Below are 72,089 nucleotides of genomic sequence, written 5' to 3'. Positions count from 1 at the left end.
ACTGTCCACAGTACGAGCTCCAACTGTCCACAGTACGAGCTCCCACTGCCCACAGTACGAGCTCCAACTGCCCACAGTACGAGCTCCCACTGTCCACAGTACGAGCTCCCACTACCCACAGTACGAGCTCCCACTGCCCACAGTACGAGCTCCCACTGCCCACAGTACGAGCTCCCACTGTCCACAGTACGAGCTCCCACTGCCCACAGTACGAGCTCCCACTGCCCACAGTACGAGCTCCCACTGCCCACAGTACGAGCTCCCACTGCCCACAGTACGAGCTCCCACTGCCCACAGTACGAGCTCCCACTGCCCAGTGCCCACAGTACGAGCTCCCACTGTCCACAGTACGAGCTCCCACTACCCACAGTACGAGCTCCCACTGCCCACAGTACGAGCTCCCACTGCCCACAGTACGAGCTCCCACTGCCCACAGTACGAGCTCCCACTGCCCACAGTACGAGCTCCCACTGCCCACAGTACATGCTCCCACTGCCCACAGTACGAGCTCCCACTGCCCACAGTACGAGCTCCCACTGCCCAAAGTACGAGCCCCCACTACCCACAGTACGAGCTCCCACTGCCCACAGTACGAGCTCCCACTGTCCACAGTACGAGCTCCCACTGCCCAAAGTACGAGCCCCCACTACCCACAGTACGAGCTCCCACTGCCCACAGTACGAGCTCCCACTGTCCACAGTACGAGCTCCCACTGCCCACAGTACGAGCTCCCACTGCCCACAGTACGAGCCCCCACTGCCCACAGTACGAGCTCCCACTGCCCACAGTACGAGCTCCCACTGCCCAGTGCCCACAGTACGAGCTCCCACTGTCCACAGTACGAGCTCCCACTACCCACAGTACGAGCTCCCACTGCCCACAGTACGAGCTCCCACTGCCCACAGTACGAGCTCCCACTGCCCATAGTACGAGCTCCCACTGCCCACAGTACGAGCCCCCACTGCCCACAGTACGAGCTCCCACTGCCCACAGTACGAGCTCCCACTACCCACAGTACGAGCATCCACTGCCCACAGTACGAGCCCTCACTGCACACAGTACGAGCTCCCACTGCCCACAGTACGAGCTCCCACTGCCCACTGTACGAGCCCCCACTGCCCACAGTACGAGCTCCCACTGCCCACAGTACGAGCTCCCACTGCCCACAGTACGAGCTCCCACTGCCCACAGTACGAGCCCCCACTGCACACAGTACGAGCTCCCACTGCCCAAAGTACGAGCCCCCACTGCCCACAGTACGAGCCCCCACTGCCCACAGTACGAGCTCCCACTGCCCACAGTACGAGCCCCCACTGCCCACAGTACGAGCTCCCACTGTCCACAGTACGAGCTCCCACTGCCCACAGTACGAGCCCCCACTGCTCACAGTACGAGCTCCCACAGTACGAGCCCCCACTGCCCACAGTACGAGCTCCCACTGTCCACAGTACGAGCTCCCACTGCCCACAGTACGAGCTCCCACTGCCCACAGTACGAGCTCCCACTGCCCACAGTACGAGCCCCCACTGCCCACAGTACGAGCTCCCACTGCCCACAGTACGAGCTCCCACTGCCTGCAGTGCGAGGGACAATGTTAAATGGTAATGATAATAACACATTAGTGTCTTTTACCCTCTCAGTGAGGCTATGTTCAGGATACGCTATAAAGATAAACAAAGAAAGTATCACAGGGCACTGTACCACTACACTACACTACACACCATTCTATAAAAACAATGGGCCTCCGGAGCAAGCAAAACGTCAGCGGAGGAAATAATACCTTTGTTGTTAGAGATGTGAACAAGTTAAAACACTTTTTAGCGCTTTGTTTGCTTTTGTTTACTCCCTGTCTCGTTAGTCACATACCTACTGATCTTTTACTCTTGAATTTTTTTCTACACCTGAATATGAAGAATTTCTGATTTTTAAAGAATTTTGTACATGAACAATAAAGAATTTTTAGTGCCTCAGCTTCATGCTCGAAATCAAGTGTCGATAAGACTTATTAATTCGCAAATTTACTGAAAAAAAGGTGAACTATAGTAGGCAGTTCCTCAATGAAATAAATAGTTCATTATTATTTATTCTTCTTAGTTTTTTCGATATTTGTTTTTATACACTTTTTGCGCACATTATGCCACGGTGTCGGTAGAGTTTTAAAAATGACGCACGAGATAACAACTTGCAAAGCCATTGTCATTGTTACAATTGTTACAATTTGCTGTTTGCAGTCCACGAATGAATGGGAAAAACAAGCGATCGATTTAATTCTCGGTGTCATTTTACATTTGAGAATATTTTAATTAAAGTTGCGATCATTCCCTTTTGTTTGGAAAAAGTAGACATTTGTGACGAATGACGGTTCACTATAAGTCTATCTAATTTGGGGTTTGGTTAAATCTACATAGTTTATAAGCCTAGTATTAAATTATGGGTTCTTTTGCGATAGTCAAAACGCGACAACTAGCGCTATCCAGCGCTAGTTGTCGCTATCCAGCGCTGGATAACGCTGACCAGCGCAAAATATATATGTTCGATAATTGTCGCTATCCAGCGCTAGTTGTCGCTATCCAGCGCTAGTTGTCGCTATCCAGCGCTAGTTGTCGCCATCCAGCGCTAGTTGTCGCCATCCAGCGCTAGTTGTCGCTATCCAGCGCTAGTTGTCGCCATCTGCAGCGCTAGTTGTCGCTATCCAGCGCTAGTTGTCGCTATCCAGCGCTAGTTGTACTTGTCGCTATCCAGCGCTAGTTGTCGCCATCCAGCGCTAGTTGTCGCCATCCAGCGCTAGTTGTCGCTATCCAGCGCTAGTTGTCGCCATCCAGCGCTAGTTGTCGCTATCCAGCGCTAGTTGTCGCTATCCAGCGCTAGTTGTCGCTATCCAGCGCTAGTTGTCGCTATCCAGCGCTAGTTGTCGCTATCCAGCGCTAGTTGTCGCCATCCAGCGCTAGTTGTCGCTATCCAGCGCTAGTTGTCGCTATCCAGCGCTAGTTGTCGCGTTTTGACTATCGCAAAAGAACCAAATTATGTTTACTGAATGGACATTGGACAGATTAAGCTGATCTACCATTCAGCGGATGTCCTATTTACATGCCTTTACTTAATGCTTATGGTTTCAGGAATGTTTACCAATTGAATTAGCCGAGAAGATTCCAACGAGATTCTGCAGAAATGTATCCTTTTGATGTATCCTTTTTGAACTTCTGTTATGATTTATACTAACCATACAATTAATTAATTATTTGACTGCTAACATTGCTGTGCTGCTTTAAAAAAATATCATAAAAGTTCTGGCGCTAATTTAGCGCTAATTTCATGAAAATCTATGTTATCTTTAACATTAAATTAAATAAATAAATAAAATTAAAATAATTTGACTAAAAAATAAACTTGCCGAACTGCTTCTGATGAGAAATAAGGAAGCGTAAAGCGGGTATAAAAGTAAACACCTCCCACACTGCTACTAAAGCGGGTATAAAAGTGGACGGCCGTGCTTGTCTGCACTGTAATGTTCTACCTCTGGTTCTGGTGTCCTGTTTACGGTCGTGCTTGTCTGCACTGTAATGTTCTCCCTCTGATTCTGGTGTCCTATTTACTGTCTTTTCATTAACGCCTATGGTTTCAGAAATGTTTCTAAAGATAGCTGAGAAGATTCCAACATGATTCTGCAGAAATGTATCCTTTTGGTGTATCCTTTGAACTACAGACAAGAAATCTTTGTGCTCTGATTTATACTAATTATGCTAATTATCTATGCTTATTATTTATGCTAATTATTTATGCTAATTACGAGTGCTAACACTGCAGCTGCGCTGTACAATATGCTACAAAATTCACCTCTTGCAATTGTGCATCTCACGTTTATCTTATTTGAGGCAATATTATCCCATTATTGTATTCGTAAACTTTGAAGCAAATTTGTGCCGTCCACTTTCCCATAAAATTACCACCTACTGATGATATTTAATATTATTTCACATTGCAGATGTGAGCTGTACGAACAGCGCCACCTTTAACGGAGGAACTGCTAAAGTATCTTGTGAAATATCAGGATTAGACTCGTTTGACGTGTCTGATATGGAGAGTAATCCTTTGTACTGGAGTTGGTGGGTTCAGTATAACACTCTCTCTACTGAGAATAACCCTTTTAGGGAGGTCTACTATTCAAGTTAGTTGTATGAAAAGCATTAATACATTAGTAGGGCGCCAGTGAGATTTTAATAAATACTTGTCTGTATTTCTCATTTCTCATTTTAGTGCATATCATCACATCATGAATTTCACTTTATTATATGATTTGATTGCTTTTGATATTTTTGTGTGATTCTATTTGAAATTCTATTTGAAATTCAAGATTTCCGTGGGCCCATACTTGTGCAGGAGGTGCATTTTGCTCTCAACATCTGTGTTTTGGTGACCCTCAGGTCCTTTGATTACATACATTTTGTCCTAGAAAATCTGATTTTATGATTCTACTTTTGAGAAGATTCAATGTTGTTCATTCATTGTGTAAATTTGTATGTAATTGATTGATTTGAAAGATTTCAATAAAAAAACGAGTTAACGAGATTCACGTCCTCTTCTGGAAGAGTTTCATCTGATACTTTCAGAGTTCAAATCAGAAACCTTTTCATCCTGCGGTTACGACGCCACTGAGAAACATTTCCTACCCTGCTCCAATATCGCAGCAGTAAGTCTTACTTCATTAAAATACATTGTGAGATGCAAAAGTTATTAGTTATTACTCTATTAGTTATAAGTTATTAGTTATTACTCTATTAGTTATAAGTTATTAGTTATTACTCTATTAGTGACTAGTTATTACTCTATTAGTTAGTTATCAGTTATTAGAGGTTTTAAAATAATTAAAACACTACAAATCTACTTCATTAAAATACATTGTGAGATGCAAATTAAATTCTTATAATCCTCAATCTCAATCAACTGCCCCTAAAATATTTCCTGAAATTCAATAAACAGTTACAAATGGTCCACAATCCCAGGAAGGCAACACATGTTGTCAGAACTCTGATAAAAGCTGCTACCCTGCTGGAGATGCGGAGTGTCTGTGTGATACGTGTATAGACTACCAGAAAGTTATACCTGAGTTCAGTTGGGATGAAGACACTTCCATCTTAACTGTTTCTTTAGCGGTAATTAAATAGCGGTAATTAGCGGTAATTAGCGGTAATTAACTGTTTCTTTAGCGGTAATTAATTAGCGGTAATTAGCGGTAATATCATTTATAATATTTTCTAAATTCATTTAAGCTATCCACCTTTTCTAAGTTGTGAATCTCAAAGAGATATTACAATCAGTGATGAGAAACTATAAAAGATCTAGATACCCCTGTGTTAAAACACACCTTACCAGATGATGATGGATACCCAACATAAAAGCTTATTTTCGGGGAGCTCCTATCAGACTGTGAAGCTGAAGATAATAACCAGCGGAGGAGAAACAGATCATATCAGTCATATATCCCAGATACAAGGTACAACTGCTCTCTATTTCACTATTTCACTATCATATATCCCAGATACAAGGTACAACTGCTTTCTATTTCACTATTTCACTATCATATATCCCAGATACAAGGTACAACTGCTTTCTATTTCACTATTTCATTATCATATATCCCAGATACAAGGTACAACTGCTCTCTATTTCACTATTTCACTATTTCACTATTTCACTATTTCACTATTTCACTATTTCACTATTTCACTATTTCACTATTTCACTATTTCAATATTTCACTTTTTCACTATTTTACTATTTTACTTTTTCACTATTTTGGTTTTTTTTAAAAAAAGTTTCAGTATTTTATAAGGTCAAACTGCTCTTTTTTCCCTATTATTTCATTTTTCGTATATACCCAAGATACAAGGTGAAACTCCTCTATAACTCACTATCTCAGCCACCCAAGCATTTTCCACGATGTATTTCCACGGTGATGTGTCCTCTGCGTCCCCAGTAACCTTGGAAGCTACACTCTACTTGGATTATATACTGGAGGATGATACTGTCGCTGTTCAATGTTCTGGTGACAGGTTAATATATTTTAATTTTCAAATTATTATTAAATAAAAGTTCTAAACAAGGGATACTTAAAAACAACGCCCAATGTTAATCTTTCCCTAAACCAAATAACTAGATATCAAAAGTGTGAACCATTTTACAGTCTTCAAACATTATAAAAATAACCTTCAAATTTTAGTGGTCCACTTACCAACTGAACAGTAAGCATATTTTCAGCGATTATGGGGCAGATTTAGCAAAGTTCACCATTACGGGTGATCCCAGCAAGTCAACCCCCGATGCCTCTACTGACTGGTTCAGACTGAGCTTCTCAGTACGCGCAACACTCCCTAACCCTAAAGATGAGAGGGGATCTTGTGTTGTTACTGTACAAAACAAGGACACTCTAGAGGTCCCTCTTCTAGCGGACTACTACAGTGGGTGTAGCTTCACTAGAAAATAAACACATGTTTTATATATATATTTGTAACTATTACAGTGGGTGTAGCTTCACTAGAAAATAAACACATGTTTTATATATATATTTGTAACTATTACAGTGGGTGTAGCTTCACTAGAAAATAAACACATGTTTTATATATATATTTGTAACTATTACAGTGGGTGTAGCTTCACTAGAAAATAAACACATGTTTTATATATATATATAATATATATATTTGTAACTATTACAGTGGGTGCAGCTTCACTGCTTCATAGTTTCTACTTTGTATACTTGTACTAGAAAATAAACACTGTTGCCAAAGAGCTATTTCTCCCAAAATAAACATCCTGATTTTCAGACGTGATGATCTCCAGTGAGAGCCCTTTTCGGGAGGCTGGTAAAGACAATACAGTAGTTCTTACATGTACCGTGACGGGGTGAGTCCTTACATGGTGTCTGTCCATATGTGGTCAAAGGAGCCACGTGTGGCAAAATTAGTTCCTGGAAAATTAAGGCGGATAAGATATATTCTAAAAAATATTACAAATATAATATAATATAATTCACTGACGAGTCACAAGCGGGTCACCTCGACATATACTTCATGACATCATGATCACTACTTATCTAATCATTCAGGACTGAATCAGCTGAAGGGAAGTTTAAGTGGACAGTGGGTTCCAGTGTTTTACAGGAGACTAACAGCGCTAAACTTACTAGCAATAGTTACAATTTAGGTATGAACAAGTTGTTAGTCGCGTATAGAAGTTGTTAGTGGCGTATTAATAATAACTATGTAGGTATGAACAAGTTGTTAGTCGCGTAAAGAATTTGTTAGTCGCGTATTAATAATAACTATGTAGGTATGAACAAGTTGTTAGTCGCGTATTAATAATAACTATGTAGGTATGAACAAGTTGTTAGTCGCGTAAAGAATTTGTTAGTCGCGTATTAATAATAACTATGTAGGTATGAACAAGTTGTTAGTCGCGTATTAATAATAACTATGTAGGTATGAACAAGTTGTTAGTCGCGTATTAATAATAACTATGTAGGTATGAACAAGTTGTTAGTCGCGTATTAATAATAACTATGTAGGTATGAACAAGTTGTTAGTCGCGTATTAATAATAACTATGTAGGTATGAACAAGTTGTTAGTCGCGTGTTAATAATAACTATGTAGGTATGAACAAGTTGTTAGTCGCGTATTAATAATAACTATGTAGGTATGAACAAGTTGTTAGTCGCGTATTAATAATAACTATGTAGGTATGAACAAGTTGTTAGTCGCGTATTAATAATAACTATGTAGGTATGAACAAGTTGTTAGTCGCGTATTAATAATAACTATGTAGGTATGAACAAGTTGTTAGTCGCGTATTAATAATAACTATGTAGGTATGAACAAGTTGTTAGTCGCGTATTAATAATAACTATGTAGGTATGAACAAGTTGTTAGTCGCGTATTAATAATAACTATGTAGGTATGAACAAGTTGTTAGTCGCGTATTAATAATAACTATGTAGGTATGAACAAGTTGTTAGTCGCGCATTAATGATAAGTATGTTTGTTGAGTTTGTTTTCTGGAGTTGACTCATCGAGAAACAAAATGTTAAAGATTTGAAAATGAAATTTTTAAATATATAATCCTCCCCAGCAACATCAAATGAGGTGTCCCAGCAAACCATCCAATGTACAGCTGAGTTATCTACAGACCAGTCCGGTGCTCATGCCACCACCACATACACTGTTGATTTTGTGTGTAAGTTTAACCGTCCGGATCATACACTGTTCATGATTTTGTGTGTAAGTTTAACCGTCCGGATCATACACTGTTGATTTTGTGTGTAAGTTTAACCGTCCGGATCTTACACTGTTCATTTTGTGTGTAAGTTTAACCGTCCGGATCTTACACTGTTCATTTTGTGTGTAAGTTTAACCGTCCGGATCTTACACTGTTCATTTTGTGTGTAAGTTTAACCGTCCGGATCATACGCTGTTCATTTTGTGTGTAAGTTTAACCGTCCGGATCATACACTGTTGATTTTGTGTGTAAGTTTAACCGTCCGGATCATACATTGTTCATGATTTTGTGTGTAAGTTTAACCGTCCGGATCATACACTGTTGATTTTGTGTGTAAGTTTAACCGTCCGGATCTTACACTGTTTATTTTGTGTGTAAGTTTAACCGTCCGGATCTTACACTGTTCATTTTGTGTGTAAGTTTAACCGTTCGGATCTTACACTGTTGATTTTGTGTGTAAGTTTAACCGTCCGGAGCATACACTGTTGATTTTGTGTGTAAGTTTAACCGTCCGGATCATACACTGTTGATTTTGTGTGTAAGTTTAACCGTCCGGATCATACATTGTTCATTTTGTGTGTAAGTTTAACCGTCCGGATCATACACTGTTCATTTTGTGTGTAAGATTAACCGTCCGGATCTTACACTGTTGATTTTGTGTGTAAGTTTAACCGTCCGGATCAGCGCTTTGAACCAGAATTATATTTTCTTTCTTTATACATCTCCACTCTCCAGTCTCCACTCGCGGAAATGTAGAAAGAAAGATAATCACATTGTTTTAATTTTATTGACTGATTTTTGAAAAACTTCTAAATCCTCAGCAATTTCTTTGTCAAAAGCGAACTACAAGAAAGGTTCTGGCGAGGTAACTCTCACATGTACGGTAACTGCAGCTCCACAATCTACTCTAGACGCTGACAAGTTCAAGTAAGTGTGCAGTTGTCAAGTTTAGTAGCTACTCTAGACGCTGACAAGTTCAAGTAAGTGTCGAGTTGTCAAGTTTAAGAGTAGTAAAGTTTAGCTGCAAAATAGTTGTTTAGTTTAACAATGTTCTTTTAGTTTCAGACAATAGCTTCATCGTTAGGTAAAGATTACAATGTCTTCTTTCAGATGGAGAATAAGGAAGGAACAAAATAACGAGATAACGTCTGGAGAGGGTGGTTTTACGATAGCTGGTAAGTAAAACTTGAAATTATCACACAAAGTATAATCATATCCTGTAATTACTAAGAGCTGATGTGAAACAAGAAATGCGGCCGCTTTTCTTTTGTGGATGGCCGCTCAATTTCCCGATCCGTGATGGAGTATTTGATCATATTCCATACCACCTGTGGACCCCAGTCTTTACTGTTTATAAGCATGCAGATATGGCGGAGTGACAGGCCGAGCGCCGCCCAGTTGATATAATTCCATATTTAATTTGAAAATCGTGTATATTTCTATGTAACCATATGTTTATTGTTTATGCAACCTGACACGGATCTGTGCAAAATAGTAATACTAACTCAAAATAATAATAATATGCTATCAATTAGTCCCTAGCGGGATGCGTAAATGATGAAATTATAACAATGTACTTGAAGTTGAACATTTCAGCACCGCGCGCCAACAATTCTTTAATTCAGATTTTCGCGCAAAATAACTTTGCGCAGGCAGACACGTGGGCGACACGTACGCAGGCATGCACGCACGCTCGCAGGTACGGTCGCAAAGCTACCATATCCCAAAAAAAACCTCGATCGCTAACCATGTCATGGTTTTTAAACAATTACTCCCCAGCATCCGATCAACTAATTACTAATTACTAATTACTAATTACTAATTACTAATTACTAATTACTAATAAACAATTACTCCCCAGCATCCGATCAGGGGACAAGCTCAGACTCAGAAACAATGGAAAGCAAGCTGCTGATAAACAACGCTGATATAACTGAAGATACAGAGATAGTGTGCTCCTATGACACTAATCACGTGTCCTCTGTCACTAACCTTGATGTTATTGGTACAATATTTCTTATTTCCCCTCGTGTTACTTCTCAACTGTATCCAAATGATTTTTGATCAATTGTTCATAAAGCTTTGGATACAGCTTTGGATGCCCCTTATTGTTTAATCAATTTGACTGTTCACACAGCTTTGGATGCTCCTCATTGAAAATAATTTTAAAATGTTGACACAAACGTCTGTTTAAAATGTTGACGTCTGGCCCCCAGATGTGAGCTTGACAGGACCAGCTGCTGCAATGAGGGGCAGTAACATAAAGGTAACATGTACAGTGAGTGGGGTGGCTGCTGATACCTATCCTAGTAACACTTCTCCCAAGGTGAGGTGGCAGATTGGAGACAATAAAGAGGAGGAGGGGCTCTGGGAGGAAGGCAGTCAATACATCTCTATTAAAGAGGTAGTACAGTTATTACCCCAGTCAATACACCTCTATTAAAGAGGTAGTACAGTTATTACCCCACTTTTCCGCAGCCAGAAGCATCTCATTTTAAAGTGGTTTAACACAGCTAAACATGTTGTTTTTATGGTTGTTTCTATCAGAAACAACCATAAAATCAATTTCGAGAGGAATTTCATAAAGACCCCCCTGCCCCCTTAACACAGCTAAATATGTATTTTTAAAAAGCATGTTGTAGGGACTACGGGTGGAAGATGAATAATTGAAATTCCAACAGCATCTTGTTCCCTTCATGGTGCTGATTCCGGGAAGCATTCTGTTTACGCTCTCATCATTCTGTAGAATGAGATATCGTTCATTTAAAATTGGGTAATTATAGGCCTCTCAATGATTGCAGCCCAATTAAGAGCAGATCTGTACACAGGTTGACATAAGCACAACAGATACAGAAATAAAGTGTACAGTTGTGGGACAGGGAGGATTCTCTGTCACTGAGACTAAGCTAATTGACGTCATTGGTAAGTGGTTTATACTAGTGATAAAAATACTACCACTTTATACTACTTTACTAGTAGCTACTGATAAAACAAAGTACTTTTTCAAGAAATTATCCCTTTTCTTATCATGATAGTCGCTAAAGATCGAGGAAAATAAACTTTCAGTTGGACAGCTATGATAGTGTAATAGTGTGCAGATTGCGAGAAACTTTTAAACAGTGTCCCCCTGAGTTATCTATCAAGTAATACGTATTAATTATGTATAACAAAGAGTTAATAATAAAATAATACATATAACTTGATAATTAATTAACTATCCTATCCCAGATATCACTGCAGCTAATCCCCTTGGGGAACCAAGTGCTGAAGTAACAATAACTGTTAGTGTTACTGGTCTCACCCAACAGGATGTAAGTGTTATTTGCTAAGAGTATTTTTTAAACATTGTTATTGTATGATCTTATTCTTGTGATGCGGAAAACATTCCCTTTGTTAAGTCAGAGCGTGAAAGTTTTAACTTATTTCTCAGTAACTGATATAAAGTCATAAAATTATTCAATTTTAGATTTGTTTGGAGAGGCGAATCATACACAGTTAAGGCTCTTGAAATCTCCGAATATAATATCATCTCCATATTATTTGTTGTATAGCAGTGTTGAAACTTACTTACTCAAGGAATGCATTAAATCAAATAAGCATCCTTACGATATCTAAAAACCTATTCTTATATCCAGGTTGACATCAAATGGGAAGTAGTAGTACCAGGAACAAGTGTTGATGAAACTTTAACTACCTTGACAACCGCCCTCAACACCCTAACTACCACAAACTTTGTGGATGGCACTTTAACAGCAACCACTAAAGTTACTAAACCTGAGTTCGACTTTTCGTATGACTGTGTTATAGGGTACCTCGGGGAATCATTTAGAGTCAGACGAACCTTCTTTTGGATATGTTCGTAATATAACAGATTTTAAAATATTATGCATATTTTATGTGTTTTCAGTAATAATGTCTTTACAGATAGGTCAGACAATAGATTTTTTGTTTCTTATTTAAACACTAACTTCTCACTGATGGCTTTAATAACTCATGATACTACAGATTATGAAACAACTACGCCGAAGTACAGTTACATGAGAAAGGAAGTGAAGATAACAAACACTATTAAAGATATGCAAATGTTCGAGGGGTATGGGGATGCTATCAAATGGAAAAACGAACAGGGCGAAGATGTATTGCCCGATGAGACCTCCAGTTACTTTACTTTTGGTAGCGAGCAAGGTTTGTTAACCTGCAACCTGTTTCAGGTTAACCTGCAACCTGTTTCAGTTTAACCTACAACCTGTTTCAGGTTAACCTGCAACCTGTTTCAGTTTAACCTACAACCTGTTTCAGGTTAACCTACAACCTGTTTCAGGCAATTGAATCAAATTTTCGGCATAATTTTTCTGTAGCCACGATGATTGATATTTGTGAACTTTTCTCGTCTATGATGGAACAACAGTTTCACTATCAAACGTTTACTAATTACTAATTACTAATCAAACAACTAGAAGACATCTGGACCACAATATTTGAGGGGGGTGCTACAATTCCTAATTACTAATTACTAATTACTAATTACTAATTACTAATTACTAATCTAACAACTAGAAGACATCTGGACCCCAATATTTGAGGGGGGTGCTACAATTCCTTATACACTTGGACTAGCTCCCTTGTACATACAGATCACTGACGGACAAACTTTTAACGGTATGAAAACTCAATTTTAATTTAGTTTTTTATTTAACACGTTTTACTCTGAATGAATGGTTAAATGGACACTGCCCGAAGGTACAACTTTATTATAATCACAATCAAAAAATTCACACTTAACAATGTAAGTTATCATTAACCTTGTCACTCCTGACTGAGGGACTACGTGTGAATACGAGGGACGTGTGATTTTTTTGATTAAAAAAAATTTATTTAAAAAAAATCAAAAACATTCACACGTAGTCCCTCAGTCAGGAGGGACAAGGTAAATGATAACTTATATTTATAGTTAATATTGATAATAACTTAATAAAGTCTAAATATCATCTCCGTTATCGAAACAACTTCTCAGAGAAGAGGAAGATAATAGCAAGAGACACTGGCTCAATCACAGAGATAACCCTACTAGAGATAGTGACAGTATCACCAGAGACTTTAATAATCTACCACTGCAACCAGGCAGGAGTTAAGGAAACCATTGATGCGAAGGGAACGTGTAATGGTGAGATCACATTCTTGAAGAAGATTTACGAAAATTGAAGCTTTTCTTCATGTCCCAATAAGCCCAATTGACTTAGTTTCCTGCAGCACAATTTTCAATCCCTGGAGTTTTTGTGGATCGGCATTATACCTATTTGTCGTCTTTGTGAATTTCATTCGAATCTATCAGAAAGTGTAATAATAAAAATGAACCAGGCAACAACCAACTATGGTCCTTGAACTGGAGTAATGGGAGACTAGTGGTGTATTGTAATGGAGTAAAAGTAGCTAGGATACTTGATGACAAGTGTGATCAGAGTATTAACTTTGACTACAATCTCAGACTTCACAACTTTGATGGAAGCAAATTTTATTACGGTGAGATTGAAAATTACAAAAAAATCGTTTTAATAAAAAATTACTCCCAACTTTATTTTTAAACAGTTTACTAATCGTTTTACGTTACTTTATCACCTGGTGTGCACTGACCATTAATAATAACAAACACCCCCAGACCCGGTTTGTAACGAAGTAGACTTCTCCAAAACTGCTGGAGCAACCCTCTTCCTCTCACAAGACCCAACAATCAGGATAACCTACAACGACGCCAGTAAACCAGCTAAAACAGGCTCTATAGACCGGACAGTGTACCCGCGGACAGGGGAGGTTGACTCCACCAAGTTCTGGTATTATCCTAAGGAAGGTGTTATATTCTGGGGAGAAGATAGAGAAGAGGGAGAGGGAGAGGGAGAAGAGAGGGCAGGTGGAGGGAGTGAGGTGTGGAGTGAGGGCAAGTTGTCCCGTTGTATGGCTAGGCCTGATGGTGAGTGACATTTGTTTTTACTGTGCTTCTCACTGGATCAGTATTACTCGTTTGTTACCCATTACTTAAGGGTGTTAATACAAATCACAGTTTGAAGACTATGTTACACAGGGGGAGTAGGTTTGGGGAATAGGCCATTGGCTTACGTAATGTGTGACAGTGAACGAACCCTTACTAACAATTACAACTTGTCACCGAAATGACCAAAACTTTTAAAAACTTTTTTTACTCCATCAAGTAATGACCCGTAATCGTAGGTATAAGGTTTGGGACTCAAGTAGATATAAACCACCACGTGACGATACACGTGACACTACACGTGACACTACACGTGACATACACGTGACACTACACGTGACACTACACGTGACACTACACGTGACACTACACGTGACACTACACGTGACACTACACGTGACACTACACATCAAGTAATGACCTGTAATCGTAGGTACAAGGTTTGGAACTCAAGTAGATATAAACCACCACTTGGACTTACACAATGGAGTGAGCGAGAACACGCAGTACTCATCTACCTTTAACAATAACGACTACGAGGTTGCTAAAGAGATCGAGGTCGTGTCGTACCGTAAGTAACTATATAGTATACACTGTGACTATACAGTAACTATACAGTAACTATACAGTATAAACCTTAATAATATAATATTTATATCATTGAGACTTATAACTGTTCGCCTGATCACTACATTCGATAGCAAATTTTGTGTTTTAAACCAAGTTTTTTCTTGTAACAGAGATTCGGATAGTTGATTCCAAGACTCTAGCGGAAGAATTTTATTACTATGTGATGGGAGACAGAGGAAAGTACGATGACAAGGCAGTCGCTTGTAAAGCTACTAATGCTAAAGCACTCGCGGTAAGCTATATTATGTTTACATGGCAAACCATATCATGGCATCCAGACTACCAGAATTATCAGAACCGTTGTAAACTTAATATAAAGTACAAACAAGAACACAAACTTAACCAATGAATTGTAATCATAAAGTAAGCTGAATTAATTAATACAACCACTAGTAACCACTAGTAACCAATAGTAACCAATAATAACCACTAGTAACCAATAGTAACCAATAGTAACCTATAGTAACCAATAGTAACCACTAGTAACCAATAGTAGCCACTAGTTACCACTAGTAACCAATAGTAACCACTAGTAACCAATAGTAACCACTAGTAGCCACTAGTAACCAATAGTAACCAATAGTAACCAATAGTAACCAATAGTAACCACTAGTAACCATTAGTAACCAATAGTAACCACTAGTAGCCACTAGTAACCACTAGTAGCCAATAGTAACCAATAGTAACCACTAGTAACCAATAGTAACCACTAGTAACCACTAGTAGCCAATAGTAACCAATAGTAACCAATAGTAACCACTAGTAACCAATAGTAACCACTATTAAAATACCACCTAGGACCCAGTAGAAGTGACCTGGTATAAGGTGGACAGTGTTACCTCAGAAGAGAAGGATGTTACCCAACTGAAAGACTCTCCTTACACTTACGCTGTGGCTGATTCTACAACAAGCACTAATACTGCCGGCATTAAAGAAGTGAGTTTAATGGGGTTTAAAATTGGGTAACATCTTATTATTTCATATCAACTTTACGCTGGGATAATTTTTTGTTTGTTGCCATCTTAGAATAAAAAGTAATTTCTATTCGATATAGGAATTAGGATGAATAATTATAATATGTGACTTTCCCATAGGTAACGTCGGTGTTAACAATTTCTTTGACCGGACAGACTACTGGAATAGAGATTTACTTTTGCAAATTCAAGAATGTCGATGGAAACCTAGATTTAGGGGTGGCTTATGTCGATTTCACCGGTAAGCAACTGAACACTGGTTTTACAGGGCTGTGAAATAAAATTATCCCGGCATGTACAAGACATGATCTCAATGTTGATATTCAAAATATATTCAAGGTTGATGTTCAAAATATTTGATAATAGCTGTGGCTGAATACCTTAGAGTTAGTAAAATGATTTGTTTTGTGACGTTACTAACCGAGATAACTTAACACCCTTCACAAGACCCTGTATATTTCAGAGTGGCTGTATACACCTAGCCGGTTTGTACCAGCTGACTCCACTACTGCCACCTTGACTGCATCAGTAACATCATACGATCCTGCCTCCACGGTATACCATCTCTATAATACACATTCTTTCTTTATTTTATCACAATAAGGCCAAACTCCTATCTAAGGAGAATCAACTTAGATCAATCTTAGTTAAGGGGAAATTAAAACGCAATGTGATAAATCATTTCGACATTCGAACAAATACTAATGTTTTATTGTTGATGGGAACAAATACTAATGTTTTATTGTTTATTAGAACTAATACTAATGTTTTATTGTTGATGAGAACTTATTTTATCAGATCTTACCAGTGGCTCCGTGGAGCTGGACAGTGGATGAGAAAACTAGTTCTGGTGGAGTGATTGGAGAACGAACCTTTGAAACAGGTGACTTTTGCGTACCATTGACACTATATTTAAAAAGAAACAAGCTTCTCAAGTGATGATCTTATCATCAAAATATCTCAATCTAAATGATCAACACTGTTTCAGACTTCTTCCAACAAGTAACCAGTGCTGTATTCCCCTTCAAGAAGTCCTCTCTCTACAACCAGATAGTGTTCAAGATAACAGACACGACACAGGAAACTGATAGGACTGTCAATTATCTGAACGAGCAAGACCAGATTGTTAACTTCCTAACGTTTAACACTCGCACCACCACCTTCACCTCCAGTAAGCATAATAATAAATGTGCATTCTGGTGGGAGGCGTTTATTTGTACATGTGACAGTGATTCTGTGGTTTCATTGGTTTACAGTGAATTCGCAATTCTGATTGGTTAATTGCTGTCATGTGGTTAGTGAACATGCTTCAACTCCCCAACAGAATGCAAATTATAACATATCTCCATAGTAACTATGATTCAGCAGTATCAAGAAGCGTTTCATTCGCATATTTAATTAATTTATCGTTAACTAAAAACTTACAGAATGCGGTACACTTGTCACACTTGACGATAGCTCAGCTTGGAAGAACTGCATTTCTGAAAAGGAGATGTATTTCTACATGTACTACCCTCCTGATTCAAATGATGTCTTTCTTCACTGCATAAACCATGCAGCAGGACAATCGTGAGTATATAGTGCATTATGTTCGTTTGATTGTTTTAGCGAAGTTTTCCCTACCTCTGCAAAAGGCAAAAGGATTGGAGGGAATAAGTCATCGGGTTTGAATATATGAGGTGGCCAAACGTCGCCACGATGAGGACATAAGTTAAAGTTGACTCCTTCGCAATATAAACCACACCCGTAATCTGTGGAGGCGTCTATTTTGCCTATTATTTTATTCAATAAAAACTCGGTTGTGCAAAGAGATCAATGGCATATTATATTGTCAGGATTCCAATACCCTATGGACAGTGTCGGGAATACTTTAATACAGACTACTCTAAAGTTCAGCTAATCGGATTTGAAAACGATCACTTCCAAATAGGTATTTTAATCTTCTTTTCGTCAAAGGTTTGTTTTCTCTGCAGTTTTAATTGCATCTTGGTATAGCTGACTCGGATTACCCAGTGTACTGGTTTTAATGAAAATCTCAATACCATAAACTCACAGAGGCGGCTCGTGGGAGCTGGCTGGCAGTTTTGTTGGGGGTCCAATCGATGGACTGGGGGGGGGAGGGGGGCTTGGGAGCCGGCTCAAGCTGATCCCTCCAAACTACCGATTACATTACACACAGGGCCTTGTAAATGTAATGTGTAACACTTTACAGGCGACAGCAAACAAACACAAAAACTTATAACATGCGGTGAAACAGAACACCAGTCCACACGTGTACGATCTCAGCCGCGCAGTATCATATAGCAGTTAAATTGCAAAGGGTCCTGGACCCCCAAATCGAGGCAAATCATAATAGATTACCTATAGTGGGATGCGCACGATGTGCTTTGTAACGTTTACAGTTAACTATGTGTTAAAACTGCGCGGCTGAGTGGTCCAGGACAACACAAAATTTCACGAAGATCACGCGTGCGCTTACATTAAAACGTATGATAGTAAATGAAGACTCAAGACCTTTATATTGCGATTTGTTATTTCCTAACACTATTACTAATTCTATTTTAAGCACCAGCCACCAAATAATAATTTTAAGGCGTCCACGGACGCCTGGACGCCCTCAATAGCCGCCTCTGTTAAAACTCATTAATCCACATTGACTGCCACTGTAGGTTCATTTCCGAGGGTCACGCAATCGATATCGCTGATTGTACAATCGGTCACTGACGGGCAATCTTACGTTCTAAAGGACAAATATGAGCGGTATCCAGTTCAAACTATTTTATATACTTTCAGTGAGTACTTTATTTTTTATAAGATTGTACATTTGAACCATTGAAGACATCAACCTATATTTATATTTGACATTCTCTTAGAGAAGAAACGCCAAGCCACAGAAAGAACTATATATTTTTATTGCCTCTCAATATTAAATTCTCTTAATGACTGCACTAATCAGGAGTGACTACTAAAAGTGTGGCAGCACCAGTAGAAACAGAAGCCTCTCTCACATGCAGTGTGGCTGTAACTGATGAACAAGTCAGCCACGATCTCTTCAAGTTTCAGTGGTATAAAAGAGGTTCTACTGAGTTGATAAAAATGGAGACCCCAGAAACGAAGGTTAGTTCTCCTTTTTAGAATACAAGGGATTATGTTACAGTTGATAGAGAAGAGGTGGTTTGCAGTGATATGTTGTCCTTTTATTATATGTAAAGACAGTGGATAATTATGCTTTGTTGTTTGTGCTGTTTTCAGGAACTCAACTCAACTCAACTAAAGTACCTATAGTAAGTGACTAAACACATTTAATAAACCTGTTACAGGAGTTCACACTACCTATAAAGTAACTAAACACATTTAATAAACCACATCATGTTACAGGAGTCCACACTACCTATAAAGTAACTAAACACATTTAATAAACCTGTTACAGGAGTCCACACTACCTATAAAGTAACTAAACACATTTAATAAACCTGTTACAGGAGTCCACACTACCTATAAAGTAACTAAACACGTTTAATAAACCACATCCTGTTACAGGAGTCCACACTACCTATAAAGTAACTAAACACATTTAATAAACCTGTTACAGGAGTCCACACTACCTATTGCTGCTGGTACTGCTGACACTACTTATCTTTGTAAAGTAACGTCCCCCTCTGGGGATGTCAGTGAGACTGGGGTGTCATTCGAATCCTTTGGTAAAACAACTGAGTTAAAATATTTGATTTGAAATGTTTACTAATGATTTGTTTCTTTATGATTGACAACATCTGCGGATTTTAGTTTGTGACAGAGAAGGAAAAACATCACTGTATTCATTAAGGGGGGGGGGGGGGGGGCGGACACCAGGGTATCCATTAAGGGGGGGGGGGGGTACACCAGGGTATCCATTAAGGGGGGGGGGAGTCCATTAACATCCTACAACAGTATATTAACCTCATAATCTGGGCTAATCAATTTGCACAATTTTATAGTGGAAACATGACTGGTATTTGTTAATAAAATACTTTAAATCTGCAGAGCTCATCACAGAAGATGCTCATGTACCTGTGGGAGCTAACTACGATCTTGTCTGCACAGCTGCTAAACTTGGCTCTAAGCCAGATGAGTTACAGTGGCAGGGACTTTCTTCAACACGTTCTGGTTAATCCTCATAAGTTTTATACAGACAGATTCTTTTTCAATATCTATTTTCACATTTTTTACAAGTTATATTTGTATTCATAAATTTTGTATTTATTTTACTTATCTATTTTCTGGGAACAATTTCTTTTCTGGGAATAATTTTTTTTTCGGAGATGATTAACGAATATAATTAATCAGGTTTCGATGAAAAGAGTGGCTCAGAAACAGTAACAACCACCTTAACCAACATTCAATCTGATATTTCTTATACCTGCTCAATAACCATCTCTGAGGAAACCTACACAAAAACTGTGAAGATAACAGTGTCAAACATTCTTTATTATACCCCACGAGCGGGCGAAGTAGGGAAGAGTGTCACATTAAATTGTAAAGTTATGGGATCAGATGCCACCTTTTCTTGGTTTTACTACAGCCAAACTTCTGAGCAAAATACTGATCCTCCTTTTGAGCCACCTTCTGAGCGAACGTCGGAAGTGTCAGCTTATGGTAGCATATCGGTTAATGAAGGAAATAAAAAGATTAATATTGGAAATGATAACAGTTATGAGGTGTCTGGAGGACAAGTAGTTGAAGATAAAGAGGCTGGGAGCCATTACCAGGTGTGATACAGTCATATCAACTTTGGTTCATCATTAAAATACTGCTTATAAATAACGTTCCGGTAATTGCAAATAAGTTGGATAATCAGATGGTTCCGGTAATTGCAAATAAGTTGGATAATCAGATGGTTCCGGTAATCGCACATAAGTTAGATAATCAGATGGATAATTGGAATCACCATTACCAGGAGAGCTTGTTTTTTTTAATTTAAAAAATATTTTTTTAATTTTTTAAATTTATTTACCAGGAGAGCTTGTTGACGATAAAATCTGTAGCGAAGAGTGACAAGTATTACTGTACTGTTAAAACAAAGCACTCATCAGCAGATATTGAAATCAGCCTCGTTGCTTTCAGTGAGTAGTTTACTATTTACTATTTGACCCTGGTCATTAGAAACACCCCTAAAAGTTCGTTTTTTGACAAAAATTTAAAACTTCTGAAATTTCATTTCTGTTTTAGTTACGCATTTGATTTTTGGTATATAAAATCGATACGGCTTGATACGGAGTGATTTAACTGGGACAATTGTGGCTAACGAATTAGCCTCATCACAAAAAAAAACTATTATTCCGTTTAAACAGCAAGAATCTTTAATCTGTAATATTACCGTTACCATGTCTTTATCAATCTAAATAATTGTAATAACATGTACTGACATGATAACTTGTTATCAGCTGTTGAAATGAAGAAAAGCTACAAGGTTCAAACAAACACACCTGTCAGACTGAGTTTCAACATAGAAGGCATTCCATCCTCCTTTCCAATGACAGTCTCTTTGAGCGAAGATGAAAACAACACTTTGTTGGAGAATGATTCAGTATACGTTATAAATGGTAAGTTTATCGGGAAATACCAGTACTAGCAGTGGTAGCAGTAGTAGCATAATAAAGTTAAACCCTGATTACTGTTGCCTGATGATTCAAAAAGTAACTATATAAGTATATAGAGAGTACTCCTCTAGTGTACACTATTCTACTCACAATGAAATTCTACAGATCCTATTCATGATGAGAAGACATTATCAACATTGTTCGCACTAGATATAAGGTATGTTTTCCTTTGATAAAAGTAATAAAATTCCTGAACAACTAACATTTTGTTAATAATAATAAATTAGCCAATTTATTGACGTAAAGTTTTGGGGAAAGCAAGACGCTCGGTCTATTGAGGTACCCGGTATATAGAGGCACTGACTGGCACTATTCATAGTGTAATATTATCATTTATTCCTTTCTAATTTCGTTTGTCATTATATAATATTTGCTTGGTCTCAGGGAAAAAGGCTTGGTATCAGACAAAAGCATCACTGTAAAAGTTCAATTTGCTTCTACAGAGGAACCATCTTATTCAGGTCGATAGAGGATTGTTATTAGTAGTTTATAGAACTAAACAAATCATAAAACTGATCTAATTATCATTTAAAATTCTTGCTGTAATGCTGTATACATTGGATTATAATTCTAATTCTTATTCTAAGGTGTTGGAGGCTTGGATCAGTTCCAGTCAAATATTGCTATCGACGTTTTTAGTAAGTCAAAAATATTTACTAACTTATTTCTTACACTGTTACATCCAAATAATGTATTACTAAACTTGTGTATGATTTAAGCTATAATACTATTAGTATTAACCTATGCAGGTATTGACAAAACCACGCCCATCCACGCTGAAGTTGACACCTCTGTCACATTATCCTGCACTATTAGAGACCTCTCTGATCTTGTCGATGTTGCTTGGAGCAATAAAGATGGATCTCAACTGACTGGTATTGTGAAATGTTTTTAAATTAATATTTTAAATCTAAATATTTGTAGTTTGTTTAAAAAACGGAAAAATGGCGCTCATCGTCTTCAGCTGCAATATGACCGACTAATTTCTTTCTTTAGGAGCGGATATTACATCAAATTGGGGGAACATTGATATCACACCAGCAAGCGGGGAAATGTCAAGTTCCAACCCTGGGTCAGGCTACCACAACGCTTTGGACAACTCCCTCTCTTCACTAGCACATTCCAGTGATGCAGAGCACGAAGGGAACCAGTACATTGACCTGACATTCGATAAAGCTTACAAGTTTACATCTGTAACACTGACTGTCTGGAGATGGGATGCTTGGTGCCAAGCTAACCTTCAGACTTGCAGAGGAACTTACCAGAGACTAGGAGGACTGAGTATTAGGGTATCAACTACAGAGAGTAACGTTGGTTATGTGGAGTGTGGGACTGTACCAGAGTACACTGCCCCTGCCTTACAAGCCGGTATTGTCCCTGAACCTATTGTTAAGCGGGTGACATGTGGAGGAGGTAGTGTGGGAGATAAGATTAGTATTTATCAGACCAGAACTGGTGAAAAAGTCATGATCAGTGAGATTGCAATAGAGGGAGCAAGTGAGTAAGGTGGTGTTGCTATGGTTACACTACCGTACATTGTACAAAAACATTTTAATTTTTGAATGCATGAACTTAAAATTAAAATTTCAAACCAGCTTAGTTACTAGGTACAAAATATACTCACTTTGTATAATACCCGAATAGGTAACGAGTTTCAAACAACAACAGCAATACTACCCCCATCTTCATCTATCGAAGATAAAGAGTACAGGTGTATGTTTGTTGTTGAAGATGGCGTCACTCCTTCTGCTTCTCTCACTGTGGATTACTTCCGTTAGTACAGAGATATTTTGTTTGGCTGCGTTTTAGCCACTTTGCTGCTATTCTAAAGGTTACGAGTTCGATCCCCGTCTGGGGCAGTTCTCAAAAAGAATCAATCACCAAACCATGGTGTCGTCAAGCACAAAATGGTACAGGGACCCCGACCCTAGTAAGATGTACACTGTACATCTTACTAGGGTCGGGGTCCCTGTACAGAGGTCACATTATACAGAGGTCACCAGTAACGCGGGTCCTCACAAGCATGTGCTGAAACCCTGTTGTTGAGAGGTGTAAATTCCTTAGGCACATGAGTGGGTACTACCAGAGGACGCATTAGCCCCGGACACTAACAGTACTACTTAGGCACATGTGTGGGTACTACCAGAGGACGCATTAGCCCCGGACACTAACAGTACTACTTAGGCACATGTGTGGGTACTACCAGAGGACGCATTAGCCCCGGTCACTAACAGTACTACTTAGGCACATGTGTGGGTACTACCAGAGGACGCATTAGCCCCGGTCACTAACAGTACTACTTAGGCACATGTATATGTGTGGGTACTACCAGAGGACGCATTAGCCTCGGTCACTAACAGTACTACTTAGGCACATGTGTGGGTACTACCAGAGGACGCATTAGCCCCGGTCACTAACAGTACTACTTAGGCACATGTATATGTGTGGGTACTACCAGAGGACGCATTAGCCTCGGTCACTAACAGTACTACTTAGGCACATGTGTGGGTACTACCAGAGGACGCATTAGCCCCGGTCACTAACAGTACTACTTAGGCACATGTATATGTGTGGGTATTACCAGAGGACGCATTAGCCTCGGTCACTAACAGTACTACTTAGGCACATGTATATGAGTGGGTACTACCAGAGGACGCATTAGCCCCGGTCACTAACAGTACTACTTAGGCACATGTGTGGGTACTACCAGAGGACGCATTAGCCCCGGTCACTAACAGTACTACTTAGGCACATGTATATGTGTGGGTACTACCAGAGGACGCATTAGCCCCGGTCACTAACAGTACTACTTAGGCACATGTATATGTGTGGGTACTACCAGAGGACGCATTAGCCCCGGTCACTAACAGTACTACTTAGGCACATGTGTGGGTACTACCAGAGGACGCATTAGCCCCGGTCACTAACAGTACTACTTAGGCACATGTATATGTGTGGGTATTACCAGAGGACGCATTAGCCTCGGTCACTAACAGTACTACTTAGGCACATGTATATGTGTGGGTATTACCAGAGGACGCATTAGCCTCGGTCACTAACAGTACTACTTAGGCACATGTATATGTGTGGGTACTACCAGAGGACGCATTAGCCCCGGTCCCCGGAGGATGTCGATATATCGAATATGATCCAATTATATCGAATATGATCCAAATATATCGAATATGATCCAATCATGTTCGAGAACAAATTTTGTAACATCTTCATCTAATATTTTTCTTCATTCCTTGCAATTCAATGGAAAATGTTGGACAAAACGCGATGGGGATAATTATGCACCACGCTTCATTCCAATGTTGTAAACCTCTCCGTGTACTGTACCATAAATATAGCAAAAGCAAAGTAGTGCATATCAACAATAGATATATAATATATACCACATATACTCTCATTATATATACTCTCTTTAGACATTAAACTCACGGGAGTTCTGGTCTTTGTAAGCCTTTGATAAGTTTCAGGTCTTTGTGACGTAGGACTTAAAAGATAGCCGCAGAGTAAACTCCCGCTTAATCAAGTTATATTTGATGTGGCTGGTTTCTCTTGTATAACCTGATATTTCGCTTCTTTGGATACTATTTGTTTATTATTTGTTCCCCCCCCCCTGGCCCTAGAATTAACCTTGTACCATGGTCTGAAAGTGAAGCAGTCGAGCCTTATTATCGAGACTATGTATAACAATTGTTTCCCTGGTATAATTAACCTATGCTTGAAGCTACTATATTGTTTGCTTGCTCCTACACTGTTTTACTGATATTTATATTTTACTGTTTGTGACCATTCTCCAATCTCGTTTCGAGGAACAATCCAGCTCAGCTCTAAGTGTAAATGCTAGAGCGGCACCCTTTTAGGTGTGGTACCTTACAAGGGCGGCACCTACTGCAAGGGTGCCTATCAAGCGGTAAAGTTCTCAGAAACTATAGAGTTACCATGGTGGTGTGTAAACATTATGTGTAAATATAAACGCCCATTATTCGAGGAGTTCCATTGTGTAAAGTTTGTGAACTGTTGCCACTTCATGTATTATGTTATGTTTTGTTGAGCCATTTTGAGCCATAGTGACTGCCATAGTGAGTTACTAATTTTGTGAATAAACTCAGCGATGAAAATGTTGTTTTTTGAAGGAATGGTGATCTAATAACGTTATCAGCTAATCCAGGCGCTAACGGGTAGTGCTGTATCCTTTTGAATTATTGGCAGTTGTTTCACACCTGTACAACACATGGTTATAATTATGCACAATGAAGCACGAGAATCTTCAGTGCATTATACGTTGCATGCAGTGGCATAACGTTACGCCACACGTTGCATGTATTTGAAAAGTCTCACTATGAAACTGATTATTCTTGTAACAAACTATCAAAGAATCAACATTTTAATTGATCATTTTGCTTTATCATTTGGCCCACTATTCTGTGACTGTAACATACTTACCCTCATTATTTAACAGGAGTGACTGTAACTGATAAGGAAGTGAAGACTGGAACAGAAACAACACTGACTTGTAGTTTAACTGAACTCACAGTAGAAGTAACTATTTCTTGGTGGGACGGAGAATCTCAAATTAACGACGGAAACGGTAACAAAATACTGCTAAGCTATATTAGTACTTTTTGAATTTGCTTCAAGGGAAGTGCAATGACCGATCATAGTTGGTGTTTATAGTGCTATTCATTAAATTTACTAATCTACTACCATCCATATTCCATATGATTAGTAAGTTAGTATACCACAAATCAGACTAATCTACTACCCTCCATACGATTTTTACATAATGATATGTTTCAGTAAAATCAGTCCAGTTCGATTCAGAAGCTGAAACACAAGCATCCGAACTAACGGTAACTAACCCAAGTTGAATACATTCAAAACTACTTATATAACATTTAAAAATTAAGTTCTGACGAAGCTGTAGTGACAGAGGAGAATTTAAAACTTTTATTTCTTCGATATTTTCGTCGCACCATTTCGTTTAATAGGCTAACTACTAGTGGAAATAACAAACTCTAAGCAGGTAGCTAACCCTACGGAGGATGAGGTGTACACATGTAAAGTACACAATAATAAAGATGAGGTCGCCTCAGAAACTTTACAGCTCAATGTTTACGGTTCGTTTTAAGCCTTACAATTTACATAAACTATTTTCGGCATATTTTGTAAAACACCTTAAAGCACAACTTTTCCTGGTGCAAGTGTCCATGTCTAAAATTATCTGTTCTATCAGACATTCATTTAAATAAAATGATCACAGGTGTCGAGCCTGTTAGCAAGGACGCTTTTGTGGGAACATCCACAATACTATCATGTAAAATTTCTGGGTTGACAACCAAAGCAACTGTGATATGGAAAAAGGACTCTGAAACTCAAGAGGGAACAAAAGAAGGTGTTTTGGATACCGATGCAGGTAGTCAAGTTTCCACCTTGACTGTAGCCAATCCTCAAAATGATGAAGTTTTCACCTGTGTGGTGACTTCTGGAGAATACACATCTTCAGATCCGTCAGAAACAGTCGTCAATCTCAATACTTTCTGTAAGTCTTAAAGTAACTAGCAGGAACCCTTCTAATCTTAAAGTGGTGTCAATAGACAACAGTTTTATTATGCTTTAATCTTCCTATTTTAGCACCACTTTGTGGTCCAAATTTGTGGGCCTAAACTTTTTATTGCTTGGCAATTTTGTATTTATTCATGCCGTTCATAAGGCCATACAAGCATTTGACTCAGCCAAAATCATTTCAATGGTATTTCTCATGGAATGTTAACTGTTTCAGCGGTTGAAAGTGGAGTAAAGAAGTGCTCATTGGAACAGAAACTGTAATATCCTGCAAAATAACAGAGATTACTGAGCAAATGAATATTGAGTGGTCCGGATTTGTAAAGGGGGATAATTTTGTGCCAGATCTTGGTACCTACAATGCTGGTACAAAAAGTCAAACTGGAACACTGACGGTCAAGTCTCCAGACACTGATAAAACTTATACCTGCTCTGTATCCTCAACCACCAATAAGGATTCAACTGTTAAGAACATTGATGTCCATCTTAATGTTTACGGTAAGATTTAAATATTTATTTATTTCTCCGAAATTGTATTATCCATGTGAATTCATTCTATTGCATCTGAATATTGTTTTTTATTGTACCGAAAAAAGACGTTTCATAATTTATCATTGGATATGTTCAGATGTGAAACCAGTGAGCAAGGACACATTTGCTAGCACTAGTACAACAATATCATGTGCGATTTCTGGGTTGACAACCAAAGCAACTGTGATATGGAAAAAGGACTCTGTAACTCAAGAGGGAACAGAAGAAGGTGTTTTGGATACCGATGCAGGTAGTCAAGTTTCCACCTTGACTGTAGCCAATCCTCAAAATGATGAAGTTTTCACCTGTGTGGTGACTTCTGGAGAATACACATCTTCAGATCCGTCAGAAACAGTCGTCAATCTCAATACTTTCTGTAAGTCTTAAAGTAACTAGCAGGAACCCTTCTAATCTTAAAGTGGTGTCAATAGACAACAGTTTTATTATGCTTTAATCTTCCTATTTTAGCACCACTTTGTGGTCCAAATTTGTGGGCCTAAACTTTTTATTGCTTGGCAATTTTGTATTTATTCATGCCGTTCATAAGGCCATACAAGCATTTGACTCAGCCAAAATCATTTCAATGGTATTTCTCATGGAATGTTAACTGTTTCAGCGGTTGAAAGTGGAAGTAAAGAAGTGCTCATTGGAACAGAAACTGTAATATCCTGCAAAATAACAGAGATTACTGAGCAAATGGATATTGAGTGGTCCGGATTTGAAAAGGGGGATAATTTTGTGCCAGATCTTGGTACCTACAATGCTGGTACAAAAAGTCAAACTGGAACACTGACGGTCAAGTCTCCAGACACTGATAAAACTTATACCTGCTCTGTATCCTCAACCACCAATAAGGATTCAACTGTTAAGAACATTGATGTCCATCTTAATGTTTATGGTAAGATTTAAACATTTGTTTATTTTTCCGAGATTGTATATTATCCATTAGAATTCATTCTATTGCATCTGAATATTGTTTTTTATTGTACCGAAACAAGACGTTTCATAATTTATCATTGGATATGTTCAGATGTGAAACCAGTGAGCAAGGACACATTTGCTAGCACTAGTACAACAATATCATGTGAGATTTCTGGGTTGACAACCAAAGCAACTGTGATATGGAAAAAGGACTCTGTAACTCAAGAGGGAACAGAAGAAGGTGTTTTGGATAACGATGGTCAAGTTTCCACCTTGACTGTAGCCAATCCTCAAAATGATGAAGTTTTCACCTGTGTGGTGACTTCTGGAGAATACACATCTTCAGATCCGTCAGAAACAGTCGTCAATCTCAATACTTTCTGTAAGTCTTAAAGTAACTAGCAGGAACCCTTCTAATCTTAAAGTGGTGTCAATAGACAACAGTTTTATTATGCTTTAATCTTCCTATTTTAGCACCACTTTGTGGTCCAAATTTGTGGGCCTAAACTTTTTATTGCTTGGCAATTTTGTATTTATTCATGCCGTTCATAAGGCCATACAAGCATTTGACTCAGCCAAAATCATTTCAATGGTATTTCTCATGGAATGTTAACTGTTTCAGTGGTTGAAAGTGGGAGTAAAGAAGTGCTCATTGGAACAGAAACTGTAATATCCTGCAAAATAACAGAGATTACTGAGCAAATGGATATTGAATGGTCCGGATTTGAAAAGGGGGATAACTTTGTGCCAGATCTTGGTACCTACAATGCTGGTACAAAAAGTCAAACTGGAACACTGACGGTTAAGTCTCCAGACACTGATAAAACTTATACCTGCTCTGTATCCTCAACCACCAATAAGGATTCAACTGTTAAGAACATTGATGTCCATCTTAATGTTTATGGTAAGATTTAAACATTTGTTTATTTTTCCGAGATTCATGTATTATCCATTAGAATTCATTCTATTGCATCTGAATATTGTTTTTTATTGTACCGAAAAAAGACGTTTCATAATTTATCATTGGATATGTTCAGATGTGAAACCAGTGAGCAAGGACACATTTGCTAGCACTAGTACAACAATATCATGTGAGATTTCTGGGTTGACAACCAAAGCAACTGTGATATGGAAAAAGGACTCTGTAACTCAAGAGGGAACAGAAGAAGGTGTTTTGGATAACGATGCTAGACAAGTTTCCACCTTGACTGTAGCCAATCCTCAAAATGATGAAGTTTTCACCTGTGTGGTGACTTCTGGAGAATACACATCTTCAGATCCGTCAGAAACAGTCGTCAATCTCAATACTTTCTGTAAGTCTTAAAGTAACTAGCAGGAACCCTTCTAATCTTAAAGTGGTGTCAATAGAGAACAGTTTTATTATGCTTTAATCTTCCTATTTTAGCACCACTTTGTGGTCCAAATTTGTGGGCCTAAACTTTTTATTGCTTGGCAATTTTGTATTTATTCATGCCGTTCATAAGGCCATACAAGCATTTGACTCAGCCAAAATCATTTCAATGGTATTTCTCATGGAATGTTAACTGTTTCAGCGGTTGAAAGTGGGAGTAAAGAAGTGCTCATTGGAACAGAAACTGTAATATCCTGCAAAATAACAGAGATTACTGAGCAAATGGATATTGAGTGGTCCGGATTTGAAAAGGGGGATAATTTTGTGCCAGATCCTGGTACCTACAATGCTGGTACAAAAAGTCAAACTGGAACACTGACGGTCAAGTCTCCAGACGTTGATAAAACTTATACCTGCACAATATCTTCCATTCTCAATTCTTTCTCCCCTAAAAAGACAGTCGATGTAGCTCTTAACGTTTACGGTGAGGTTTTGGTGATCATTATCCCTCATTTATACCTCGTTTATGTGCATCAATTGAAACATTTACTTCCAAACCTCCTAATATCATTTTATTTCAGCATTTGAAGGCACAGGAAAAGAGATTTACCGTGGTTCAACTGTTACTTTGTCATGTTTACTATCGGCAACTGAGCTTGTAGCATCTTTTTCTTGGGCAAGCAAAGAAAAAGATGCCATTATAGGTAAGTTCGATTTAACGTGATGTTTACATTTTTAAATAAATATCAGATTAGTAGAACTCACTGAAAAACTATTGCTATTACAGAATATGGTAATATCATGTTTTTTATACAGGTGCTGACGACTCAAACTATTTGATTAAAAGCGACCAGGCACATAAAGATGGTAAACAGTCCTCATATCTGGAAATAAAAAGGTACTTTCTATCCAGAAGTGGTGGTGTAGTGGTAATACACTCTTGTATCTTGCTGTATCTTCTATCCAGATTTGTCTTTAATTAGCATTTTTCATCGTTATAGCTGTATTATTTTCAGTTATTATGTATTATATACATAGTACAAACCCATCAGGGTGTTTTATTATTTGAAAAGTATGTAATAAAAATCGTTTCTCTAATCTTAATCCTTCATTTAGTCCAGCGACTGAAACACCTGATGTTTTTACATGTGAAGCGAAGTTCACTTCAATTCCCGCTACATCTTTAGCTCTGGAGCTGCACGTTTACGGTTTGTTAATAAAATGAACTTTATACCAAATGAATTGTTTTTGTCAAAATTTTGATGTTCTGATTAGCTATAAAGTAAACAATATGACATCAAACCATGCTATAATCACCTTATCTAACTTTATGGAACAAATCACAAATGCACTAATTTCAAATACAGTTTGAAATCCTTTGACCTTAATTGGGAAAATAATGGTTCTGACAGCTGAATTTAAAACTCTATTGTAATGTTTCTAACCTCCTGGTTACTAAGCAACCTTTACTCTTTTACTGGTTACAAGGCAACCTCTAATGCTTACTATTTCAGATGTAAACCCATCTAGTGAAGTACTGGTTCAGGCTCTCTCCTCCACCAAACTCTATTGTAATATTTCTAATCTCGGCACTGGAAGTGCTGCTACCGTCTGGTGGATAAGGAACAGTGATAAGGAAGAGTTTGATGTAATTATTTTTATATTTTTTATACGTGGTTTTTTATTAAATAAAATCAGTTTAATTGGTATTAATAGACAATAAATGGATCTCGGGAATACTACCCGCCTTAAGTCAGTCAAGTAAGTCATATGTATCCCTCTGTGTAATAGTGACAGTTCCAACATCTCTATATTAGCGACAAGAGAAACGCTATTGTCAAACGTTACGAGAGTGAGGACTCCTCAAACTAAATTAAACATATTCCTTCTATAACGTCCTGAATAAACATAGTTACGAAAACGAAATCTTACTATATATAAAGCGAGACGATAGTTTTCCGTGCCATTTTACTGACACCACGGCATCAACTTTAACGCGACTTTCCGCAAAAACCGTAAAAGATATACAACTGAAACCTTGCTTTAATGGCCTCCAAATCAGCATGAAAAAATAAAAAATTGGCCAAGGAATAATGATTTTAGAGCCCAAAATTTGGACCCCCAAGTGGTGTCAAAAACGCGAATAAAATAGATAATAATCATTTTAGTCTCTTGAGTCTTGATACCGTTTAGGGTTATTTTATACGGGTTCCTGCTAGTGTATGATAATGCACAGAAATGAATTCACTTTATTGATTAGTTGATTGATAGAACCTTAGCTTTTAGTGTCACATGAAGATACCTGATATCTTGCAGGACGAAGAAGGGAACAACGCAGTGACTGGTACTCCAGAAAATTCCAATCAAGTAAACTATCTTAGTCTAGATTCCACGCTTACTAAGATTGATGATGTTTTTACTTGTTTGGTAGAAGTTACTGAAGGAGAAACTGCTCAGTTTGAAGTTACCTTAAATACATTCAGTAAGTTTTCCAAGCTCACATTCACTAATATTTCCTACAAAGTTAATACATCTTTGATATATTTTTCCATTCACATCGTCTATATTTGTGTTTTTAACAGCAGTTCATTTTTAGCGGTTAAACCCATTGAAGAACACTCTCACGAAGGTAAAACAGCAGTTTTATCTTGTCAAATAACAGGAGCAGACAAACAACTGGTGGTGAAGTGGACTGACGATAAGGTTTGTTACTCCACAGTAATCCGAGATTTGCACCGCTGACCAGCATGTATACCATTCAATTGTTATTACTTGAGTTATAAGTAATCTTATTTTTATCAATAATTAAGGTTTATCAATGACTTTTTCGCAGGGTGAAGATGTATCCAAAGTCAACGGATACGAAATTATTCAGGGGGAAGTTGAAAATAACATTCAGACTTCAACACTATCCTTAAGGTAGGTATTTTATTCTGTGAAATTAGTTTTATCTTAATATCATGTATTTTATCTGGATGGTGTTGTATAAGTGCCATTCAATTGTACAATCAATAAAGTATCCTTCCTCCCAGTGGAGAGCACACTGGAGATGATGGAGAGTACAAGTGTCTTGTTTCCTCTGATGGGGGAGAATCTTTCTACTCTCACTCTGTTCCTCTCAATGTGCTCGGTAAGTTAACCTGTGTAATAACCTGTGTGATAACCTGTGTAATAACCTGTGTATTGTGTAATAACCTGTGTAATAACCTGTGTAATAACCTGTTTAATAACCTGTGTAATAACCTGTGTAATAACCTGTTTAATAACCTGTGTAATAACCTGTGTTATAACCTGTGTAATAACCTGTGTAATAACCTGTGTAATAACCTGTGTAATAACCTGTGTAATAACCTGTTTAATAACCTGTGTAATAACCTGTGTTATAACCTGTGTAATAACCTGTGTAGTAACCTGTGTAATAACTGAATAACTGCAACTCAATGATGACGAGTATAACCGCTGAGTTACTGTTGCAGCATAACACATGGAAACTAAGTGAGTAAGTGATAAGCTCACTTTATCTAACACACGCTATACAGTGTGAGTAGTAGCTGGTGTGGTTACTAGGTTACTGAGTGGTTACTAGGTTACTGAGTGGTTACTAGGTTACTGAGTGGTTGCTAGGTTACTGAATGGTTGCTAGGTTACTGAGTGGTTACTAGGTTACTGAGTGGTTGCTAGGTTACTGAGTGGTTGCTAGGTTACTGAGTGGTTACTAGGCTACTGAGTGGTTACTAGGCTACTGAGTGGTTGCTAGGTTACTGAGTGGTTGCTAGGTTACTGAGTGGTTGCTAGGTTACTGAGTGGTTACTAGGTTACTGAGTGGTTGCTAGGTTACTGAGTGGTTACTAGGTTACTGAGTGGTTACTAGGTTACTGAGTGGTTGCTAGGTTACTGAGTGGTTACTAGGTTACTGAGTGCAAGGTTATTAAATACGTCAAATTTTCGTGAAAGAATACGACGTATTCGGTTCTAATAAAGAATACGTCGTAATACGCCGTAATACGGTAATTTCTATGGATTGTTAAATACGTCCACGAATACGCCATAATACGCCGTAATACGCTGATTTGTAAAAATTAAACATTACAGCTGCGCGCCACCCTCATCATTGATCATGCATTAAAGGAGTGCAGTTATACATGATAACTTAAATTTGCAATCAAATTTCATGGATAATAAGCTAACATTTTTTGCGAAATTATCAATTACATATTAATACATATTTAATGATTTCGTTTCCTAAAACGATCTCGCAATTATCAAAGTTTGAGACCATTTTCTAAAATTCAGTCCCCTCAACATATTTGAATTTTTGAATTTTTTGAATAAAGAATACGTCGTAATACGTCAATTTTCGAGGATTAATACGTATTCGTATTCCAATACGTATTCCCTCCTAATACGTATTTAACAACCTTGACTGAGTGGTTACTAGGTTACTGAGTGGTTGCTAGGTTACTGAGTAGTTACTAGGTTACTGAGTGGTTATTAGGTTACTGAATGGTTACTAGGTTACTGAGTAGTTACTAGGTTACTGAGTGGTTGCTAGGTTACTGAGTGGTTACTAGGTTACTGAGTGGTTACTAGGTTACTGAGTGGTTGCTAGGTTACTGAGTGGTTGCTAGGTTACTTTATCTAACACACACTATACAGTGTGAGTAGTAGCTCTTGTTCTAATAATAACAAGGATGGGCTTGTTACAAGTATTATTCAGCTGTTGTAATAATAACTAATTGTAGTTGTAGTTGTTGTAGCAGCTGACTTGCTTGCCTTTGTTCCGCTGCCCCTGTATAATGTATAGTTAGTATCATGTTCTCTTTACTTGCCAGGTCACACTTTCTGTCATACACTTTCTGGGCCGACAATTCCCGGAAATCTTTTGTTATAGTTATTATATTATTATTTTATTTACGTATAAACATGAACTCATTTTATGTAATTATTAGTTTTTACATATTAATGATATTTGTATTGCTAACTTTGTTACATCAGTAAAAGCCCGTGGTCACAAGAAGGAAGCTAACAGTATTCTTTGAGTTTTTATCGCATAAAAAAATATCCGCACCCTGCTATATAATAATAATATGAAGGTATGAAGGACTTGTTTTAATTCTAAATTTAAAGCTTTAGCTTTACAACTGTAAAGTTCGTTAGTTACACTTTCCTAGTAGTATATGCACCATATACTACTTTTCCTTGTTCTTTCAGAGGCTAAGCTTGTAAGTGATTTCTTACTTCCTTGTTTTCAACCACATCTGAGCGCCTGATTCGCTCCAAGTAAGGTGCTAATATTTATGCGCCCTAGATTCAATATTCCATAGAATCATATACATATTATACTTATAGTCTGTTATTTCTATGTTGCCAAAATACAGCTTCAATCTCTTTCCCCGCTTATTAAGTTATTTATTGACTATTAAACACCTGTCCTGCAATTAAAGACCTGATCACTGGTCATCAGGTGCCTAGTCTAGGTGTGGCTACATTAACATAGACACATGTATATATGCTGTCAACAGATAACATTATAGTACATTAGTAGTATTATAGTACATTAGTAAGTTAGTAGTTACTATAAAGTTGTTGGAGCATGTACCTGATTGGGATAACATGTTCAGCTTATATCGGGTAATACCTAGTCGGTTCTTTTGCGATAGTGTGAACGCGACAACTAGCGCTGGATATGGACAACTAGCGCTGGATGGCGACAACTAGCGCTGGATTGCGCTAGTTATCGAAAATTTATATTTTGCGCTGGATAGCGTTCACCAGCGCTGGATAGCGACAACTAGCGCTGGAAGGCGACAACTAGCGCTATCCAGCGCTAGTTGTCGCTATCCAGCGCTAGTTGTCGTCATCCACCGCTAGTTGTCGCGTTTACACTATCGCGAAAGAACCATACAGTCTACAAGTCAGACTTAGGAAAGACACGTAAAAACAACAGTAGCGGGACTTGGATGGAAATGTTGGACATTGTTTCTATGCCAGATTAAGATATTGACGCATATGTTTGTGTTTGTTTATAGAACCTGAACATGAAGTGATGAATTATACATGATATTGACCCATGAAGAGAAGGAACAATTAAAGCAGCTCGGATCATTGGTGTGTAGCCACGTGCACCACACTTTAAGGTCACTAGTAGACCAATTAGACCAATAATTACCGTACTCCTGTTTACTTGTTCAGTTGTTCAGTGGTTATTTACAGTTGTCTCCTTTTGTGTTGAACAATATTATGTTCTATGATAGGTGGTCTAATACTATAAGATAGGTGGTGATCGTGTTTATCACTCTAATACTATTCTACCTAACAAGCATTCCCGATTTCATTTAATTTGCTCCTTCATAAAATAGAAAAATCATAATTTCAAATTTGGACACGAGTCTTGAAACACCCTGTACTATAGGAGTATAGGATTTAGGATTTATATCTGTGATAATGTTCGTGGCTTAAGTAACAGGTTACAGAACTTCCTCACGGTACTCACGGTAGTAGGTCAGATAGAGGTTCCCACATTACGATAGCACTATTACGTCTTAAGTCCTAACCCCAACCCTAATGTTGCACATACTTCTTGTGAAGTTCACAAGACGACAGAAGTGTGAGTAACAGATACCAGGTGTGAAGTCCGCCTGGTACCTGTATGAGTACCAGCTTACCAGGCCAGGCGGACCAGCTGATGGCAACATGATGGGCTCCAGCTTAAACTATGTTTTCTTTTTTAGTTCTCGTGTTCTATGAGGTGTAAGATAGTCCAGGTGCCTAGTGCTCTAGTGTTACATAATTACACTATAGCACAAGTTGATAATTTAACCTGCTTTATTAAGTTGCAATAATTGTCTGGCTACGTTGATGTAGTAACTGTAACCATGGTAACTAATTAATTGCCTTTTTTAATTAGACTTGATTAATTAATCGTATTCTTTTAAAGTCTTAAAGCAGTCTTAAAGCTGCTTTATTGCTTACATATTCACTACGCTGTAAGTCTAGTGTTACTAGCTTACTATTATATATAAAGCGAGGCGATATATATATATATATATATATGTGTGTTTATCCGTGCAATTTTACTGACAACACGGCATCAACTTTAACGCAACTTTTAAAAGAGCCCAAGATTTGGACCCCAAGTGTGTCAAAAACGCGAATTAAATAATTAATAATCATTTTAGTCTCTCGAGTCTTGACACCATTTTAGGGTTATACGGGTTCCTGCTAGTTAGGTATAATCAGGATTATTGAAATCCTAACAAACAGGACTTCCAGTTCATGTGAAAGAGTCTGATTTGAACTATTTTTAGATTACAACTTTCATATTGTATTTACCTCCACAAACGTAAAGATTAATTCCTTTGTAAAATTCTTCAAAAAGAATAAACATTTCGCATTGCTAAAACGCACTCATAAGCAACTAAGCTCGATTAGGTTTGTCATTTGTCATTAACTTTTGCGTATATATACAGAGTAGTTTGTGAAGTGTTAACACAAACTGAGTTGCACTTTTGCTTTTGCTTTTGCTTTAGACTTATAAATTTAAACCTCAACAATATATTTGTGTTTTTTTTTGTTGTTGATTTGTCAGTTTTCTGTCACTGATTATATTCCATCAATCGGCCATTTATTTCACCTTTATTTTTTACCACCAATTAAATATAAGTATTTGATTTTCAAAACTCTCTGACAGTAGTTTAACCGAAATAGGGGATATTTAAACGGCTAAGGTTGGGTGACATACCTTTCTCTAACAAAGAACTGATTTGTATCCTTTTGAATGACCGCACACTGCGGAAGAAGAGAAAAAGAAGAGACTTGATTTGCTTCTATTACTTATACGCTATGCTACTGGCTGCTTAATGACTACTACTATTACTACAACATTTATCTTCAATATAATATTACTATCATAAAAATGTATTTACACACATCAAAAATATTGAACATATTTTACATATGATAGGGTGTCAGGAGCATGAACCTCGACAATGCCATACTGTTACCATGGTCACTGTTACTATGGTTACAGTAACCATGGTTACTGTTACCATGGTTACTGTTACCATGGTTACTGATACCATGGTTACTGTTACCATGGTTACTGTTACCATGGTTACTGTCACCATGGTTACTGTTACCATGGTTACTGTTACCATGGTTACTGTTACCATGGTTACTGTTACCATGGTTACTGTTACCATGGTTACTGTTACCATGGTTACTGTTACCATGGTTACTGATGATAACATGCAGGCTTCTGTTACTATTCTAACTTTGTAACCCCTCATCCACCTCTACAAACGCAATGTCAGCGTTTGTTGTTGTGATCATACTTACCCTCATTATTTAACAGGAGTAACTGTAACTGATAAGGAAGTGAAGACTGGAACAGAAACAACACTGACTTGTAGTCTAACTGAACTCACAGTAGAAGTAACTATTTCTTGGTGGGATGGAACTTCTCAAATTAGCGACGGAAACGGTAAGATGATATAAAATCTATATAATATATAAAATATAGATCGTATGTTTTTAAATTATCTCTCGTGCCTACAAAATGCTTCTTATTCGAATAACATATCGTTTTTCTAATCTTTTCATAAATATGATGCAAGAATGTGTCCTACTGTTTCAGACTATAAGTATATAAAATAACAGCAGTGCCCTTAACACTGAAAAATGGTAATGTAAGTTGTAACCATAGCAACAATACCTTACATGGTAATGTAACCATATAAACTACTATTTTCAGACTACAAGATAACAGCAGTACCTTTTGAAAGTGAAGCAAGCACACAAGGATCGGAACTAACAGTGCCTAATCCAACTACTGATAAAACCTACACTTGTAAAGTTCACTATAACTCAGAGGAAGTAACGACAAAGGCTGTCAAGCTACATGTTTATGGTATGTTATCCCAGATGTGTACCACTAAGAGCTACATGTTTATGGTATGTTATCCCAGATGTGTACCACTAAGAGCTACATGTTTATGGTATGATATCCCAGATGTGTACCACTAAGAGCTACATGTTTATGGTATGATATCCCAGATGTGTACCACTAAGAGCTACATGTTTATGGTATGATATCCCAGATGTGTACCACTAAGAGGACCCAAACAATTGAAGCAATGTTTCTAAGCAAAACAAATTTGAATGATTTGGAGTTTGGACAAATAGAATATGACATGGTAAATTAGGAAGATCCACTCAAGAATTTATTTTAAACGTGCAGCACAATTGTTAAATTCTCTGTTTTCAGATGTTACAATGGGTGGACGAGAAGTAGGTTCAGGGACCTCTGCTACTCTAACCTGTGTAATAACAGGAGTTACTGAAGCTCTCACTGTAACTTGGTTAAAGAGTAATGGAGACGAGATCAGCACTGGAGATGGATTTACTGTTACTCCTGGTTTGTATATTCAGGAGCAAAATAGAAAACATTACTGAGATTCAGATAGGAATCCTGATATAGAAACATTATTTTTTAGGGTATTTTATAACAGAAGATCTGTATAATATTAAAATTGCAGGATCAGTAACAAATGGGAACCAGGATGCAACACTAGTGGTAGGAGCATCACAAACAACACAAGACACAACATACACTTGCAGAGTTCAGTCCAGTCAATACCCCCAGTCTGCATCAGTTAAAGTAACAGCCCCGCTCAATGCATACGGTAAATAATATTATTTTAAATATATGACCTCATCAGTGATCTTGTTAATTGAAAATAAAGAATGTTGTACCGAAATCAATTTTGATATTGACCTGCATGATGCAAAAATAAGTTCATAAATCAAGTGGGATATTGCCACTTAGACAAAAACTAGACAACATTCGTAACAGATACGAAAGTGACGGGAAATAGACGGGAATTCAGGAATTAAATTGTCCAAAAAAAAGCCTTTTCTGGAGGGAACCAAATTCAATCTTGAAGTAGACGAGTTTTAATAAGAAAATGAAAATGGAGTATCCGGTTTTCCCCGATAGTTTAGATACCAGTAACTTAAGTTTATGGTAGTTTTTCAAAGAAAAACGTTTTTGAATAAGTTTTTGACATTCAATTTTTAAAAACAATTTAAATTATTCCAAATAAAAATGCTTAATTAGCCATTCTAGATTTAATTAAATTTTAAATTTTAAAATTTTTTTAGAGGAAAAATGTTAAAGAAGGGAAAAGGGCTTGCAACCTACCTGTTTTTAACTGGAAACGAAGAAATGACTGGAAATTTTAAGGAGATTTCCCAGTAAAAATTTTAACCTGTCCAGGGAAAATTCGGGGGAAAAAAAAACTTTGAATAGAGGAATTGTAAAATGAAGAAACTGAAAAAAACATGCAGAGTCACTTGGTTTTTGCCCGGATTCAGATAAATACCCCCGGTCATTTAAAACGTTTATGGTTTTTTTTAATAAACAGTTATTTTGAAAATAAAGTTTTGATCATTAATTTATTAAGAACCCATTTAAATTTTAATTCCCCCAGATAAAAAATGTAAAAGAAAAATTAATAAATTTATTTAAAGTTTTAATTTTAAAAAAATTTTTTAGAGGTTGAATCGTGAATAAAAAAGGAAAAGGGCTGATAAAATACCCTTTTTTACGGGATAACAGAACGAACAGTGCCTGGAAAAAGAAAGGAAAGCATTCCCAGTAAAAAATTTCAACCTTAAGGAAGCCTTTGGAGGGACAAAACATAAATTTGAAGTAAGGAAAGTTTGTGAATGAAGTATGTAACATGCGGTCATTCCGGACTTTGCCCGTTTCCCCACTCAAAACCCAGTCAATTTAAAGTTTAGGGAGTTTTTAGCTAACAGTTATTTGAATAAGTTTTTGATTATTCAATTTCATTACCCCAATTTTAAAATTTAATTCAAAAAATAAAAAAGGAAATATCACGCAGGTAATAGATTTCGAAATTGAGAGTTTTAATTTATCAAAATTTTTTAGGGGTTAACAGTAAATAAAGAAGGAAGAAGGGCTTGTAAAACCATATCTTTTATCCGGGCATAACAGATACAGCAACAGGGGGCTGGAAAATTTAAGGGGTTTCGTAAAAAGTTCTTGCCCAAAGGGAAAAGATTTGGAGGGACAAAACTAAACTCTTGAAGTGGGAAAGTTTGTGAATGAAGAAATCCCTAACATGCAGAGTCCTTGGTTTTCCCCGATTCCCCCCTCAATACACCGTAATTTAACGTTTATGGTTTTTTAACGTAACGTTATTTGCAATACGTTTTTGATTACTTAATTTCCATTCACAGAATTTAAAATTAATTTCAACCAGATAAATAAGTGAAATATCACCAGTGTCTAGATTCGAAATTGGGTATTAATTTATCAAAATTTTTTTTTTCTTCAGAGGTTAAATCGGGAAAAAGAAGCAAAGGGGCTCTGTAAACCATTTGTGTTATCACTGGTAAAGATACAGCAAAGTGCCTGGCAAACTAGACGGAGGTTGGCTGAAAAGTTCAATTGCCCAAGGAACCCATTTGGAGGGAACAAACTTCAATTTTGAAGTAGACGGAAGTTTTGTAAATGAAGAATGCTAACATGCAGAGTACTTGGATTTTGCCGTTTCCCAGACTCAGATCCCCCGTAATCTTAACTTTTTGGTTGTTTTTAACGTAACATTTATTTGCAAAAAGTTTTTGATTTTCCAATTTATTACGCCAAATTTTAAAAAATTAAATTACACCAGATAAACAAAGTGCAAATTAGGTGTCTAGTTTTCGAAATTAGGGTTTAATTTAAAAAAATTTTTCAGAGGTTAAATCGTAAATAAAGGGGAAAGAAGGGTCTGTCAAAATTTTTGTGTTATATGGCTAACGATAAAAGTGACTGGAAACTGTAAGGAGCGTTCAGTGAAAAGTTAATCTGTAAGGAAGCCAGGGGGAACAAACATAAATCTTGAAGTGAGGAAAGTTTGGAATGAAGATATGCTACACATGCAGACCCTTCGGATTTTTGCCGTTTCGCCACTGATCCCCCTAAATTTAAGTTTATGGTAGTTTTTCAACGTAGTTATTTGAATACAGTTTTTGTTCATTCCTTTATTCCACCAATTTAAATTTAAATTAACCAGAAAAAATGAAGGTGTTAGATTCGAAATTGGAGTTTATTTATAAAAAATTTCTTCAGGGTTAAATGGGAAAAAAAAACGAAAAGGGCTCTGATAAAACCAATCTGTGTTTAGGGTAAGAAAGAAAGTGACTGGAATTGAAGGAATTTCAGTGAAATTTTTAAACCCTGTAAAGGAACCCTTTTGGAGGGCCCAAAAACATAAATTTAAAAGTGACGGAGTTTGTAATGAAGTTGTAAAATGAGAGTCATTGGATCTTTGCCGATTCCACCCATCAGTAACCGTAATCTTAACGTTTTGGTACGTTTTTAAAGTAACAGTTATTTGCAATAGTTTTTGTTCATTCCCAATTTCCACCCCACGACATTTCAAATTCAATTCCCCCGATAAATAAGTGTAATATCCGCCAGTGTATGATTTCGAAATTAGGATATTTTTTTATCAAAATTTTCTTCAGGGTTGAATGGAAAAAAAGAAGCGAAGAAGGGTTGATAAAACCCATTTCTGTGTTATCACTGGCATAACAGTCGAACAGTGACCTGGAAAAACTGTAAGGGCAGTTCCGTGAAAAGTTCTTTTCCTGAAGGAAGTTTGGGAGGGACAAAACATACTTTGAGTAGGGAAGTCTTGTGAATGAGATCTGTAAAAAGCAGGCACTTCGGTTTTTGCCCCGATTCAACTAAATAACGTCAATTTAACGTTTATGGTAGTTTTTAAACGTAACAGTTTCTTGCAATAATTTTTTGATTCCATTCCCAATTTTCCCATCTCAGCCACATTTCAAATTAAATTTAAAAGAAAAATAAGTGCTAATATCCGCATGTATTTTTCGAAATTGAGAGTTTTAAATTTTTAAATTTTCTTAGAGGTTGAATAGTGAAAAAAGAAGCAAAAGAAGGGCTGATAACCATATTGTGTTATCATGGCATAACAGAAAGCAACAGGACTGGAAAAATGTACGGGAGGTTCAGCGAAAATTTTTCAACCCTGTAAGGAACCCTTTGGAGGGAAAAAAATAATTTGAAGTGAGGAAAGTCTTGTGAATGAAGTATGCTAAATGCGAGCCCTTCGGTCTTTGCCGATTGATATAACCCCCGTAATTTAAGTTTAGGGTATTTTTTTAAGTAAATTTTTTGAAAAAGTTTTTGATTATTCAAATTTCATTCACAGAATTTCAAATTCAATTCACAAGATAAAAAAGTGTTATCCGCAGTGTCATTTTGAAATTAGGGTTTTAAATTTTATAAAAAATTTTTTTCAGAGGTTGAATCAGTAAATAAAAAAGGAAAGAAGGTTGATAAACTATCGTGTTATCATGGCTAAAGATCAGCAACGTGACTGGAAATGTAAGGAGAGTTCCAGTGAAAGTTCAATCTGCCCAAGGAGCATTGGAGGGCACAAAAATAATTTGAAGTAGAGGAAGTTTGTGAATGAAGATACTGTACAATGCGGCCCTTGGTCTTTCCCCGTTTCCCACCCCTAGATCCCCCTAATTTAATTTTTGGGTACGTTTTTCAAAACGCTACATTATCTTGCAAAAAAGTTTTGATTTTCAATTTCCATTCAAGACATTTCAAATTAAATTCAACCAGTAAAAAAAGTGCTAATATCCCCAGTGTCATAGATTTCAAAATTTTAGAGGGATTAATTTATCAAAATTTTTTAGGGGTTTAAATCGTGAATAAGAAGGAAAAAGGGGTTGTAAACCCATACCTGTGTTACCCGGGGCATAACGAACAGAACGGCCCTGGCAAATATAAAGGAGAGTTCCAGCTGAAAAGTTCAATCTGCCCAAGGGAACCCATTCTGGAGGGACACAAACATCAACTCTTGAAGTAGAGGAGTCTTGTGAATGAAGTAGCTCACTGCAGAGTCATTGGATTTTCCCCGATTACCCATCATCCCACCGTCAATCTTAACGTTTATGGTACTTTTTCAACGCTAAAGTTATTTTGGGCAATAATTTTTTGTTCATTTCCCAATTTTTATTCCAACATTTAAATTAAATTCCACCAGATAATAAGTGCTAAATCACCCTGTCATAATTTCGAAATTAGAGGGTTTTAAATTTATCAAAATTTTTTCGAGGTTGAATCAGTGAATAAAAAAGCGAAGAAGGGTTGATACCCCTTTCCTGTGTTATCATGGAAAAGATACGAACAGTGCCGGGAAAAATGTCGGGGCATTTCCAGCTGAAAAATTTCAATTGTAAAGGAACCCATTTTGGGGGACCAAACATACTTTAAAGTGAGGGTCTTGTAAATGAAGATATGCTACAATGCGGTATTGGTTTTGCCGTTCAGCATCGTACACGTCAATTTAACGTTTATGGTACTTTTTTTAAGAAACAGTTATTTTGAAATAAGTTTTTGATTATTCCCAATTTTTACGACATTTAAAATTAATTACACAGATAAAAAAAGTGCTAATACACGCCAGTGTCTAGTTTCGAATTAGAGAGTTTTAAATTTATAAAAATTTTTTAGAGGTTGAATGGAATAAAAAGGAAAAAGGGTTGATCAACTTCCCTGTGTTATCCTGGCTTAAAGATCAGCAACAGGCTGGAAATGTAAGGAGCAGTTAGCTAAAAAGTTCAATTGTCAAGGAAGATTTGGAGGGAACAACTAAAACTTTTGAATAACGGAAGTTTGTGAATGGTTTGTATCCAGCTGATAGTTCAATCCTGTCTAGGGAAGCCATTCTGGAGGGACACAAACATCATCTCTTGAAGTTGACGGAGAGTTCTTGCGGAATGAATATATCTGCCTACACATGCAGAGATCACTTCCCGGATCTTTGCCCGATTCAGGGTTTGAAGGTCAAAATAAGGAGATACACCGCGGCTCTACTGTTACACTTACCTGCAAGTTATCTGAAACTGATCTTATCGGAACTTTTACTTGGACTAGCAGTAACAATGGGGCAATTGGTGTGTGCTACACGTTTAAATGTGTATTATATTGTTACTATAACAACAATACCGTATATTGTGATTAATTCTTCCTTAGACCTTTAGACTAGCAGACTTGTGCAATTATTTCATTATTAAAATGATTATTCACTATTCAGGGTCAAACAGTGCTCTATATTCGGTTTCAAGTAACACTGAGAACAGTGTACAATCCTCAGCTCTCTCAATACAGAGGTGAGTGCAGTGTGTAGTTTGCACAACACTTCACTGCATCATAACATGTAACGATAGCAACACTTCCTTATATGGTTATATAACCATAGCAACACTGAACACTACCTTATATGGTAGTGTTGTTATGGTAACATAACAACACTACCTCATTTAGTTAGAGTTAGTACAGCACCTCACTGCATCCTCTTTTATACCTCTTGGAGTCAGTTAATTTAAATCTGTAAAACATTATACTAACAAATCCCTGTTACAGAGTTGCTAACACATTTCCCATTCAGCTCGGGTACAACAGAGTCTGATATACTAACATGTGGAGTAAAGTTCAGCGTAGCACGCGCAGTAGCTGCAACAGTGCCTTTACAGCTACATGTCTATGGTAAGCGTGCAGTATGGTACTTTATTGAAAGCTATATCTTATCATGAGAATATTTTGGCACATCAATATTGATTGAAAATTTAGATACAACTTTTCATAATGTATAGATTTGAATTCTGGTGGGGAGGTGACACGTAACAGCAACTAACCAATCAGCTTCCACCAACCAAACTTCAGAGTCCCTGTCACGTGTCACCAAAACACACGTGTCACCAGGACACACGTGTCACGTGTCACCAGGACACACGTGTCACGTGTCACCAGGACACACGTGTCACGTGTCACCAGGACACACGTGTCACGTGTCACCAGGACACATGTCACCACTAATGTATGTATTCAGATGTGGAGGCGTCTAGTATGGTCCTGGTACAAGCCCTGTCCCCCACCCAGCTGTATTGCAATGTCTCTAATCTGGGACCGGACAGTTCAGCTGTTGTTTGGTGGAAACGGAGCAGCGATAACCAGGAATTCAAGGTATTTAGTGTAAACACAAGATAAAACTGTCAGTCATAGACTTTTTAAACTTACAGTAAATTTAATTTATTTAATAAATAAAAGTTACAAGATTTGTAGGTATCTCCTGTCACATGTTCGACAAACTCTTCCTCAAAACTAGAAATGAAAATGTTTATTTCTTTTAAGATTAGTTCATTCAGGACGAAGAGGGGAACAATGCAGTGACTGGTACTCCAGATAATTCCAATCAAGTAAACTATCTTAGTCTAGATTCCACGCTGACTAAGATTGATGATGTTTTTACTTGTTTGGTAGAAGTTACTGAAGGAGAAACTGCTGAGTTTGAAGTTACCTTAAATACATTTAGTAAGTTTTACAATTAAATAAATTCAGTAAGTTTTACAATTAAATAAATTCAGTAAGTTTTATAATTAAATACATTCAGTAAGTTTTACAAAATTACTTAAAGTACTTTTCCCTTTTTACGTTCAGTAAGTATCGGAAGTTTTGCTTGTCAAGACAAACTATTTATCATGATGAATCATCATCTGCAAGTTTCGTCTAAAAATATAAATTCTCTGAATCACTTTCCAGTGGTCAAAGCTCACATTCACTAATATTTCCTACTAAGTTAATACATCTTTGATATATTTTTCCATTCACATCGTCTATCTTTGTGTTTTTATCAGCAATTTATTTTTAGCGGTGAACCCCATTGAAGAACACTCCCACGAAGGTAAAACAGCAGTTTTATCTTGTCAAATAACTGGAGCAGACAAACAGCTGGTGGTGAAGTGGACTGACGATAAGGTTTGTTACTCCACAGTAATCCGAGATTTGCACCGCTGACCAGCATGTAGAACATTCAATTTTTTCCCTACTGTTGCCGACGGCAAAAAGATCGTAGGGAATAAGTAATTTTTTTTTGGAAAACGAAATTAGATATATACAGAATAGTATTACAGGTTATATATTATGAAAATCATCATTGCAAAAATAAAACCCAGTCCATGGGACTGAAAAAATTAGTTGACTTTCGATTCGAAAGAGTTAAATTCTAAATCATCCATGTTAGATAATTCGTAAGTTTTGTTTGAGGTATTTCTTGATCCTCTAATACACAATAAAATTAATTTCCTAATTAAAAATGATAATTTACACCGATAATAATTTATAATATCGTTGTAATTCTGCTTCTTCTTATAAGCAAGTTTGTTGCAAAGCAGTTTCTCAAATGTCCTGGCTTGAGGTCCCATGCCACCCGTTACTGAATATATTAATGGAGCGAATGACCCGTGCTCTACATTAAGTATTCTCTCGTTGTAGCATCGTGTTTTCTGTCTCTCGGCGTTCTCCATGGTCTTCTTTGTCGAATGTTGAAGGTAGGAATTAGAATTAGGATTAATTACCTTAACATCGAAAAAAGCCACTTGGCCCGGCCTATAGAAACCACGAGCTCTAATATCGGGTCTTGCCTGGTCACCCGTTAGTGTTGAGGACCTCTTGAACTGCTCTCCTTCTAGTTCTTGAAGCTGAGGTTCAACTTCCACGTCCGAGCAAACAGTGTTCAGCAAGCCAGCTAAAAAATCCCTAATTTCATTGTGTCTGATAATGATGTAGCCACCAAGATGGCAATTTAGCGAATGGTTCACATCAAACGTTTTTCCGCATGGACATTGTGATGGCAAACGATCCAGATCTAAGTTGTACCGCAATCTGATAGAATCCCTGAATTCAGATTTATTTAGAACGAAACCATGTTTTCTAAGTGGTAAATATGAGAGCCAATTTGAGCTCCCTGGTTCGGTAATCTGTTCACGAGTGCCCCTTCCAGGACGGAAACCATTCTGGTTGTACCGTAAGCGAGGTTCAATATGAGTTCTGATACGATTGAGAAGCAGCCTGTTGTAGATCTTGGTGGCAACAGGAAGGATAGATATGCCTCTGCTGTTTTCAGGACAGAACCTTTTAGCACCTTAGATCTTGGCCCTTAGGCGAATAATTGAAGAAGTCATCAACTTCCAGCTCCCCTGCGTCATCTCCTTCATTGATTTCTCTAAGGCGTTTGATTGCATCTTTAGATCTCATCTTCCTAACATTCTGGCGTCCTATGGCTTCCCTAAGATAATAATCAAAGCCATTATGTCCCTTTACATCAACACCAAAGCCAAGATCATGATCCCTGAAGGTACAACTCTTGAATTCCTGACCAACCTTGGAATTCTCCAGGGCGATGTTCTTGCTCCGCTTATCTTCATTATCGTCCTGGACTTCATTCTTAGACTGGCAATAGGTCCACACGATGGGCTTAAAGTAGGTTGTGATTACATAGCAGATTTGGACTTCGCCGATGACTTAGCTACAATCACACCCAGCTTCAGCGATAACAGCCGCCTCTGTCAAAGTATCTCTGATATTGCAGCCCGGTATGGTTTACTCATCAACATCGAGAAGACAAAATACATGTCCTACAACCTACCACGGCCTGTTAACTCGGATGATAGGGTCTTCATTAACAGCAACCCTCTCGAAGAAGTCCACGACTTTAAATATCTAGGATCCTACATCGCTTCAACCAGCAAAGACATCAATGTCAGGAAAGGCCTTGCATGGAAAGCACTTGAAAGTCTAGATGTTTTCTGGAAATCTGACATGTCTAGAAAGATCAAGACTAAAATTTTCAGAACTGCAGTCGAGCCTGTTCTTTTATATGGCGCAGAAACATGGACTTTGAAGAAAGCTGACACTAAAGCACTAGACGGTGTTTACACACGAATGCTACGAAGGGTCTTTGGTATCTCATGGAAATCCCACACACCTAACTCCGTCCTCTACGGAAATATCCCATCGGTGACTGATACCATCAAAACACGAAGACTTCGTTTTGCAGGGCATGTCTACCGTCTACAGGACCAACCTGCTCAGCAACTCCTTTTCTGGCAACCATCTTACGGCAAAAGGTATCGAGGACGACAAGACCTTTCCGGACGTCCTTCAAGAAGATACTGGTTTAGAGCCCCACATGATACGTCTGCTCATGAGTGATAGAGATAAATGGAGACATGCGTTGACACGAAACTCGTTCCAGATTTCATCTGGACCGACCTAGGCAAGGTAGGCAAGGGTTCGGTAATCTGCTCCAAAACCCTTGCAGTCTTCTTATCAACCTTTTTAAGTATCTCCTCTTGTTGTTCTTTATTAGTGCTTTTCATGCAACAAGTAAAACAAATCCTTTATGTCATTTTTCCAGGGTTTGGACATGTCTTGGAGCTCTTCTGTCGATTCCGTGTCAGTTGCAGCAAGAGATTTGCCTTTCATGGAATTGACCAGTCCCCGGGTTACCAAAAGCGATGCAGCATGTTCTCTTTTCGCTAGATACTCCAACTGTGGCATTCCCATACCTCCGTTCTTTAATGGTAATGACATAAGCTCTCGGTGTATAGGAGATACTGGACAGCCAAATATAGTTGGAATAAGCTCATGAGTAATTATTTTGTCAAGAGGGCCCATATAAGAGCTGATATCTAGTGTCCTCATAAAATATGAAAATTTGTGGCGGACACCATGCGTAAAACAAGCGTAGGCTGCCTGAGGCTGTGATTTGGCAAACTGTACTAACTTTTTTAGCATATCACTCCACTCAACTACAAGGTTGTTAATGTAGGTATCCTTGAATTCAGGAGTCCCCAGCACAGCTCCTAAATGTCTTTGACCATCTATTAGTATATCGGGTTTGGATATATGAGGTGGCCCGACGGTGCTACGATGATGACAAAAGTCTGCTCCTTCGCAATATAGACCACTCCCCTATAATTAAGTGTATAGGAAGCGTCTGTTATGCTGCGCGCGACGATAGGCATATATGTGTTAGTTAATTACAGTGAAGTTCCTCCTTCGCAAAGTTATTTTTCCGCAATTTTCTGGTTTAATTTATTGTTGATGCGCGGCGCTACATTGGTCAAATAAATCCTCAATTTATACCATGCACAAATCCTACTCGTTTATTAAAAACATAGTATGTAAATATGTTGCACTTTTTTCCAGTCACACTTTTCACTCGAAAGAATTAATGGTACTAGTACATTGTAGGGAAAATTGATCGTGCGTGGTTTAACTGCGGCAAAATTCTTGTTATTACTTGAGTTAAAAGTAATTTTATTTTTCTCAATAATTAAGGTCTATCAAAGTATCAATGACTTTCTCGCAGGGTGAAGATGTATCCAAAGTCAACGGATACGAAATTATTCAGGGGGAAGTTGAAAATAACATTCAGACTTCTACACTATCCTTAAGGTAGGCAGTACTTAAATCTGTGAAATTAGTTTTATCTGGATATATCATGTATTTTATTTCGATGATGTTGTATAAGTGCCATTCAATTGTACCATCAATAAAGTATCTTTCCTCCCAGTGGAGAACACACTGGAGATGATGGAGAGTACAAGTGTCTTGTCTCCTCTGATGGAGGGGAATCTTTCTACTCTCACTCTGTTCCTCTCAATGTTCTCGGTAAGTTAACCTGTGTAATAACTGAATAACTGCAACTCAATGATGACGAGTATAACTACTGAGTTACTGTTGCAGCATAACACATGGAAACTAAGTGATAAGTTTACTTTATCTAACACACACTATACAGTAGTAGCTGGTGTGGTTACTAGGTTACTGAGTGGTTACTAGGTTACTGAGTGGTTACTAGGTAACTGATTGGTTACTAGGTTACTGAGTGGTTACTAGGTTACTGAGTGGTTACTAGGTTACTGAGTGGTTACTAGGTTACTGAGTGGTTACTAGGTTACTGAGTGGTTACTAGGTTACTGAGTGGTTACTAGGTTACTGAGTGGTTACTAGGTTACTTTATCAAACACTCGCTATACAGTGTGAGTAGTAGCTCTTGTTCTAATAATAACAAGGATGGGCTTGTTACAAGTATTATTCAGCAGTTGTAATAATAGCTACTTCTAGTTGTAGTTGTAGTAGCAGCTGACTTGCTTGCCTTTGTCCCGCTGCCCCAGTATAATGTATAGTTAGTATCATGTTCACTTTACTTGTCAGGTCACACTTTCTGCCATACACTTTCTGGGCCGACAGTTCCCGGAAATCTTTTGTTATAGTTATTATATTATTATTTTATTTACGTATAAACATGAACTCATTTTATGTAATTATTAGTTTTTACATATTAATGATATTTGTATTGCTAACTTTATTACATCAGTAAAAGCCCGTGGTCACAAGAAGAAAGCTAACAGTATTTTTTGAGTTTTTATCGCATAAAAAAATATCTACACCTTGCTATATAATAATAATATGAAAGTATGAAGGACTTGTTTTAATTCTAAATTTAAAGCTTTAGCTTTATGACGGTTTACAACTGTAAAGTTCGTTTGTTACACTTTCCTAGTAGTATATGCACCATATACTACTTTTCCTTGTTCTTTCAGAGGCTAAGCTTGTAAGTATTTTTTACTTCCTTGTTTTCAACCACATCTGAGCGCCTGATTTGCTCCAAGTAAGGTGCTAATATTTATGCGCCCTAGGTTCAATATTCAAGTCATAAAATAATACCGTTCTTTTATTTTTTGAGGTTTTACTATCTACAATGTTTTCAATCTCCCATGATTGAATATTAGCGTCATATCAAAATGAAGTGCTGGTTCGAAAAGAGCATCTGGCTATTCCGGGGTTTATTAATTATTAAGTTATACTAATTAATAATAATAGTGTAATAGTAGGTGCAGTATATTCACACCACTCTACACGTAAGAAATAAGAAAAAATAATACCGAAGAACAGCAAAATGGCCAATGACCAGTGAATCTCTCTCTCGGCTTTTCTCATTTTTTACTTTCAGATCGATTAAAGGGTCGATTAAACGATTTTACCTGGAGAAATTGACGTAGTAACCACAGGAACTACTGAGCGCTATAATTTTATAAAAACCATAAAAAAGAGTTTATTTCTTGTTTTGAACTGGCCCACCTCGCTTGTTTATCGACGTGAAATTTAAAAACGAACACAAGTTTCAACAGCCAGTCCCAATAACGATGAGGGTTTTGGTGCTTTTGTATCTGACCATCCTGACAAGAACGATAATAGCTAGTCCAGGTAAGAAATTAGTTAAATTAAATGTTTCAGTCACTCCGCCAGATAAACTAGTTAATAAATGTAATAAAAATAACTAACAAATTACATTTGTGATAATATTTAATCATAGAATCTTATATATTATACTTATAGTCTGTTATTTCTATGTTGCCAAAATATAGCTTCAATCTCTTCCCCCCGCCTATTAAGTTATTTATAACTTGACTATTAAACACCTGTCCAACAATTAAAGACCTGACCACTGATCATCATTCATCAGGTGCCTAGTCTAGGTGTGGTTACATTAATATAGACACATGTATATATGCTGTCAACAGATAACATTATAGTACATTAGTATAGTATTATAGTACATTAGTAAGTAAGTAGTTACTATAAAGTTGTTGGAGCATGTACCTGATTGGGATAACATGTTCAGCTTATATCGGGTAATACAGTCGGTTCTTTTGCGATAGTGTAAACGCGACAACTAGCGCTGGATTGCACTAGTTATCGAAAATTTATATTTTGCGCTGGATAGCGTTAACCAGCGCTGAATAGCGACAACTTGCGCTGGATGGCGATAACTAGCGCTGGATTGCTAGCGATAGTTGTCGCTATCGCCTATCCAGCGCGAGTTGTCGCTATCCAGCGCTAGTTGTCGCGTTTACACTATCGCAAGAGAACCATACAGTCTACAAGTCTGACTTGGAAGTAGACTTTTTGTATTTTTTTGGAGACCTGACATGTTTTAGGAGAGGCACGTAAAAACAACGGTAGCGGGACTTGGAGGGAAATGTTGGACATTGTTTCTGGGCCAGGTTAAGATATTGACCCATATGTTTGTTTGTTTGTTTATAGGACTTGAACATGAAGTGATGAATTATACATGTTATTGACCCATGAAGAGAAGGGACAATTAAAGCAGCCCGTATCATTGGTGTTTAGCCACGTGCACCACACTTTAAAGTCATTAGTAGACCAATTAGACCAATAATTACCGTCCTCCTGTTTACTTGTTCAGTATCAGTGGTTATTTACAGTTGTCTCCTCTTGTGTTGAACAACAGTATGCTCTATGATAGGTGGTGAGCGTGTTTATCACACTAATGCTTTTGTTTGTTTGTTTGTTTTCAAGAGCTACTTGCCACTTATGTCCAGATCATTATATAAAATTACATAATGTAGGACTTCTAGGCAGAGTGCTTGGTTGTGGGACACACTCGACTTTAAGAAAGGTGAGAAACCATAAATCTCACTAGTGAGATATCAACAGAGTGTGAACCACTGCCTGACTTACCTGTGGTTTGAGAATAGAAGAGAGTATCTTCCGTGTTGTTGAGATTCTGTGAGTCCTTTGACCACGTTGCTGGTTACAAACTCTTGTTGTGGGAGGTGGTAGGATCATAGGCGCAATTACATGATGGATAAGAGATGAGGTTTAGCAAGTGATAGTTGTGGGGTATCTAATGGTTTAGTGAGTAATAATATAAATGAACACAAGGTAAACATAAGTAATGTCAAAACATTGTCACTCTGCGAATCTCAGGTAAAGGGGAATGCTAAGGAGGAACTTGAGTAAAGAATGGGGTGAGATGCTGTTAAAATCTGCTAGGTGAGGAGAGGAGCCAAGGTGTTGTAGCCGATCGAACTCCAGGGCTGGGCAGAAAAAGAGAACGTGGTAATTGTCTTGGCGTCCAGAGAAACAGTACGAACAATTAGGGTTGATCGTGTCGTCTATTTTGTTCAGAAAGGCTTGAAGTGGTGCACGGTTATCCAGAAAAGCAGTAATAATGCGAGAGTTACGCCTGTTAAGAGACCTGAAGAATTTAATGTGCTGTGGTAAGGAGTAGTGGGTAAGTAGGGAGAGTAGAGGGTTAGAGGAAGTGGAGTCAGACCAGTTGTTGACTCTGGAGGTAAAGCTGTTATCTCGCAGTGTCGTCTTGTAATGGCTTACGGGAAGAGGTACTGTTTTAATGGAGCTGCAGGTGGTCCCTTCCTTCGCAAGAGTGTCAGCCAGATCGTTTCCTCTTATACCTGAGTGTCCTCTTATCCATGCTAGGGAAACAGAAGAGCAAAATGATGTGAGCATATCTAGTTCTTTTCTTGTTTCGATGCATAATGGGCTAGACGAGGCGTCGGCAGATAGGGCATGAACTGCAGAAAGTGAGTCTGTGAAGATGGCTACTGATGCGTTCTGACAGGGCAGGGAGCGAAGGCAAGCGCAAGCTTCTCTAATGGCCATCATTTCGGCTTGGAAAACGGTGTTGTGGTCATCCAGTCTCCATTTGAATGTAGCTAAGGGGTCTACGTCATGCATGGAGTATACCACAAGTGCTGAGCCTGTTTTGTTATTGAGGCGGGATCCATCAGTAAAGCAGCAGAAGTGGTATCGATCTGTTACCGTCTTGTGGGAGGAGATGAGTTCGTTCAATTGTTGTTCGGAGGCCAAATTTGCACTGAACATCGGAGTCTTAAATCTCACTGGACGGGTGATGTCCCAATGTTCGATACTAGGTGTGAGGCAATCGGAGTAGGTAGATGAATGCGGTTGGAATTTTGTTCTGGGGTTGTGGACTAGGTTGAACCTTTGGTGACCTTGCAGACGGAAAAGGGTCGAGCAGGCAGTCTTTTTAATCTCGCTTTGGAGTGGCAGGATACCTGTGGTAACTTCCATGGTTCTTCTAGACGTATAAATAGGGCAGTGGACTATTGTGCGACAAGCAAGGGACTGGACTTTGGACAGTTTTGCGTTAATGTGTGATTTAGGGTTAATTCCCCAAACGTGACATCCGTAGGTCACAGCTGGTACTACAACTGAATTATAGATCCACCGTGCTGTGTTTGTTGTGTAACCCCAGTTTTTGCCAATAGTTCTACTAGTTGCGAGGAGGGACCAGGTAGCTTTTTTGATGATTTGGTCGACGTGTTTACTCCAGTTCAGTTTTTGATCCAGGATCAATCCTAAATAACGTACATCTGAGGAGTATTCGATAGGATGGTCATCGATCGTTATCGGGGTATCTACGACAAACTTCCGTTTCCATGTAAAGAGTACTAATGAGGTCTTGAGGGGAGACAGTTCCAAGTCGTTGGCTTTACACCAGTTGTTGATAATGTTAACTAGAGTTGCATCCGTTCAATAAGAGTGGGGAGGTGGTCACCTGTGACTGCTGTGACTAGGTCATCCGCAAAACCCTGTGTGAAGTCAGGTTTGTGGAGTGATGTGGTAAGAGACACGAGGAGGGAGTCGATAACGAGGTTCCAGAGAAGGGGCGAGAGTACCCCGCCTTGAGGAGTTCCTTTTAGCATGTATTTGATGAGGGAAACCCCTTTCAATGTAAAGAGGACCTTACGATTTCCCAAAAGGTTAATGATCTATTTGATAAGGTGATTGTTTATGTCTGATCTCTCAAGGGCAGTGATGATGCTTCTGAAGGAAATAGAGTCAAAGGCTGCCTTAATGTCGACGAAACACGTTAGTGCAAAGTGGCCTTTGGAGAGTGAGCCTTCAATGAATGAGACTATCTGGTGGAGCGCTTCGTCCGTAGATCTCCCTTTTCTGAATCCTAACTGGTTGTCGCTAAGAGACTTGTCTATGTCAAGTTCATCGTTGAGGAAAAGAAGCACAGTTCTCTCTAGAAGTTTGAGGAGACTGGAGCAAAGATTAATAGTTCGCCAGTTTTGGGCGAGAAAGTGTAATTTCTTGCCAGGTTTAGGCAAAAAGATACCTGAAGATGTATTCCATGAGTGGGGGATAAAACCCAAGCGTAGGCTGTCCTTAAAAAGATCATAGAAAAATGTATTAAGCTGAGGCCAGGAGAGGATTATCAAGTTATTAGAGATGTTATCAGGACCGGGGGCTTTCTTATTAGTGAGGAAGGAGAAGGCTTTATCGATTCTCTTCTTTGTACAGATAAGAGAAGCAAGTTCGGAAGGAGAGGGTTGATTGGAGGACTGAGATACATTAGGACAGTATAACGTTCGAGAGGACTGGGATGAGGGGTTACTCGACATAGTGTCCTTGTTGGTGATAGCAGATAATGTTTCTAGGGGAGTTTGAGTGAAGGAGCCGTTGTCCTTTTTTATAGATGACAAGGAGGTTTTGCTCTGTTTCAATCGTTTGATGAGGTTAGCTGACTTTTGGCGAGAGGACGATGTATTGGAGCAGTGTTTTTGCCAACTAGTACTTTTGGCTTTCTTTATTAGTTTGACGTACTTGTTATTGTGTTTTTTATAAGACGCTAGATCGGTCAGCGCACCTGATCTTTTCCATCTGTTCCAGCATCGCCTAACCCTGTTTCGAGCAATCCTTAGTTCTTTGGTCCACCAAGGAGATTTCAAATTCTTTGCCGTTGCTGATGAGGAAATGAAGTAATGCGATTGTGAGAGTTTAGCGGCTTTGTGAATAATGGTGTTAATAAGTTCCGTCTTATCATTGAGTTCCTTGACTGTTGTGCATTCTGCAGAGAGGTGTTTAGAGAAGGAGGTAATCAGGTCCGCTAGGTGTTCTTGAAAGGAAGCTGCATCAGTGGTGTTTTGTTTTATAACTCGTCTTCTTGGGGGAGAGGGAGAGGGAGAAGAGGGAGTACGATGAAGGTTTATGGTAAAGTTTATAAGGGAGTGGTCGGAAAGAGACGGGCTATCTGAGATGTGCCAGGATGAGATGAGATCGCAGGCCGAAGGGTTGCCAAGGGTAACGTCCAGAGCTTCACAGCGGAGAACGTTCTGGAATGTCATTGAACCATCGTTGTAGATGGACAAGTTGTACCTGAGTAACATCTCCATCAGTAGATCACCCCTTTTGTTGATGTTAGTGCTGCCCCAAGCTGTGTGGTGAGCGTTGGTGTCTCCCCCGAGGATCAGGGGAAGACTAATGCTACTCTAATACTCTAATACTATAGGATAGGTGGTGAGCGTGTTTATCACACTAATACTACTCTAATACTCTAATACTATAGGATAGGTGGTGAGCGTGTTTATCACACTAATACTATAGGAGTTAGGATAACAGGATTTATATCTGTGATAATATTCGTGGCTTAAGTAATAGGTTACATGACAGAACTTCCTCACGGTAGTAGGTCAGATAGAGGTTCCCACATTACGATAGCACTATTACGCCTTAAGTCCAACCCCAACCCTAATGTTGCACATGCTTCTTGTGAAGTTCACATCGTGAAGTTCACAAGAAGTATGTGCACTGTGCAACATGTTAAGGTACCAGATGTGAAGTTCACAACAACAAGAGTAACAGGTGCCAGGCGGACCAGCTGATGGCAACATGATGGGCTCCAGCTTAAACTATGTTTTCTTTTTTAGTTCTTGTGTTCTATGAGGTGTAAGATAGTCAAGGTGCCTAGTGCTCTAGTGTTACATAATTACACTATAGCACATGTTGATAATTTAACCTGCTTTATTAAGATTGTTATTTGCAATAATTGTCTGGCTACGTTGATGTAGTAACTGTAAACATGGTAACTAATTAATTGCCTTTGTTAATTAGACTTGATTAAATAATCGTATTCTTTTAAAGTCTTAAAGCAGTCTTAAAGCTGCTTTATTGCTTACATATTCACTATGCTGTAAGTCTAGTGTTACTAGCTTACTATATATAAAGCGAGGCGATATATATATATGTGTGTTTATCCGTACCATTTTACTGACAACACGGCATCAACTTTAACGCAACTTTTAAAAGAGCCCAAGATTTGGACCCCAAGTGTGTCAAAAACGCGAATTAAATATTTAATAATCATTTTAGTCTCTCGAGTCTTGACACCATTTTAGGGTTATACGGGTTCCTGCTAGTTAGGTATAATCAGGATTATTGAAATCCAAACAAACAGGACTTCCAGTTCTCGTGAAAGAGTCTGATTTGAACTATTTTTAGATTACAACTTTTATATTGTACATACCTCCACAAACGTAAAAATTAATTCCTTTGTAAAATTCTTCAAAAAGAGTAAACATTTCGCATTGCTAAAACGCACTCATAAGCAACTAAGCTCGATTAGGTTTGTCATTTGTCATTAACTTTTGCGTATATATACAGAGTAGTTTGTGAAGAGTTAACACAAACTGAGTTGCACTTTTGCTTTTGCTTTTGCTTTTGCTTTTGCTTTAGACTTATAAATTTAAACCTCAACAATATATTTGTGTTTTTTGTTGTTGATTTGTCAGTTCTCTGTCACTGATTATATTCCATCAATCGGCCATTTATTTCACCTTTATTTTTTACCACCAATTGAATATAAGTATTTGATATTCAAAACTCTCTGACAGTAGTTTAACCGAAATAGGGGGATATTTAATCATAACGGCTAAGGTTGGGTGACATATCTTTCTCTAACAAAGAACTGATTTGTATCCTTTTGAATGACCGCACACTGCGGAAGAAGAGAAAAAGAAGAAACTTGATTTGCTTCTATTACTTATACGCTATGCTACTGGCTGCTTAATGACTACTACTATTACTACTACATTTATCTTCAATATATTAATTATTACTATCATAAAAATATATTTACACACATCAAAAATATTGTACATGTTTCACATTAGATAGGGTGTCAGGAGCATGAACCTTGACAATGTCATACTGTTACCATGGTTACTGTTACCATGGTTACTGTTACCATGGTTACTGTTACCATGGTTACTGTTACCATGGTTACTGTTACCATGGTTACTGTTACCATGGTTACTGTTACCATGGTTACTGTTACCATGGTTACTGTTACCATGGTTACTGTTGCCATGGTTACTGTTACCATGGTTACTGTTACCATGGTTACTGTTACCATGGTTACTGACGATAACATGCAAGCTTCTGTTACTATTTTAACTTTGTCACCCCTCATCCACATTTACAAACACAATGTCAGCGTTTGTTGTTGTGATCATACTTACCCTCATTATCTAACAGGAGTGACTGTAACTGATAAGGAAGTGAAGACTGGAACAGAAACAACACTGACTTGTAGTTTAACTGAACTCACAGTAGAAGTAACTATTTCTTGGTGGGACGGAACTTCTCAAATTAACGATGGGACAAACAGTAAGATAATATAGAATCTATATATTATATAGAATATTTATAATTCATATCGTATGTTTTCAAATTATCTCTCGTGCCTACAAAATGCTTCTTATTCGAATAACAAATCGTTTTTCTAATCTTTTCATAAATATGATGCAAAAATGTGTCCTACTGTTTCAGACTATATAAAGATATAAAATAACAGCAGTGCCCCTAACACTGAAAAATGGTAATGTAACCATAGCAACACTACCTTATATGGTAATGTAACCATATAAACTACTATTTTCAGACTACAAGATAACAGCAGTACCTTTTGAAACTGAAGCGAGCACACAGGGATCGGAACTAACAGTACCTAATCCTACTACTGATAAAACCTACACTTGTAAAGTTCACTATAACTCGGAGGAAGTAACGACAAAAGCTGTCAAGCTACATGTTTATGGTATGATATTATCCCAGGCTGTCAAGCTACATGTTTATGGTATGATATCCCAAATGTGTACCACTAAGAGGACCCAAACAATTGAAGCAATGTTTCTAAGCAAAACAAAGTTGAACGCTTTGGAGTTTGGACAAATAGAATATAACATGGTAAATTGGGAAGATCCACTCGAGAAATTTCTTTAAACGTGCAGCACACTCTTGTTAACTTCTCCGTTTTCAGATGTTACAATGAGTGGACGAGAAGTAGGTTCAGGGACCTCCGCTACTCTAACCTGTGTAATAACAGGAGTTACTGAAGCTCTTACTGTGACTTGGTTAAAGAGTAATGGAGACGAGATCAGCACTGGAGGAGGATTTACTGTTACTCCTGGTTTGTATATTCAGGAGAAAAATAGAAAACATTGCTGAGATACGAATACAAATATACTAATATAGAAACATTAGATTTAAGGGTATTTTATAACAGAGTATCTGTATAATATTAAAATTGCAGGATCAGTAACAAATGGGAATCAGGACGCAACACTAGTGGTAGGAGGATCACAAACCACACAAGACACTATCTACACTTGCAGAGTCCAGTCCAGTCAACACCCCCAGTCAGCACCAGTTGAAGTAACAGCCCCGCTCAACGTATACGGTAAATAATATCGTTTTAAAGATATGACCTCATCAGTGATCTTGTTAATTGAAAATAAAGAATGTTGTACCGAAATCAATTTTGATATTGACCTGCATGATGCAAAAATAAGTTCACAAATCAAGTGGGAAATTGCCAAAAACTAGACAACATTCGGATAAAAAAAGGCAATAAATAATCCAAAACTTTTTAAAAGTATAATATTTATCGAAATTTATTTCAGAGGTTGAATCAGTGAATAAAGAAGCGAAGAAGGGCTCTGATACAACCATATCCTGTGTTATCACTGGATTGACAGAAACAGCAACAGTGACCTGGCGAACTAGTACAGGAGCAGTTCCAGCTGAAAAGTTCAACCCTCTCCAAGGAAGCCATTCTGGAGGGACACAAACATCAACTCTTGAAGTAGACGGAAGTCTTGTGAATGAAGATACTGCCTACACATGCAGAGTCACTTCCGGATCTTTGCCCGATTCCAGCCACTCAGATACCACCGTCAATCTTAACGTTTATGGTACGTTTTTCAACGCTAACAGTTATCTTGCAATACAGTTTTTGATTCACTTCCAATTTCCATCTCACAGCCACATTTCAAATTCAATTCACACCAGATAAACTAAGTGCTAATATCACGCCAGTGTCATAGATTTCGAAATTAGAGAGTATTAATTTATCAAAATTTTCTTCAGAGGTTGAATCAGTGAATAAAGAAGCGAAGAAGGGCTCTGATACAACCATATCCTGTGTTATCACTGGCATAACAGATACAGCAACAGTGACCTGGCAAACTAGTACAGGAGCAGTTCCAGCTGAAAAGTTCAATCCTGTCCAAGGAAGCCATTCTGGAGGGACACAAACATCAACTCTTGAAGTAGACGGAAGTCTTGTGAATGAAGATACTGCCTACACATGCAGAGTCACTTCCGGATCTTTGCCCGATTCCAGCCACTCAGATACCACCGTCAATCTTAACGTTTATGGTACGTTTTTCAACGCTAACAGTTATCTTGCAATACAGTTTTTGATTCACTTCCAATTTCCATCTCACAGCCACATTTCAAATTCAATTCACACCAGATAAACTAAGTGCTAATATCACGCCAGTGTCATAGATTTCGAAATTAGAGAGTATTAATTTATCAAAATTTTCTTCAGAGGTTGAATCAGTGAATAAAGAAGCGAAGAAGGGCTCTGATACAACCATATCCTGTGTTATCACTGGCATAACAGATACAGCAACAGTGACCTGGCAAACTAGTACAGGAGCAGTTCCAGCTGAAAAGTTCAATCCTGTCCAAGGAAGCCATTCTGGAGGGACACAAACATCAACTCTTGAAGTAGACGGAAGTCTTGTGAATGAAGATACTGCCTACACATGCAGAGTCACTTCCGGATCTTTGCCCGATTCCAGCCACTCAGATACCACCGTCAATCTTAACGTTTATGGTACGTTTTTCAACGCTAACAGTTATCTTGCAATACAGTTTTTGATTCACTTCCAATTTCCATCTCACAGCCACATTTCAAATTCAATTCACACCAGATAAACTAAGTGCTAATATCACGCCAGTGTCATAGATTTCGAAATTAGAGAGTATTAATTTATCAAAATTTTCTTCAGAGGTTGAATCAGTGAATAAAGAAGCGAAGAAGGGCTCTGATACAACCATATCCTGTGTTATCACTGGCATAACAGATACAGCAACAGTGACCTGGCAAACTAGTACAGGAGCAGTTCCAGCTGAAAAGTTCAATCCTGTCCAAGGAAGCCATTCTGGAGGGACACAAACATCAACTCTTGAAGTAGACGGAAGTCTTGTGAATGAAGATACTGCCTACACATGCAGAGTCACTTCCGGATCTTTGCCCGATTCCAGCCACTCAGATACCACCGTCAATCTTAACGTTTATGGTACGTTTTTCAACGCTAACAGTTATCTTGCAATACAGTTTTTGATTCACTTCCAATTTCCATCTCACAGCCACATTTCAAATTCAATTCACACCAGATAAACTAAGTGCTAATATCACGCCAGTGTCATAGATTTCGAAATTAGAGAGTATTAATTTATCAAAATTTTCTTCAGAGGTTGAATCAGTGAATAAAGAAGCGAAGAAGGGCTCTGATACAACCATATCCTGTGTTATCACTGGCATAACAGATACAGCAACAGTGACCTGGCAAACTAGTACAGGAGCAGTTCCAGCTGAAAAGTTCAATCCTGTCCAAGGAAGCCATTCTGGAGGGACACAAACATCAACTCTTGAAGTAGACGGAAGTCTTGTGAATGAAGATACTGCCTACACATGCAGAGTCACTTCCGGATCTTTGCCCGATTCCAGCCACTCAGATACCACCGTCAATCTTAACGTTTATGGTACGTTTTTCAACGCTAACAGTTATCTTGCAATACAGTTTTTGATTCACTTCCAATTTCCATCTCACAGCCACATTTCAAATTCAATTCACACCAGATAAACTAAGTGCTAATATCACGCCAGTGTCATAGATTTCGAAATTAGAGAGTATTAATTTATCAAAATTTTCTTCAGAGGTTGAATCAGTGAATAAAGAAGCGAAGAAGGGCTCTGATACAACCATATCCTGTGTTATCACTGGCATAACAGATACAGCAACAGTGACCTGGCAAACTAGTACAGGAGCAGTTCCAGCTGAAAAGTTCAATCCTGTCCAAGGAAGCCATTCTGGAGGGACACAAACATCAACTCTTGAAGTAGACGGAAGTCTTGTGAATGAAGATACTGCCTACACATGCAGAGTCACTTCCGGATCTTTGCCCGATTCCAGCCACTCAGATACCACCGTCAATCTTAACGTTTATGGTACGTTTTTCAACGCTAACAGTTATCTTGCAATACAGTTTTTGATTCACTTCCAATTTCCATCTCACAGCCACATTTCAAATTCAATTCACACCAGATAAACTAAGTGCTAATATCACGCCAGTGTCATAGATTTCGAAATTAGAGAGTATTAATTTATCAAAATTTTCTTCAGAGGTTGAATCAGTGAATAAAGAAGCGAAGAAGGGCTCTGATACAACCATATCCTGTGTTATCACTGGCATAACAGATACAGCAACAGTGACCTGGCAAACTAGTACAGGAGCAGTTCCAGCTGAAAAGTTCAATCCTGTCCAAGGAAGCCATTCTGGAGGGACACAAACATCAACTCTTGAAGTAGACGGAAGTCTTGTGAATGAAGATACTGCCTACACATGCAGAGTCACTTCCGGATCTTTGCCCGATTCCAGCCACTCAGATACCACCGTCAATCTTAACGTTTATGGTACGTTTTTCAACGCTAACAGTTATCTTGCAATACAGTTTTTGATTCACTTCCAATTTCCATCTCACAGCCACATTTCAAATTCAATTCACACCAGATAAACTAAGTGCTAATATCACGCCAGTGTCATAGATTTCGAAATTAGAGAGTATTAATTTATCAAAATTTTCTTCAGAGGTTGAATCAGTGAATAAAGAAGCGAAGAAGGGCTCTGATACAACCATATCCTGTGTTATCACTGGCATAACAGATACAGCAACAGTGACCTGGCAAACTAGTACAGGAGCAGTTCCAGCTGAAAAGTTCAATCCTGTCCAAGGAAGCCATTCTGGAGGGACACAAACATCAACTCTTGAAGTAGACGGAAGTCTTGTGAATGAAGATACTGCCTACACATGCAGAGTCACTTCCGGATCTTTGCCCGATTCCAGCCACTCAGATACCACCGTCAATCTTAACGTTTATGGTACGTTTTTCAACGCTAACAGTTATCTTGCAATACAGTTTTTGATTCACTTCCAATTTCCATCTCACAGCCACATTTCAAATTCAATTCACACCAGATAAACTAAGTGCTAATATCACGCCAGTGTCATAGATTTCGAAATTAGAGAGTATTAATTTATCAAAATTTTCTTCAGAGGTTGAATCAGTGAATAAAGAAGCGAAGAAGGGCTCTGATACAACCATATCCTGTGTTATCACTGGCATAACAGATACAGCAACAGTGACCTGGCAAACTAGTACAGGAGCAGTTCCAGCTGAAAAGTTCAATCCTGTCCAAGGAAGCCATTCTGGAGGGACACAAACATCAACTCTTGAAGTAGACGGAAGTCTTGTGAATGAAGATACTGCCTACACATGCAGAGTCACTTCCGGATCTTTGCCCGATTCCAGCCACTCAGATACCACCGTCAATCTTAACGTTTATGGTACGTTTTTCAACGCTAACAGTTATCTTGCAATACAGTTTTTGATTCACTTCCAATTTCCATCTCACAGCCACATTTCAAATTCAATTCACACCAGATAAACTAAGTGCTAATATCACGCCAGTGTCATAGATTTCGAAATTAGAGAGTATTAATTTATCAAAATTTTCTTCAGAGGTTGAATCAGTGAATAAAGAAGCGAAGAAGGGCTCTGATACAACCATATCCTGTGTTATCACTGGCATAACAGATACAGCAACAGTGACCTGGCAAACTAGTACAGGAGCAGTTCCAGCTGAAAAGTTCAATCCTGTCCAAGGAAGCCATTCTGGAGGGACACAAACATCAACTCTTGAAGTAGACGGAAGTCTTGTGAATGAAGATACTGCCTACACATGCAGAGTCACTTCCGGATCTTTGCCCGATTCCAGCCACTCAGATACCACCGTCAATCTTAACGTTTATGGTACGTTTTTCAACGCTAACAGTTATCTTGCAATACAGTTTTTGATTCACTTCCAATTTCCATCTCACAGCCACATTTCAAGTTCAATTAAGTTCTTCATAAGCTACTTTCCATGTAACATACTGTTTTCTTCAGAGTTTGAAGGTCAAAATAAAGAGATACACCGCGGCTCTACTGTTACACTTACCTGCATGTTATCAGAAACTGATCTTATCGGAACTATTACTTGGACTAGCAATAACAATGGGGCAATTGGTGAGTGCTACATGTGTTAAATGTTCATTATATTGTTACTATAGCAAAAAAAGCCGTATATTGTGATTAATTCCTTAGACTTTTAGACTAGCAGAAACAGCTATACAGTAATCTTTTATTTAAAAGCTTTTAAGAGGTGACTTTTGCAATTATTTCATTATTAAAATGGTTAAATTATTTACAATTCAGGATTGAACAGTGCTCTATATTCGGTATCCAGTAACACTGAGAACAGCTTACAATCCTCAGCTCTCTCAATACAGAGGTGAGTGCAGTGTGTGTAGTTTGCACAACACTTCACTGCATCATAACATGTAACCATAGCAACATTTCCTTATATGGTCATGTAACCATAGCAACACTGAACACTACCTTATATGGTTATGTAACATAACAACACTACCTGATTTAGTTAGAGTTAGTACAACACCTCACTGCATCCTCTTTTATACCTGTTGGAGTCAGTTAATTGAAATCTGTAAAACATTCGCCATGACTAACTAATCCCTGTTACAGAGTGCTAATACATTTCCCATTCAGCTCGGGTACAACAGAGTCTGATATACTAACATGTATAGTAAAGTTCAGCGTATCACGCGCAGTAGCTGCAACAGTACCTTTACAGCTACATGTTTATGGTAAGCGTGCAGTATGGTACTTTATTGAAAGCTATATCTTATCATGATAATATTAATTAGCATATCAATATTGATTGAAAAGTTAGATACAACTTTTCATTATGTATAGATTTGGATTCTGTGACAGCACCCAACCAATCAGCTTCCACCAACCAAACTCCAGAGTCCCTGTCACGTGTCACCAAAACACACGTGTCACCAGGACACACGTGTCGCGTGTCACCAGGACACATGTCACCACTAATGTATGTATTCAGATGTGGAGGCGTCTAGTATGGTCCTGGTACAAGCCCTGTCCCCCACCCAGCTGTATTGTAATGTCTCTAATCTGGACCCGGACAGTTCAGCTGTTGTTTGGTGGAAACGGAGCAGCGATAACCAGGAATTTAAGGTATTTAGTAAACACATCCCACAAGTGAAGATGTCACTGTCAGTCATAGACTTTTAAAATTAATAAGATTTGCCACATGTTCGACAAACTTTTCCTCAAAACTAAAAATGAGCATTTTCATTTCTTCTAAGATTAGTTCATTCAGGACGAAGAAGGAAACAATGTAGTGACTGGTGCACCAGATAATTCCAATCAAGTAAACTATCTTAGTCTAGATTCCACGATGACTAAGATTGATGATGTTTTTACTTGTTTGGTTGAAGTTACTGAAGGAGAAACTGCTCAGTTTGAAGTTGTCTTAAATACATTCAGTAAGTTTTACACTTTTTGATTTACTAGTTAAAGACTAAAAAGCATACAATATGATAACAGAAAATGGTTCACTTGAATGAAAAAATATGTTTCCCTATTTTCCTATTGAAACTGAGCAAATTAAGAAAGAATATAATAACTAATCTGGACCTTTTATGCAACACTACCTTATATGGTTATGTAACCATAGCAACACTACCTTATATGGTTATGTAACCATAGCAACAGTCAACACTACCTTATATGGTTATGTAATCATAGCAACAGTCAACACTACCTTATATGGTTAAGTAACCATAGCAACACTACCTTATATGGTAACTCTCACAGCGGTTACCCCTATGGAGGAGCACTCCCACAAGAAGGAGCCTGCTACGTTGTCCTGTGTTATAAAAGGAGCAGGGGAACAGTTACTAGTGCAGTGGGCTGATAGTCAGGTGAGATATAATTAGATATAAACAATTAGTTAGGATTAGTTAGCTTTTAATTTCTTCTACAAGTTTATGTGATTTGACGTTTTTGATTTGTGATTCGGCATGGTTATGATTTAGATATTTGGTATAGGAAAACACTTTTATGAGAATATTGATCTGCTTATATTATAATGATGGAATAACTCAGGACAATAACTTGGAGAAGGAGGGAGGATACGAAATAAAGCAAGGTACCTTCAGTCAGGACTCCCAAACCTCCGAACTGACAATAAGGTAGTTTATATAGCGAATATAGATGTGGATACTGGCGGGGAGGTGATAATTGTTTGTTTACATTAATAGTGAGCACATGTTAAGCAGGCTGAGGAGGTGATAATTGTTTGTTTACATTTTAGGTCGAGCACATGTTAAGCAGGCTGATGAGGTGATACATATTTTGTATTATAGAAGGTTTGTAACACTTGTAACGCCTTCTTGTTACCCCCCTTTGAGGACCCCGAATTATTTTCTGAACGAAAGCTCAAAAATAACCGAGAAATCGACCTTCTTATTAACTCATTTTGATGACCGTTTCTAACCTAAAATTGCACGAAAAATCGATTTAGCTAGGTTTCAGAACCTATAAACACTTCCTTATCCCTCAAAATCGATGTTTTATAGTTTAGAATGCGAGCAACAAGCAACATATATTTTGATCCTTCGGTTCTACAGCTCTTGACCTAGGGCTGAAACCGAAAGATCGAGGCAATCCTAACCTTAACTGATCGAACTTGAGCGAAGAGCAGAGTACGACAAAACACAGCAGGTAAGAAACTCATTTTTGTGACTGTTCCTCACCTGTACAACGTTGCACGAGAAATCGATTAAAGTTGGTTTTACAGCCCAATAACGCTTCCTTTTTCCTCAAAATTGTTGTGTTACTCAAACATATTTTATTTAAACCTGCTAATTGCAGGTATATTTTATTTAAACCTGCTAACATTTCTTGTCAGAGAATTCGTGTCCTAGTTTTTATTGTCAAACACTTACCGTCCAAGTTAAGTTAGGGAGCACTCATGGGTATATTCCTTTGGTTCCAGTTGGTGTAAACTTAAAGCACAGTTCATCATTTGGAATTCCACTGAGTTGATAATCGCGACCACATATTACAGCAAACTGTACATATTACAGCAAACTGTACTTATCTCCGCAGTTCAGCCGAGACATACTATAACTAAAAAATTATGTTATTATTCTGTTCCTGACTGGACGATAAGCACCGCAGTCAGTTGGAGGAGAGACCTCGACACACTATCAAGATTGTTTGACTATCGTAAACAACCCCCAACCCACCCCCCCCCCCCCCCCCCCAACAGTTTGCATTGTACATGGGCAGTGGGCACGGTTACATTGTAATGATCACGGTTCACACAATTTCTAGTTCTGTATGACGTAATCATGGCGTGTGTACCGAGGTGCAGTCTGCAGATAAGAGCACCTTGAAATTGCCAACCTGTGGCAGAGATAACAATGTGAACAAAGGGTCAAGTACAGATAAGAAATGTAAACATACGATATAATGTCCCTCTGCTCACTCTTCCTGTTGTGATTGGACGGATCAGCGTCACGTGACAGAACACCTCTAATACAATTGGTCGAAATCACGGAGCACATCAGGGCTGCCCGTCGTCCGAATAAATATAATTCAGTTGTTATTATGATTGATATATACCAATATTGTGTTTCTTTTGACTTTTGCTATATCGTGCTCTGCTCTGAAAATTGTTATAGAACCTGTTTGAGTTGTTAATGAGACAATCTCCTTGTTCTTTCGTTGCAGAATCAACATGTTCTTTGTTTGAGTAACACAACAATTTTGAGGAAAAAGGAAGCGTTATTGGGCTGTAAAACCAACTTTAATCGATTTCTCGTGCAACGTTGTACAGGTGAGGAACAGTCACAAAAATGAGTTTCTTACCTGCTGTGTTTTGTCGTACTCTGCTCTTCGCTCAAGTTCGATCAGTTAAGGTTAGGATTGCCTCGATCTTTCGGTTTCAGCCCTAGGTCAAGAGCTGTAGAACCGAAGGATCAAAATATATGTTGCTTGTTGCTCGCATTCTAAACTATAAAACATCGATTTTGAGGGATAAGGAAGTGTTTATAGGTTCTGAAACCTAGCTAAATCGATTTTTCGTGCAATTTTAGGTTAGAAACGGTCATCAAAATGAGTTAATAAGAAGGTCGATTTCTCGGTTATTTTTGAGCTTTCGTTCAGAAAATAATTTGGGGTCCTCAAAGGGGGGTAACAAGAAGGCGTTACAAGTGTTACAAGCCTTCTATAATACAAAATATGTATCACCTCATCAGCCTGCTTAACATGTGCTCGACCTAAAATGTAAACAAACAATGATCACCTCCTCAGCCTGCTTAACATGTGCTCACTATTAATGTAAACAAACAATTATCACCTCCCCGCCAGTATCCACATCTATTATCTGATTATTTTATTTCTATAGTGCACTGATGTAGAACTAGCCACAGGAGGACTATAGTGCAAAGAAACTGCTGCCTACTGCTGCTTACTGCTGCTGACTGCTGCTAACTGCTGCTATGGGCGCGCAGCAGTTAGCAGCAATCAGCAGCCGTTAGCAGCAGTTTCTTTGCACTATAATAGTCCTCCTGTGTAGTATTTGAGATCTCTGACAATAAGGTAGTAAGACAATAATCTCTGACAATTGTAGTAGAGGGCCTCACATGGCACTCCTTATATGGGCATCACGTGTTTCTGTACTTCATATACTACAGTTCCCTTTTACTGATACTCCTTCCTCCCAGTGGAGAGCACACTGGAGATGATGGAGAGTACAAGTGTCTTGTGTCCTCTGATGGAGAAGAATCTTTCTACTCTCACTCTGTTCCTCTCAATGTGCTCGGTAAGTTAACCTGTGTAATAACCTGTGTGATAACTTGTGTAGTAACCTGTGTGAAGTGTCATTAAAAGTGTCACTAAAAGTAAGTCTGCTATTTATGATTAAACTTCTGCCAGTAAGTGAAGCTCAACCACTGCTAGAAGTAGACTTTCTTTGATCCACGGATTATAATTAGGAACACCAACGTTTTCAACGCTAACAGTTATCCATGGTTTTTGATTTACTCTTAAAATATATTCCTTGCCTGATTAAAAACAGCAGTTAAAAGTGACTGTTGGGTGGTACAATCACCTATTGATGAGATCATTGAAGCAAAAATTGATTAAACGAGTCGAGTGCAGGGTTACAAATATTTTATGATATATCCTTATCAACTTCGCATGTTTACTTCACGATAAAGTAATTAAAAAACAAACTGAAAGCTCAGTGTTTATGCGAGGGTTTGAAACATTCTGCCAGTTTGCTTTATTTAACTGATTTTTGAACTTTGAAGTTTTATAAGTGTTTTAATTTTACTGGTCGATTCTCTGGGAATAAGTAAAGTATAATCATAGTTATGTATTTGCAGAGGTAGGCCGAGATACTACAAAGACGCCTACAAGGGAACAGAAACCACCCTGACTTGCGGAGATACCCAGGCTATCAGCCACAGCTACTGTCACGTGGATGAAGGGTTAGAATGTAATTTTTTATAAATATAAGCACGGGTCAGGTAGCAGGAGATCTGAACACTGGACACTCAGATCTCCACCTGACCGTATTAACTCCTGGAGAAGTGTGTGATATACCTGATGTAGTGGACTTCAGGAGAGTTTGAGCTGTCCCTTCCTAACAACTCCTGGTGTCTCTCAACGTGTATTGTAAGGTTATTTTTAAAACAGCGTTTATTTGGGTTTCTAGGATTTGGTCTGATCGTTTCATGTTGTTCCCTTTTTTATCATTTATTTTATCACGCTGCAAATATTTTAAAACATTTTAAATGTTTCTCTATTTCAATCATTTACATTTTTTAAAAAATTTTTTAGTTTTATCCCCCCGGGGGGCTTTAATGACAATTAAAAAATTAATTTCGGTAGCTATTGATGTGTTCGACAAAGAGGTGCAGTTGGGAACTGAAACAACCATATCTTGCTAAATAAACAGATGTAAGCAAAGAGTTGAAAATATCCTGGTCTGGCATCTCTGATGGGGGTACTAAGTGAAACACCAGGATCTACGATGATGAGACCCAAACAGTCAAACTAGGACCACTTACTTAAAGTCTGCTGCTGTGACAGAAGATAAAACCAAACACTGTACTGTATCCTCCGTAGACAACCCTACCTCGGTTCAAAACCTTTTAGATGTCAACTAGAAGTTTACAGTAAGTATAATGCCCAGATATGGGTGTCTCGGAGTAAGCAAAAACAATAGCTCAATAGGTAATATATTATATGTTTTTGATGAAAATCTATGGCGAAAAACATATGTTTATACATTAAATCATCATGTTAATTGTAATGTCACAAGATTTTGAATGTTAATGAAATTATTTTAATCGAATCACCCCCTTAACAGCTGTATTTCTAGCTATCACCCTGCCTGAGATAGAGCAAAATTCATGGAATCAGATGTTGTAGTCATTTACCATGTACGTGGCAGATTTAACTGCATCTGTGATAATCAGTGGTTCAAGGTCAGTCTCAAGCAAAAAATATTCTTTACAAAATACTACTTCATGATGCTTTTCATCGAAGTTAAACCCAATTGAAAAAATACCAACTGTAGTTCTGTTAACGATTGATATTTTTAACGGTAGAGCAAGCTCTCTCGAAGGAGTAGAAACAAAGTCCTGTCAGGCAGCAAGCAAACCTCTGAACTGACAGCAACTGCAGTTACTCGTGAGGCACTACATCCTACTAGATGCCGTGTATAAGTCCACACAGTTCCCTGTATCTGGTGAGGGATGTGTGATATCTCAATTAAAGTTTTTGAGTGAGTTGTATTGAACTCAAAACGAAACAAATTATCACATCAAACTAAAAACACATAATGCCTCAACTGAAAGTTATTTTAACCCATATTGCCACATCTCTCGGCTTAGTGACGGGAGGGTGACGAAGTACTATTAAAAAAAGCTGCCTCGTCATCATGTACAGGCCACGGGAGTGTCAGAAGATCGATATAATCTTGGTTGATAAGGACACTAAACTTATTGCGGTGAATTTTTAAAAAAATTAATTTTTTATGGACAGATTGTAGAGTACAATATCTTGTTCGAGTAGAATTCTTTACACCGTTATATAACGT

The 72,089-nt window shown here is 38.1% G+C and overlaps 3 protein-coding genes across 3 annotated transcripts in view; 2 read left to right on the top strand and 1 right to left on the bottom strand.

The window, feature by feature from the left end:
• The first annotated feature begins 27,306 nt into the window (after nucleotides 1-27,306).
• LOC134825430 (titin-like) lies at nucleotides 27,307-52,038 on the top strand. The gene is made up of 16 exons (XM_063837606.1): nucleotides 27,307-27,567; nucleotides 27,698-27,976; nucleotides 28,217-28,498; nucleotides 28,631-28,903; nucleotides 29,144-29,425; nucleotides 29,559-29,834; nucleotides 30,075-30,356; nucleotides 30,454-30,576; nucleotides 30,689-30,770; nucleotides 30,989-31,080; nucleotides 31,387-31,520; nucleotides 46,136-46,301; nucleotides 46,639-46,745; nucleotides 50,143-50,228; nucleotides 50,347-50,444; nucleotides 51,968-52,038. The coding sequence occupies exons 1-16, from the start codon at nucleotides 27,366-27,368 to the stop codon at nucleotides 52,036-52,038; spliced, it is 2,835 nt and encodes a 944-aa protein (XP_063693676.1). The 5' UTR covers nucleotides 27,307-27,365.
• Nucleotides 52,039-53,552: 1,514 nt separating this feature from the next.
• On the bottom strand, nucleotides 53,553-54,698 carry LOC134825429 (uncharacterized). Its single transcript, XM_063837605.1, has one exon. It carries the CDS (start codon nucleotides 54,696-54,698, stop codon nucleotides 53,553-53,555), a length of 1,146 nt encoding a protein of 381 aa, XP_063693675.1.
• Nucleotides 54,699-59,462: 4,764 nt separating this feature from the next.
• The window catches only part of LOC134825428 (serine-rich adhesin for platelets-like), a 14,232-nt gene continuing 1,605 nt past the window's right edge, over nucleotides 59,463-72,089 (top strand). The window contains exons 1-22 of the mRNA XM_063837604.1: nucleotides 59,463-59,511; nucleotides 59,734-59,883; nucleotides 60,007-60,153; nucleotides 60,377-60,667; nucleotides 60,843-61,133; nucleotides 61,309-61,599; nucleotides 61,775-62,065; nucleotides 62,241-62,531; nucleotides 62,707-62,997; nucleotides 63,173-63,463; nucleotides 63,639-63,929; nucleotides 64,105-64,395; nucleotides 64,571-64,861; nucleotides 64,997-65,116; nucleotides 65,306-65,381; nucleotides 65,657-65,754; nucleotides 66,012-66,145; nucleotides 66,291-66,456; nucleotides 66,788-66,894; nucleotides 67,079-67,164; nucleotides 69,706-69,803; nucleotides 70,371-70,473. Coding sequence (XP_063693674.1) covers nucleotides 59,742-59,883; nucleotides 60,007-60,153; nucleotides 60,377-60,667; nucleotides 60,843-61,133; nucleotides 61,309-61,599; nucleotides 61,775-62,065; nucleotides 62,241-62,531; nucleotides 62,707-62,997; nucleotides 63,173-63,463; nucleotides 63,639-63,929; nucleotides 64,105-64,395; nucleotides 64,571-64,861; nucleotides 64,997-65,116; nucleotides 65,306-65,381; nucleotides 65,657-65,754; nucleotides 66,012-66,145; nucleotides 66,291-66,456; nucleotides 66,788-66,894; nucleotides 67,079-67,164; nucleotides 69,706-69,803; nucleotides 70,371-70,473 — 4,187 coding nt within the window. The 5' untranslated portion in view covers nucleotides 59,463-59,511; nucleotides 59,734-59,741. The remainder of the gene's footprint in view (nucleotides 59,512-59,733; nucleotides 59,884-60,006; nucleotides 60,154-60,376; nucleotides 60,668-60,842; nucleotides 61,134-61,308; nucleotides 61,600-61,774; nucleotides 62,066-62,240; nucleotides 62,532-62,706; nucleotides 62,998-63,172; nucleotides 63,464-63,638; nucleotides 63,930-64,104; nucleotides 64,396-64,570; nucleotides 64,862-64,996; nucleotides 65,117-65,305; nucleotides 65,382-65,656; nucleotides 65,755-66,011; nucleotides 66,146-66,290; nucleotides 66,457-66,787; nucleotides 66,895-67,078; nucleotides 67,165-69,705; nucleotides 69,804-70,370; nucleotides 70,474-72,089) is intronic.

The sequence above is a fragment of the Bolinopsis microptera genome, chromosome 13, assembly GCF_026151205.1.
Source record: "Bolinopsis microptera isolate Bmic1 chromosome 13, MBARI_Bmic_1.0, whole genome shotgun sequence".
Lineage (NCBI taxonomy): Eukaryota > Metazoa > Ctenophora > Tentaculata > Lobata > Bolinopsidae > Bolinopsis > Bolinopsis microptera.
This window is presented reverse-complemented; position numbering and strand designations above follow the sequence as displayed.

Bases quoted from the DNA above. Each gene is read 5' to 3' on its own strand.
- LOC134825429 (XM_063837605.1), bottom strand. From the start codon at position 54,698: ATGGAAGTTACCACAGGTATCCTGCCACTCCAAAGCGAGATTAAAAAG.
- LOC134825430 (XM_063837606.1), top strand. From the start codon at position 27,366: ATGAATATTGAGTGGTCCGGATTTGTAAAGGGGGATAATTTTGTGCCA. The intron at 27,568-27,697 runs GTAAGATTTAAA...GGATATGTTCAG, and splicing joins TGTCCATCTTAATGTTTACG to ATGTGAAACCAGTGAGCAAG. The intron at 31,081-31,386 runs GTTTGTTAATAA...TTACTATTTCAG, and splicing joins TCTGGAGCTGCACGTTTACG to ATGTAAACCCATCTAGTGAA.